The sequence below is a fragment of the Triticum aestivum genome, chromosome 5B (genome assembly GCF_018294505.1).
Source record: "Triticum aestivum cultivar Chinese Spring chromosome 5B, IWGSC CS RefSeq v2.1, whole genome shotgun sequence".
Classification (NCBI taxonomy): Eukaryota; Viridiplantae; Streptophyta; class Magnoliopsida; order Poales; family Poaceae; genus Triticum; species Triticum aestivum.
Window position 1 is genome coordinate 592,313,262 of NC_057807.1, and position 72,089 is coordinate 592,385,350.

At 46.5% G+C, this 72,089-nt stretch overlaps 1 protein-coding gene, 1 non-coding gene and 2 pseudogenes across 2 annotated transcripts; 3 read left to right on the forward strand and 1 right to left on the reverse strand.

Annotated features, from left to right (window-relative positions):
* Positions 1-15,886: 15,886 nt before the first annotated feature.
* Positions 15,887-18,596, forward strand: LOC123117058 (serpin-Z2B-like). The gene is made up of 3 exons (XM_044537907.1): positions 15,887-16,121; positions 16,382-17,380; positions 17,500-18,596. Exons 2-3 carry the CDS (start codon positions 16,829-16,831, stop codon positions 18,307-18,309), a joined length of 1,362 nt encoding a protein of 453 aa, XP_044393842.1. The 5' UTR covers positions 15,887-16,121; positions 16,382-16,828; the 3' UTR covers positions 18,310-18,596.
* A 5,468-nt stretch (positions 18,597-24,064) lies between these two features.
* On the forward strand, positions 24,065-25,610 carry LOC123117059 (serpin-Z2A-like; annotated as a pseudogene).
* Positions 25,611-27,548: 1,938 nt separating this feature from the next.
* Positions 27,549-46,358, reverse strand: LOC123115067 (uncharacterized; annotated as a pseudogene).
* TRNAK-UUU (transfer RNA lysine (anticodon UUU)) lies at positions 30,307-30,378 on the forward strand. The gene has a single exon. It is a non-coding gene; the product is annotated as a tRNA-Lys (tRNA).
* Positions 46,359-72,089: the final 25,731 nt, after the last annotated feature.

The following is a 72,089-nucleotide window of genomic DNA, read 5'->3' on the forward strand; positions in this document are numbered from 1 at the left end:
GGGGGGCTGGACACCTGATAAGCTTCGCCTTCGCCATCCACTCCTGTTCAGAGGACAACTCTGCTAAAGGGTAGATTTGATAAAAATATGGATGGTGTATTCAAATACGAGGCTACTTACTTTAGCGTCCGGGCGATTGCAGCTCAGACCTGCGTCCTCGGACAAATCCGGACACCTCGCTTGTGATCCGAAGAACAATTTGTACGTCTCCTTGGGTGTCATTCCCATGAAATGTTGTAGGACTCATGGTCCCTCCGGATTAAACTCTCACAGGCGGAGAGGTCGATGTTTGCAGGGCAGTGTGCGGCGAATCACCATGACTTGCGCCACTACGGTCAAATTGATATCTCTTTCTAGAAGATCTCGAATACGGCCCTGCAGTAAGGGCACTTCTTTGGGCGGCACCCAGATAAGTCCTTCATTAACCCATGACGCCAGCCGTGGTGCGGGACCCGAGTGAAAAGTAGGGGTGCCACCCATGTGGTGCCCCTAGGGGCTGTGATGTAAAACCAGTCCTGTTGCCATAAGTCGAGCTCCTCTTGAAAAGAGCCTTCGGGCCATGGAGCGTCATCCATCTTCCTTATTATAGCCCCTCCGCACTCAGTGTGCTGCCCCTCGATCATTTTCGGTTCCACTTTGAAAGTTTTTAGCCACAATCCGAAGTGGGGGGTAATATGGAGGAAGGCCTCGCACATGACAATGAATGATGAGATCTGGAGGATGGACTCCGGAGCCAGGTCGTGGAACTCCAGCCCATAGTAAAACATAAGCCCCCTCACAAAGGGATCGATCGGGAAGCCTAGCCCCCGAAGGAAGTGAGATGCGAACACCACGCTTTCACCGGGCTGGGGAGCGGGAACAGCTTGCCCTTGAGTAGGCAGTCTATGCGAGATTTCACCGGTTAGATACGTGGCATCTCTTAGCTTTTGCACATCTTCTTCCGTAATGGAGGAAGGCATCCACTGGCCTTGAGGGTCAGAGCCGGACATCTTCGAAGGTCCGAAGCGCCTAAAACTAGAGCTTTGGGTGTTGGAACTCGAAGCGAGGGGCGGATTTGATTGGTTTGAGAACAAGGGAGCCGGGCCTTGGTTCCTTTATAAAGGAGGTGAATACCAAGAGCCCTCCCCGTAACCGTTTGAGACTCGCTTTCAATTAGGGAGTCATACCTAAGTCACGGTTGGGTTACCCACGCCCGTATTGATGAGAATCCCGGAATAAGGGGACACGATCTCTACTTTGACAAGACGTGCCAAGGAAACTGCCTCGCTAAACGCGCTGAGGTGGAACAATAAAATGAATAAAAGCCTGGCCATGACATGATGTCACGCTGCGGAATACGTCAGCAGATCCGATTAACGCAAATATTATTCTCGCTACGGTGGAATGTGGAACTTATTTTGCAGAGCCAGACACTACCCTAGTGTTCAACATCTTCTATGAAATATTCGGAGGAGGAACCCGCCTTGCAATGCCGAAGACAACTTGCGCGCTGGACTTGTCGTCATTGAAGCCTGGTTCAGGGGCTACTGAGGGAGTCCTGGATTAGGGGGTGTCCGGATGGTCGGACTAAGACCTTTGGCCGGACTCCCGGACTATGAAGATACAAGATTGAAGACTCCGTCCCGTGTCCGGATGGGACTTTCCTTGGCGTGGAAGGCAAGCTTGGCGATACGATATGAAGATCTCCTCCCATTGTAACCGACTCTGTGTAACACTAGCCCTCTCCAGTGTCTATATAAACCAGAGAGTTTTAGTCTGTAGGACAAAGAATAATCATACCATAGGCTAGCTTCTAGGGTTTAGCCACTCTGATCTCGTGGTAGATCTACTCTTGTACTACCCATATCATCAATATTAATCAAGCAGGAGTAGGGTTTTACCTCCATCGAAAGGGCCAGAACCTGGATAAAAACATCATGTCCCTTGTCTCCTGTTACCATCCGCCTAGACACACAGTTCGGGACCCCCTACCCGAGATCCGCCGGTTTTGACACCGACAGTGACCAATGTCTTCAGCAGTGATGGGATCAACTGCTGGAATTTCTTCAGCTTCAGGAGCCTCTGTCGAAGCAGGCTCATGAACAGTCATTCGTAGTTCTTGGGTTGCAGATGCAGGACGAACCACTGAGATGGGTTCAACAACAAGGGGCTCTGTGGGAGCAGCCCGATTTTTCTTGGTCTTGCGCTTCTTCTTGGAGGGAGCAGCATCAGAGGCTTCTGAGGTTTTCCGTTTTCTGGCTCCAGCCTCTGCAGTCCTCGTCTTCTTCAGTTCTGAAGCGGTTGACATGGCCTTTGGCTTCGAGCCAGTCATGCTGCTAGGGAAGACTATGCGAGGTTCATCTTGCCTTGATGGTGCAGATTGGACATTCGATTTCTTCTTCTTTGCAGCCATCCTAGGGTCGATGCCAGGACGACCAAGAGCCTTGCGCTTCTCTGCCTCATTGTAGGCAAGCACACACTTGTCAGCCAGATTTTTCATGCGCTCACGAGAGCCTCTAGCTTCTTCATGCTTCTTGTGAAACGCCTCTTTGAGCTCGTGAAGCATGATCTTGAAGTTCTTGACATCTTGCACGCTGAGCTTGGCCACATGCTTCTTGAACTGAGCCTTTTCAAAGTCAATCTTGTGCTTCAGTTCGACGATGCGCTAAGCAATAGCTAGCTCAAAAGCAATGGCGCCATTGAAGGCGACGCTGAGGCCAATGGGAAGTTGCAAGTCATCAAAGCTGAGATTTGGTGTGTCAAACCACTCATCAATGAAGTTATGGATGATTTCCACGTCAAAGAGAGGCAAGTTGTTGAAGATCTCAGCTTCTTCCTTGCTCTTGATCAGTTGCTCAAGAGCATCATCTGCAAGATCATCATCGCTGGACAGATCAATGTGCTCTTCACGCAGAATGGCAGCAGGAGTCAAAGTCTGATCAGTACTCTTGATGATTTTCTTTTTCTTCTCCGTCTTCTTGGAGATGCGTGAAAGATCTTCAGACTGCAAACTGTCTTCGGGAGGTGCAGTGGCCAGTGGCTTCACACGAGAAGCTTTTGGAGGTGCAGCTGATGTGGAAGCCTTAATTTTCTTTGGCTTCTGCGGCCTTGGAGGAGGAGCTGGGGCTTCATCAGTATCATCATCATTATCAGAATGATCCACTTTGGCACCTTGTACCAAGACGTATGAGATTAGGCCATCAAGGTTTGAAAATGGGCCGATTCTATTTTCTTCCGCTTCACGTGTGCCATCATCACGGGGAGCAGAGGGACCAGGATTGAAGTCTAATCCCCATGACTTCTTGTTTTCCTTTGCCGAAGCCTTTGCATACTGGAAGTTGCGCTTGAAGAGATTATCGTCACGACACCAGAGCAATGATGATGGGTCGGCATCTTCAGGCTATGGTCCACGGACCATACAAGGATAGAATTCTTGTGCAATGGCTTCAGCTTTGTTCTTGGGGGGAAGGCCTCGATAGAGAATATCACCCCAAGGACTCTTGATAGCATTCTTCTCAGCGTACCCCCGGGTCACGAACTTGTACTTGAACCATTGTTCAGCCCAATAGCGTCGAATCCATTGGATTCGTGTCTTGCGCTGATTATAATCCTCTTCAGGATCTGTCTTGTAAAGTTCTGCAAGATCATCAGGCAGATCCTTTGATGTTCCCCCTCGATGCTATCTGCCACCCTTCCTTACAGATTTCTCCGTGGCCATGAACTTCAAACTGAATGGTTTCAATATGTTCAAAGGCTTCAAAGGTTTTCGCTTGCTGGTCAGACAGGAACTGGCTTCGGGAGATTCAATGTGTTGTTGTAAAAATTCTGCAAACGAATGCAGACTATGAGAACCTACGGATTCTCCCACGGACATGTACCTGTGACAGCATTAGAGATGCGAGGGAAGGGGAAGAGGTCATATGCATTCTCTGAAGATTTTGAAGATAAATCAGTTTGAAGACATTGACCTCATGTTGCGAAGACATTCACTTATATGTTGAGAGTTGGTTCCAGATTTGTACGAATCCATGAATAAGTACAAGTGAGGAATCTAACTAGATATGAAGCTTAAGTGAATATACTAGGCAGTATGAGATGCAGACAGAGTAGATCTAACTTTGTATAGACAGAAACCAATTTTGGTAAATTGGATGAATCATTGAGGATCAAAAAGCTGGTAAAAATAGAGTTATATTTACCACACGAAGAACTGCTAGATGGGATGAATAGGAGACCGAGCAGTTAAATCCACCGTGCCCAAACTTGGCGACGGAGGACACCTACGGCGGCGGCGGAGAGGACGATGCCCGCGGCCAGCATGAGGACGGCGTCGGAGAAGTCGCGGCAGCTAAGCGCTACGTCGCCGGCGTCATCGAGAGCTAGCGGTGGCGCTAGGGTTTTGACGAGGTGGAGAGGTGGAAGAAGGTTTTCTTGACCGCAAGGGGCACGTATTTATAAGAAGGTGTGCGGCACAGCGCAATTACGCAGGTGCCCCTAGCTGTTCACATCTGAGGGACACGTGGCAAGCATGCAACATACTCAGAGTTATCCCACTTTCCCACGCCCACCAAGTTTGTCGGATGGTCGTTCCGGCTTCTCCGGATTTCAATCAATAAGGATTAATCATTTAACAGACTCAATGTTTGTCTCTGTGTCTTCTGCTGACAAGGATGCAGAGAAGACATTCGACAGTTTCAATAGAATGCATATGATTTGGACAGATAGAGTTTGAGATAGTAAGCATAGAGAGATTAGGGTCCGATCACATTCACTTAGTTCAAAAGATTCAACAATGAAGACATGGCTATAAGTGAATGTTGTAGAGGACAGAATACTAGTGTGTGTGTGTGTGTGTGTGTATATATATATATGAAAAAGCAATCAAATCAACCTAGTGAAGTAAATCATGAAGATTAGTTGAAATTTTGAACTCAAATCAAATGCGAAGATATTCAACAATAACGCCATGAGTGAAACACTTCAAACCAAGAAATTTTGGTGGTGGCGTTACCCACCGTATAGGAAGTATTAGACCCAGACACGACGCACAATTATCGTGGCGCTCCGAAGTCAAATTCCACCTTAATGTATTCACACTCAGAATGTAAGTCTTCATTAATTGAAGATATACTTTACTTCGTGTGTTGCACATCTAAGTCATCAACATGCATAAGTGTTAGGATGTGTGCTTGATCACAGGACATTTGAAGATTCCAAGATATTTAGCTCACACCGTAACTTGCAAAAAAATTTCTCATCCAGGGGCTTTGTGAAGATATCTGCCAGTTGCTCTTCAGTGTTGACGTGAATGGTGTCAATATCTTTCTTCATGACATGATCTCTGAGAAAGTGATGACGAATTTCAATGTGCTTTGTCTTCCAGTGCTGAACTGGATTGTTGGCAATCTTGATGGCGCTTTCGTTGTCGCAGAAGAGAGGTACTTGTTTCAGGTTGACGCCATAGTCCTTGAGAGCTTGCTTCATCCACAGAAGCTGAGCACAACAAGATCCAGCAGCAATGTATTCAGATTCAGCAGTTGAGAGTGATACACAGTTTTGCTTCTTTGAAGACCAACAGACAAGTGATCGTCCCAGAAAGTGACATGTTCCTGATGTAGACTTGCGATCCACCTTGTCACCAGCATAATCAGCATCCGAGGATCCAACCAGATCAAATTTTGAGCCCTTTGGATACCATAATCCGAGTGTTGGGGTGTAAGACAAATATCTAAGAATTCGCTTCACAGCTAAGTGATGCGATTCCTTTGGTGCCGCTTGGAATCAAGCACACATGCAAACACTAAGCATAATATCTGGCCTAGATGCACATAGGTAAAGTAAAGAACCAATCATGGAGCGGTATACCTTTTGACCGGACTCTTTACCATTGTTGTCGGGACCAAGATGATGTTTGGCTAGCATTGGCGTCGTATAACCTTTGCAATCTTGCATGCCAAACTTCTTCAAACAGTCTTTGAGATATTTTTCTTGAGATATGAAGATGTCATTTCTTTGCTGACGAATTTGAAGACCAAGGAAGAACTTCAGCTCACCCATCATGGACATCTGATATTGCTCTTGCATCATGTATCCAAACTCATCACTATACTTCTGGTTGGTGCAGCCGAAGATTATGTCATCCATATATATTTGGCATACAAACAGTTCACCATCATATGTCTTCGTGAAGAGTGTGGGATCGAGGGATCCTGGTTTGAAGCCTTTGCTCTTCAGGAAGTCTTTGATTGTATCATACCAAGCACGAGGAGCTTGTTTGAGGCCATACAGTGCTTTGTTTAGTTTGTACACCATATCAGGATGTTTTGGATCTTCAAAGCCAGGTGGTTGAGCAACATACACTTCTTCTTCAATCTTGCCATTGAGGAAAGCACTGTTCACATCCATTTGATATAGCAAGATGTTGTGGTGATTAGCATAGGCTAGCAGTATGCGAATAGCTTCAAGCCTAGCCACATGAGCAAATGTTTCATCGAAGTCAATTCCTTCGACTTGAGTATATCCTTGAGCCACAAGACGTGCTTTGTTTCTGACGACCTGACCATGCTCATCTTGCTTGTTCCGGTATATCCATTTAGTGCAATAATGTTATGCTTGCGAGGGTCAGGGCGCTTGACAAGTTCCCAAAAATTATTCAGCTTGAACTATTGAAGTTCTTCTTGCATGGCTTGAATCCATTCAGGTTCCATAAAGGCTTCAGCAACTTTCTTGGGTTCAGATATTGATACAAATGAAAAATGCCCACAGAAATTTGCTAACAGTGTTGCTCTTGAGCGAGTAAGTGGACCAGGTGCATTGATGCTATCAATTATCTTCTCAATTTGTACTTCATTTGCAACACGAGGATGAACTGGACGAAGCCCTTGCTCATGCTGATCATTGTCATCATTAGGAGGATTGTCTGCGGTCTGAGCATTATCTTCAGGTTGGATTGGTGCAGAAATGATAAGTTCCTCTTCAGGCTGTGCTTCAGAGGGCATGATTTCACCAGTTCCCATCAGCTTGATAGATTCGCTGGAAGGAGCTTCATCTAATGTGCTTGGCAGGAGCTCGCGTTGTGAACCATTGGTTTCATCAAATCGCACGTCCACAGTTTCAATGATTTTGTAGTGAAAGAGGTTGAAGACTCTGTAAGAGTGCGAATCCTTTCCATAACTGAGCATGAAGCCTTCGTGAGCTTTGGGTTCAAATTTTGACTTGTGATGGGGATCCTTGATCCAGCACCTACCACCAAAGACTCTGAAGTAGCTGACATTTGGCTTCTTGCCAGTAAGGAGCTCATAGGATGTTTTGCCCAGAAGCTTGTGGATGTAAACATGGTTGATGATGTGACATGTTGTATCAATAGCTTCAGGCCAGAACTTTCTTGGTGTCTTGTACTCGTCGAGCATTGTTCGAGCGATTTCAATAAGGGTTTTGTTCTTGCGCTCAACAATGCCATTTTGCTGAGGTGTGTATGGGGCAGACAACTCATGAGTGATTCCCATTGTATCCAGATAAAGATCAATCCCGGTGTTCTTGAATTCGGTGCCGTTATCACTTCTGATATGCTTGATCTTGACGCCATAATTGTTCATTGCTCGATTGGCGAATTGTCTGAAGACATCTTGTACTTCAGTCTTGTAGAGAATTATGTGCACCCATGTATATCTTGAGTAGTCATCAACAATGACGAAGCCATAGAGACACGTTGTTGTTGTGAGGGTAGAGTAGTGAGTAGGGCCAAATAAGTCCATGTGCAACAGCTCGGAGGGTTGAGATGTCGTCATGATTGTCTTCGAGGGGTGCTTGGACCTCGTCATCTTTCCAGCTTCGCAGGCACCACACAAATGATCTTTCTTGAACTTGACACCTTCTATGCCTATGACATGCTTCTTCTTGACGAGTGTGTGTAAGTTCCTCATGCCAGCATGCCCCAGCCTTCGATGCCAGAGCCAGCATTCTGAAGCTTTTGCAAGAAGACATACGGCAAGCTGTGGACCTGCTGAGAAATCTACCATGTATAGATCACCTTTCCTATACCCTTCAAAGACTAGAGACTTGTCAGATTCCATTAGTACAAGGCAATGATATTTTCCGAATATCACAATCATGTTTAAGTCACAAAGCATTGAGACAGACATTAAGTTGAATCCAAGGGATTCAACAAGCATCACTTTATCCATGTGTTAATCCTTTGAGATTGCAACTCTGCCTAGACCCAATACCTTGCCTTTACCAGTGTCAGCAAATATGATTTGACTCTTGTCGGATGGACGTAAGGTTGAGTCCATGAGAAGACTTCGATCACCAGTCATATGATTAGTGCATCCGCTGTCCATAATCCAATCTGAAGCATGAGGTGTCATACCCTTGGCACCGCGTGCCATGAAGCAATAGGTGGGAGCAAGACCGTCCTTGTCCTCATCAGCGTTGGTGTGGGAGTCATTGTCTTCAGTGTTGAAGATGGACTTGGCAACATAGGCTGTGGCTAGAGCCAGACTTGCAACGCCAGAGTCGGACTCAGCTTCAGATTCCACCTCCGCCTCCTCAGAAGCAGACTCCTCCTCTGAATCCATTTCCTTGCCAACAAAAGCACAATCCTTGCCAGCTGAGTTCTTCTTATGAGATGAAGACTTTGATGAGGACTTGGAAGAAGAATTTGAAGATTTCTTCTTCTTCTTGTCATCAGAGTCATATTCCTTGCTCTTCTTCTTCTTCTTCTCGTTGTCCCACTGAGGACACTCAGAGATGTAGTGCCCAGGCTTCTTACACTTGTGACATGTTCTCTTCTTGTTGTCTTGAGTGGAAGCTTCATCATTTCTTGAAATGGATCATGAAGACTTTATGAAGCCCTTCTTCTTGGTGAATTTCTGGAACTTCTTCACAAGCATAGCAAGTTCCCTTCCAATGTCTTCAGGATCATCAGAACTGCAGTCAGATTCTTCTTCTTCAGATGAGGAAACAACTTTTGCCTTTAAAGCACGATTTCGGCCATAGTTGGGGCCATAGATATCTCTTTTCTCAGAAAGCTGGAACTCATGTGTGTTGAGCCTCTCAAGTATATCAGACGGATCGAGAGTCTTGAAGTCAGGACGTTCTTGTATCATGAGGGCAAGGGTGTCAAAGGAGTTGTCAAGAGATCTCAGCAGTGTCTTGACGATTTCATGCTTGGTGATCTTAGTGGCGCCGATAGCCTGAAGCTCATTTGTGATGTCGGTGAGGCGATCAAACGTGAGCTGGACATTTTCATTGTCGTTTCTCTTGAAGCGGTTGAAGAGGTTGTGAAGAACACTGATCCTTTGATCTCTCTGAGTTGAGACGCCTTCGTTGACCTTGGACAGCCAGTCCCAGACTAGCTTTGACGTTTCCAGAGCACTCACACGACCATATTGTCCTTTGGTCAGATGACCACAGATGATGTTCTTTGCAGTCGAGTCCAGTTGAATGAACTTCTTGACATCAGCAGGGGTGACACCTTTACCAGTTTTTGGAACGCCGTTCTTGACGACATACCAGAGGTCGACATCAATGGCTTCAAGATGCATGCGCATCTTATTCTTCCAGTAGGGATATTCAGTTCCATCTAACACGGGGCAAGCATCGGAGACTTCGATTATCCCTGTAGTCGACATAGCTAAACTCCAGGTGGTTAAACCGAATCACACAGAACAAGGGAGTACCTTACTCTGATACCAATTGAAAGTGCTAGTTATCGACTAGAGGGGGGTGAATAGACGATTTTTCTCAAAGTCTTCAAGACGTGGAAGTTTCGAAGACAGACAATAGAAATAACCTAATTGATATGCAGCGGAAGATAAACTACAACAAGCAAGCCATAGTCAAGTATGCAATAATGTGAACGTACAAAGACTAATAGCAGCTAGGTAGTAAGGATCAGGATGGAAGATAGTATGAAGCCAATCAGCGATAGTAGTCAAGCAATGAAGTCAAACAGATAAGACAAATAAGCAATGACTTCACGGAGACAAACTCAAAGTAAAGGAGGGAAGGGATAGAACCAGTCACTTGTTGAAGACACGGGATTTGTTGGACCAGTTCTAGTTGCTGTGACAACTGTACGTATGGTTAGGGAGGCTAAGATTCAACTCAGAAGACCGCATCTTCACCTTATTCCCCTTGAGATAAGGACACACAGTCCCCGCCCAATCACTCTGGTAAGTCTTCAAGGTAGACTTCCGAACCTTCACAGACTTCGTTCACCGGCAATCCACAATGACTCTTGGATGCTCAGAACGCGATGCCTAACCGGCTGGAGGATACACAGTCCTCAAGTGTAATAAGTCTTCAAGTCACACAGACAGAAAGACTTCAGTGATGCCTAACACTCTTGGGCTCTGGGTGTTTGGGCTTTGTCCTCGCAAGGATTTCTCTCTCAAAGGCTTCGAGGTGGGTTGCTCTCAAAACGACAAAAGCAGTAAACTAACTCTGAGCAGCCACCAATTTATGGTGTAGGGGTGGGCTATTTATAGCCACAAGGCAACCCGACCTGATATGTCCGAAATGACCCTGGGTCACTAAGGAACTGACACGTGTTCCAACGGTCAGATTTCAAACACACACGGCAACTTTACTTGGGCTGCAAGCAAAGCTGACTCATCCAGCTCTGGATAAGATTTGCTCTCATTGTCTTCGCTCGAAGACATAGGATTTGGGTTGAGCATCACTTCAGTCACTCTGACTTTGTTCACTTAGACCCCACTTAATAGTACGGCGGTTCCTATGACTCAACAAAGAAGAAAAGGAAACAACGAAACAACTCAGTCTTCGCGCTCCATAGTCTTCACTCAATGTCTTCTCATGTCATAGTCTTCAGTGTGAATATCTTCACACACCACCATTGTCTTCAATGTCTTCATACATTTTTAGGGGTCATCTCCGGTATGTAAACCGAATCAATGAGGGACACTTCCTGCGTTATCCTGCAATTCTCACAAACGCATTAGTCCCTCAACCAACGTTGTCGTCAATACTCCAAAACCAACTAGGGGTGGCACTAGATGCACTTACAGTGGGCGTTGGAGATTTCGCTCACACGCCCCGCAGCACGTGGTTTGCCAGCTGCGCTGCGTGAGCGAACTAGTTTCTGTCCACACAGCCATTACCTAGTACACGCGTGTGGGCGAATTGCTTTTCGCCCACACGACACTCGTACGTTGTTGGATGACAACTGCAGTTGCACGTACGTGGCAACTAGGTAAACACACATGGCAATTATGATTCGTTGCTAGACGACAACTGCAGTTGCGCGTACGTGACAACCAGGGTAAACACACATGGCAACTGTGATTAACCATACATGGCAACTATGGTTGGACTACACGTGTCAACTAGGTAAACACACACGACAACTATTCTTTAACCATATGTGGCAAGTAGTTAATCACACACGGTAACTATGGTTCGATTACACGCGGCAACTACCATTAGAAATAGCAATTATAGTTAACCAAAACAGAGAGAGTTGTCGTGCTTTTACAACTGCATTTGCCATCCCGGATAACTACATCTGCCATCCTGAATGGCAACTAAATCGTCATCCCGTGGGTACCTAACGTAGTTGCGCCAGGACGTGTGGGCATATTTGCTTCGTGCCACACGCACAGGGTGGGGATGAGTAATACTTGTTGGGTGTGTGGCACGAAGTAGCTACACCCACACGTGTGGGCAATTCTAATGTTCGCCCACACACAGCCCGTGTGACCTTCCTCCTGCTCACGCCACACACGGTGTGTGGGAGGATGTCTAGTATGCCACACGTGTGAGCATTATCAGGACCCTATTTTATATTGTCTTATTGGCGCAAGTGTCAAACAGCTAAGTACCAGTGTGAATTGCCAGAGAGTAACAAAGGTGTCATGTTAGGGCATCTCCACCCGCAAATTTCCTCCCACATTCATCCGTGAACAATGGAACCAATCCGTGAACATGGATACGCGAGGACTACATCCAACAGGACAAGGCTCGCGGAGCAACCGCTCCACCTCCTGTTGCATCATGCGGAATGCCACCGTGGCCACTACCGACGTGGCCTTCGGAGCCCTGGCAGTGGCCTTACCGCGACCGGTGTTGGCCACGGAGCGATTGCCTCCTCGGTCGATCCTGGCGACCGTCTCCGCGGTGGTCACGGAGCGGTCGTGCGCTCACGCAACGGCGACGTCTGGGTCGTTGCGGACCCAATCGGGCGCCAGGTCGTTTTTGGCAAACGCGGAGCCACGACTGGCATTGCCCCAGTCATACATTTGCATGCTTTCCGTGGTTCCCATCAAATGTCCAGAGCTGTAACGTTCGCTGATGAATTTGGTGTTGGGAATGTGATCTTTGAGACTGATAGTTTGGTTCTCCAAAAAGCCGTGTCCTCTATCAATATGATTATGCTTCACTGGGTATACTTTTCAGGGCCATAAAATGGAAACTTTTGACTAGATTCATCAATGCTAGAGTGTGTTATGTCCCTAGGGATTGTAACAAGCCGGCGCATGTGTTGGCCGCGTTGGGTGCAGAGTTAGGTACAGACGACCAATGTGTGTGGTTTGAAGATTACCCTGCTAACGTAATCCGTACTGTAACCGACGATTTAACCGTGTCTTAAATGAAATACGAGTGTTCCGTAAATAAATAAATAAACCGGCGGACCCAGATCCGGAGAAGAGCCTCTCGGTCGTTGTAGAATTTCCTGAAGTACCACTGAACCAGATCGATATACTGTCACTGCTTCTTCGATTGTCGACACCTTTACTGCACGTGGGCAAGTAAAGAGCAAGTGCTTGATGTCCTCAAGTCCTTTGTTAGTTGTTACAGGTCGGACACACTGGGGAGACCTTGATGTGTCTATGAGCAAGAACAGCCATGCCCAGGATCAGACCATGAAGAGCCCTCCATAAGAATATCTTTACCGTGCTGGGTACTTTCAATTTTCAAAGTACTCCCTCCGTTCCATAATATAAGAACATTTTTGACACTAGGGAGTATTTCCCACGCCGGGTTAGCTGCAGGTGGACCCTGAATGCTTGTGGTTCTCAGCCCCAATTGATGCTCCCACTCAACATCATACGCCAGAGAACGAGAAGGATTTGGTTCCATTCTAAGCAACAAAATCCACAAATTGATGCTCTGAGAGTGGGATTTTAAGTGAGTAAATAGCAAAATACTACCACATTACGGACTAGGGTTACAAAGAACTACCATTTTTTTGTTTCTTAAAACGCTACCAATATTTTGGTTGTCTGTCTCAAAAAATACTATTGTTGAACGGTTATATTTTAATCCGGTTTATGACATGGAGGGCCTGCTCATCAGGTCCACGTGGCATAAATGTCAACACCGTTATCTAAACAGTTAGGTTTGACTGTTTGCTGACCGGTGGGACCCACATGTCAGCCACACTAAAATCCATGATGATTTTATTCCAAAGAACCCGAAATTCCATGCTGCCCTTCCCCATCTTCCTCTTCCTCCCGAGAGCGCCACCTCATATCCCGACCTCCACCAGTCGCAGCGGCGCGACATGGCATACCCAGGAGCTCGGTGGCAACGGAAGCATCAACAAGGCGCAGCAGGGGAGGCATGCAGTAGAGTGTCGGTGGCAAGAAGCGGCTAGTAGCGGCGGCGAAAAGCAGAATCGGCAAGCAGTCGCGGCGGCAAGAAGCAGCGGCAGCAAGCAGCGGCGGCGGCATGCAGAAGTAGCGGCAGCACCCAGCCGCAACTCCCATTACGCTCGCCCCAACCGCCCGCTGGACCGCGGCACACCCACCAGGAGTTCGACGGTGGCGCGATCTTCACAAGGGCGTGATAGGGCATAGCTCCGACGGCACCACAACGAGCTCGTCGGCGCCGGGCCAAGTATGATTATGCTCCACAACCAGAGGGCCGTAGGGACCTGTGTAGCAGGCAGCAACACCACAATCGGCCACCACCACACCCGACAATAGGGACCCGGTTGCTTTTTTATAAATGTCACAGGGATCTGATTGCTTTTTGTTTTTTGGAAGGGACCGACATGTGGACCCTGTGTCATAATGGTCAACCTAACTGTCAAAATTAACGATGTTGACTTTTATGCCACGTCAGACTTGATGGATGGGCCATCGTTGTCAAAATCGCGGTCAGAAATTAACGCTCCATCAACTAGTGTTTATTGGAAGAGCCAACCAAAATAGTGGTAGCGTTTTGAGAAATAAAAAAAAGGGTAGTTTTTTGTAACCCTAGCCAGTAATGTGGGTGGTTTTTGCTATTTACTCCATTTTAAGTATATTCTCAGCATCTACCGGAAGAAAGATACTTCTGATGAGCTCCTCATCCCACCTCTTCATGTCACGCAATATCAACTCATCAACTGTTCTCAACAGTGTGCTTCCTCTTCTTGTGAACACCATCCTCGTTGGACTTGAGGGGATCCAATGATCCTCCCATATATTGATTTTCTCACCAGTTCCAACTCTGCATATGTGGCCTCTCCTAGAAGTTTGTAGTCCAGCGAAGATACTTTGCCACGTGTAGGATGAGCCTTTGTTCAGTTCTACTTTGAGTACTATATTACGATCCAGTAAATATTTAGCTTTAAGCACACAGGCACATAAGGTTTCAGGGTGTGAGATCATTCTCCAACTTTGTTTTGCCAACATTGCCAAGTTAAAAGCATGGAGATCCCTGAATCCCATACTACCTCTCGCCTTGGGGAGGCACATTTTCCATCAAGCCACCCAGTGCATTTTCTTCTCTTCCTCTGTATCTCCCCACCAAAACGTTGTCGTAGCATCAATGATCTCTTTACAAATCTTCTTCAGTATCTTGAACACAGCCATAGCAACACACATAAATTGATTGAATAATAGTTTTCAGCAAAATCTCCTTACCCCCGAAGGACAACAACTTTTCATTCCATCCATTGAGGCGATTTACTACCCTCTCTACTAAGTGGGTGAAGCTGTCACTCTTATTTAAACCGATCATTGATGGGAGCCCAAGATAAGTATCAAAGAGAGCCTCTGTTATGATATTTAGTTCTGCACACACTTGGACTTTAACGTACTCTCTTCGTTCCTAAATATTTATCTTTTTAGAGATTTTAACAGTGACTACATAAGGAGCAAAATGAGTGAATCTACACTCTAAAATATGTTTATATACATCCATATGTAGTAGTCCATTTAAAATCTCTAAAAAGACAAATATTTAAGAACGGAGGGAGTACATTAACATTGGGACTCGCCTCGAGCTTGCGCAATAATCATATAGTACCTGTCTTAATGAGGTTACATTATTTATATCCACTTTCATCAGGATTAGAAAATCATCAACAATCCCCGTAAAAAGAATCATCAACAAAAAGTAGATGAGAGACCGATGGTCTGATCCTTCAGATGTGCACAAAAGACTGAATTTTTGACTCGTGTGGTGCTTTAGCCAAATTGTCCATAACTAAAAATCATCTACGTGAGATTTTCCAAAACTGTAAAAAAAAACTCAAACTTCTTCTTTTTATATACTATTTGACTATTATAACAACGTTCCGTTATTTCCTGTCTCTCAAATAAAATTCTGCAATCTTAATACGATAGATAGAAGATACAGTACGTACCTAAAGTAAAATGTTAGTAATGCCGTATATTTGCATTGCACATGCCATGCATACATAAGCACCGCCCTTATTTATGTTTCCTGGCGAATTAAAACTAGCAATAAACGCTATAAAAAGAGGTGAACACCCTGCGCCGCCTCTTTAATTTGACTCGGCAAGCTATCGCTAGGGCTGTAGGGCACCATCAGGCCCGGTCCTGCGGGGGGGCGAGCGGGGCGGCCGCCCCGGGCCCCGCAAAGGGAAGGGGCCCCCACCAGGGTGCTCTACTTCGTACTGGGCTACGCATGCGCAGGAAAAAAAATGAAACAAGGCCTGGCCCGAGTAGTAGCACACAGGCGCACTGCTATAGTCCTTCCTCACGCACATACACGCCGGCGGATCGTGCTGATCGATTCGCTTTGAGGCTCGCAGCCGCCGCCGCCGAAAACAGTCATCCGCCGCCACTTGCCTCCTCTCTAAAATTGATTATTCCTCTACAGCTCTGATCTTTACGAAACCGTCCCAGCCAATCCATCCGTCTAATGGATCTGAAGTTGATATATAGGTACGTCTCATATCAAAATTCTCTTATTTATCTTAGGGTTTATAGATGTTTCAGTTTTTTGGATCCACCCAAGGTTTAGATCGGCGATTGTGTGGACGACAGAATTATGGCTAGGGGATTCATGTCACCCCCATCACAATTCAAACAAATAGTATAATTATATCAGATTAGTTTCTCTTCTAATTTCATTTGTATTACTGTATTACTATTTTCATTGAGTACTACAGTCCTAATCCTAAGAACTCTTGCTGATTTCGCAGGTAATAACAATATAATACAGCACGAAATCTCGGCTCAATTCCGTGCAAGGATTTGAGATGTCACTTCCTGAAGATGAACGAGGTGCCAAGAAAAGTAGAGAGGTATGTACTTTTCTGAACATATTTTTTGTGATACATAGGTAACTGAGATCTTTAATTACTGTGAGTTTATTAAAATGCATTAGGCATAATATTCAGAAAATATGCATCGTATACATGTTAGTTAATACGAGCTAGTACAACCAAAGTAGTAGCGCAGAGTGTTGCTGTTCAAGCGGGAAGCAACATGACGCCACATGAGACTGGACATGCACGCAGGACGATATGTTACTGCCTCATGCGATGCTTCTCCTGAGTCCTGAACGCCCTCAGGACTTACGTGTCACCGGTCACAACTGATATTTGGATGACCACACCCTGTCACCGAGAGGCGAGGGGCTAAGTCGTATGTCGAAAGTCACCAAGAAATTATATTATTATATATATAATTACTTTTATGTTTGTCTTAAGGGCCCCCATATTCTAGTTTCGCCCCGGGCCCCCGAAACCTCAGGACCGGCCCTGGGCACCATGGAGAAGGCGGCGAGGCGCCCAAGCAAGAAGGCTCGCAGGACGCCTGCCGACTCCGACGGCCTGACGGCGCTCGCCCTCCGCCTCTCCAAAAAATTCTCAGGCCGCGAGGAGTACGAGGGCCAGAACATCATGTTCTCGCCGCTGTCCATCTACACCGCCTTGGGCCTCCTGGCGGCCGGCGCCCAGGGCGACACTCTGGACGAGATCCTGGCCGTGCTCGGTGCGACGTCGCGCGACGAGGTCGCGGCGGTCATGCGACTAGTGTCCAAGCACGCCCTCGCCGCCGACGATCCCTCCGGCCCGCTGGTCGTTACGTCCGCGTGCAGCGTGTGGTGCCACAAAGATCTGCCGCTGAAGCCGGCCTACCGGAAGGCCGCCGTCAAGTCCTACAAGGCGGACGCACGCGCCGTCGACTTTGTGAGAAAGGCCAGTACAATACTAAATACTTATTCAGCGATGCCATCGATCTGTAAAAATATATTGAGATCTCAAATCTTTTGATTTCAAGTTTTAACCCTGAACGATCTGTCTCCTGATGCATGCAGCCGGAGGATGCGAGGAAGGAGATCAACCGGTGGGTCGCCAAGGCCACGAAGAAGCTCATCACCTCCGTCCTACCACGGGGCTCAGTGCACGGCCACACCAGGCTCGTGCTTACCAATGCCATCTACATCAAGGGCAAGTGGGAGAACGCCTTCAGCAAGAGCCGCACCAAAGACGACACGTTCCACCGCCTCGACGGCAGCACCGTCCGCGTGCCCTTCATGGACGGAAACGGACGCGACAAGTACCTGGTGTCCACATTTGACGGGTTCAAGGTGCTTAAGCTCCCCTACAAGAAGGCGGCCAACAACGGCGCCACTTATTCGATGTGTGTCTTCCTCCCGACCGCGCGAGACGGGCTGCGTAGCCTTGCCGACGAGATGGCGACCGGCGGGCCAAGCTTCCTGTTCGACCACCTGCCGACTCAGTCTAGGAGCGTGACCAAGCTCCGGCTACCCAAGTTCAAGCTGTCCTTCTTCTGTAGCATGAAGAAAGTTCTCGAGAGCTTGGGGCTCCGGGCGGCGTTCAGCGGGGAGGCCGATCTGTCTGACATGGTGGACAAGGACTCGGCCGGAAACGACGTGCCGCTGCGGGTAGAGGATGTGTTTCACAGGGCGGTTGTGGAAGTGAACGAGGAAGGCACCGAGGCGGCTGCATTCACCGCCGTCATGACCGTATTATATTGTTGGACCCCTCCGTCCGTGCCTGTTGATTTTGTAGCAGACCATCCATTTGCCTTCTACATAGTTGAGGAGGTGTCCCGTGCGGTGGTCTTTGCCGGTCACGTCCTCGACCCTTCTGAAACCGAGTGATAAAAGCTATCATGTGTCGAAGATAGATACAGAAGCTCTTTTTAATTGGCACCATAGATCTACCAGCAATGCTACATCTGCAGTGGTTTTACAGGAGTTTTACGGGCTAGGCTGAGATGGAGTGTGTTGATTGGTTGTTAAGATGAAGCGGGACCCACCCTGAAAATCAGAGTGGAAGCGATTAGTGAGAGTAGAAGGTTAGTCCGTTAATTCTTGTAAAAGTTTCACGTACGTCTAGCATTTTTGATAGATCTACTATGAAAAGTTTTCTTCGTTTACTTTAGACAAGACAACTATTAGTCCAACATATTCGGATATATGGTCACGCTCTTTTCATCATAATATTTGCAACATAAATGTTGTTACAAAAAAACATGGATGTCTTCTGCATTGTTTATGAAATACTAGTATGTGTTTGCTGATGGAAAAATGTTGCGGGTGTTAGTTCTCTGGTTTGATCTTCATTCTCTCCACTCACGGTAGACAGAAATCTCACGTGACTTGGGCCCTGTTTGTTTCAACTTCAACTTCAGTTGGCCTCGGATCCCGTGGATTCATTTCACCGGCAAAAGTGAGCTTTGCCACTGAAGTACACGTGCTTCAGAAATTCCACTGAAAATGGATTCAGCTTCACTGGCAAAGCATATTCCACATACTTTGTTTCAGCTTCTGATTTTTTTCAACGAGGATCTGTTAATTAAATCTGATGAAACAAACAAGGCCTTAGATGGTCTTCAATTGACACAGTATATCTACTGCCTTTCTTTGGCTCACTTTAGATCGGTAGTTAACTTTTCACCACAATATTCATATAAATGATCTTACCGAAACACGGATATTTTGTGCCATTTTTATTGAGATTTTTTTATGCATAAGTCGTTGAACCTTCTCAAAGACTCCCTTTGCACTGAGAACACAATTCAGAGCCCTCCTTCTCACAAGAAGGCAAACCTTGTACGTTGATCGAATCTTCTTTCGCATCCAGAAGAGAGGCTGTGGGCTATCTGAGAGAGTGGTTCAGGTGACTACCGGAGTCATTGATTAAGCAGGTCAGATGGGCTTAGTAGGGATCGAACCTACAATATCACCGTACCAACACGATTGGCTGGTGTTGCTGATACCGGACCCGTTATAACCCCGATTGGAAGGGCAGGCCAGTCTGAGGCTCTGGGGATGCGAGGCCATTGAAAGGTAGTATCCCATATTCTATGATGGAGATAGAGCATTAATTGCAGTTTTCACCCCACCTTAACGACCGAGCGAGGGATGAAATCTTTCGAGAATGAAACAACATTCATGGAATGAGTTGAGGCAAAACCTCCAGCTCTTTTTGAGAGTCAGGGGCTTTAAAAGCGCTTTAAAAAGGGTTGTCTGCATTACTGAATTCACTATATCAAATTGTAGTAAAAACAAGGGGCCACGTAGACTATTCTGAGGTGGTATGCTAAATCCATGATCAACTGATGTAGCTAGTGTGACTCGTTGGTGTTAGCTATCTTATTTCATCTTAATTAATCTTTCCACCCCCACATGAACCTCGAAAAATGGTGGCTCAAAACATTCACTTAGATGTTAGGAAATCTTAGGCTTTATTCTGTGACATTTACGCACACCAACGTACCTGGTGAGTAAAGAGGAGGCAGCTTCTCGTTGATGCGTCATAATCTAGCAGCGAAGTAGAGTAGATTGACGACTAAGTGAAATTATTTGACGCTCTTAGATCACGGTGCAGCATGGCAGTGGAGGCATGTGTGGTATCCTCATTAGCAATGGATGGGTACCACGGTATTCCATAGGATTGCCACTAAAGCGTTCCATAAATGATCATGAACTGGAGAAATATTTGGGGAAGAAGCCTAGTACCACATGCTTCTTTTTTTCTCATCACAATTATCTTTGGTTTTATATCCTTGTTGCAAATAGCCTCGCTCCTATGGCGGACGAAACATGTCGTCAAGGCTGATAAGGGAGAACAGACACTATAAGAAGGTTGAAGACCTGTGGAGAGGGGGTGTTATCCACCCATCATCTCTCGCGTGCTAATCTGGGGCATCCATCTCTACCTTCAATTTTTCTACTTTTGAACCATAAGAGTTGTGTTTCTATTGTGGTCTCCCCCCATGCTATTAGGCTGGATAATTTCTCCAACTCAAGTAAAAGAGTTTGAATTATCAAAATTCTAAGTCATAGTATTTTTAGAGAACGATGACACTTTATTAACCAAGCAACACTACAAAGAGTGTCCTGGATACACACTGGAGTAGAATGAAAAATAGAAAGACCACTAGAGTTCATAAAAGACTTAACTAGAACATACATGAACTAAACCATTAGATTGCCGATCAACATGCTTGAAGATCGCCCGAAGCCGCGTGTTTGATGTATGCCACCACAGATCCAATAGACAGAAGAGTTTAATCATTCCACCAAAGCGAGGCAGTCTAAGGCGAAGATCACCATGAAACATTCGTCCCGTGTTAGGTAGCATAAAGAGCAAATGTCTCGTCATGGCATGATCATGCTCCTGCTCAAAGGAACGGGTTACAAGAGGAGCTTTGTAGCACTCAAAAGAAATATCAGGGTGAGTCTTAACCTTGTAGACCCACTAGGACCGGTCCTGAGATTTTGGGGCCCCAGCGCAAAACAAGAACCAGTGGCCCTTATATATTATCTTAAATTTTCCTTTTCTAACTTTCTAGATGCAAAGTCACTGATGATGATATCAATATCAATCGTATTGAATAATATCTTTTCAATCTGTATTTTACCTAACCAAAAATCTGCCTTGGCACATTTACGGACCTCACATTGTTTTTGTCATTATATATTTATTTATAAGATGCACATGCTTCTTGCAGTACGACAAAAAATAATCACATAAGGAAGCATACCTCGGCCGTTATGAACACATCAGTTGCCTCCTTATACATTTTCTTCATTAGGAATTTGAGAAATAAACAGAAGATTCATTGTATTACTTGATATCATATGCAGATACAAAACATCATTTTGTGATACTGATCTAAAATGAAAATTTTACAAGGAAGGGACCATCTGAATCCCTTGGAGATAATCCAATTGTTTTTAATCCAAGCGATTCATGGGGACTACTATTTCTTCCGCATAGAGCAAGAAAAGGGCAGAAATCTCAAAAACCATACAAACTGACATGATTCAATTAAAAAAAAGCAATGCGATCCTTACCTACCATAGTGTTAAGACGAGCCTACAGATTTCTCCTCCACCACCCGCGGCGAAGGCCTTCCCACGATTGGGGGGAACTGGAGTTTGACATGATCGGTGGACTGGAAAAAAGGAGACATGTGTTGTGACAAAATTTCAAGTCAGGATAAACATAGCTTTGGAAACAAAAACGACAAATTCAACACCGAATAGTACATAACATAAGTTGGGCTTTAGATTTGGCCTATTATCACACTAATGTCAAAATTGTCATTTTTTTATTTCAAGAAATATTTCAATTTTGATACAAATTTTTGTGACAACATACTTTGGTATTGTGCCAAAGTGGTTGATTATTTTCATATTTTTAAGAAGTTCCACGGCATCTGATAAATCGATAGCACCACAAGTGCGGGTGCACTGGATACATTCCTGGGGGCGCCCCCCTAACTTGTAGGGCAAGCTAGAGGGGGGCGAATTGGAGGAGGACTCCTCCCTCCTTGTGGATCCCCCTCCCCTCCCTCCAACCTATACATACTAGAGGTTTTTTTGCCCTTTGAGCACACAAGTTTTTGGAGCCTCCTCTAGTTCTCTAGCTCTAGTTCTAATTTGAAGTTGATCTAATTAGAGCTAGACCTAGATCTCTCTAACCCTCATAATAGAGAAGCCATGTGCGGTTCTCTTCTTCTCCCTCTAATTCCCTGGCGACGATTAACTCTGGACGGCGAAGCACTGCCGGATCGTGAAGCATGTATGCATGCATTCCGTAGAGAGGTCGTGCTTTCAGTCTTCGATTTGAGGTACCGTTCGTGAACGGTTCGTGGGACTTCAAGAACGATCTACACCAACTCTTCTTCCACTGCAGCTCGAAGCTGGTAATGATCCGATATAAACCTATAATGCATCTTCATAGTGTTCCTGGTTCGATCGTAGGACCAATTTTTTAGTTTTCTACTACATTTCCCAACACAACCATGAGTGAAATTCCGATAGGACCACATGGCATTTTCTGAAACCATATTTTTCTAATCTACAACTTGTCACGTTGCCAACATTGGGTGTCAATTTGCGTGTCAAGGGTGGACATGCAACTGGGGCGGATAGGTTGTGTGTGAAGGGTGGACATGTAACTAGGTCGGGTAGCAAAAAGTAGTGTGTCAGGAGTGGACATGCCACTAGGTTGAGAGGTGAGTTGTCTGTTGAGGATGGACATGCATGTGACTGGGTCGGGCGAGTTGAATGTCAAAGGTTAACATGCAATTAGGTCGTCTGAGTTTGGTCAAGGGTGGATATGCAACTGGGTTGGGGCGAGTCGCGTATCGATGGTGGGCATGCAATTGGGTCGGTTGAGTTTCGGGTCAATGGTGAACATGCAGCTGGGTTGGGGCGAGTTGCATATCTAAGGTGGACATGCAAGTGGGTCGTTTGAGTTTTTGAGTCAAGAGTGGACATGCAACTGGGTCGGGAGCGAGTTGCGCTTCGAGGGTGGACATGCAACTGGGTCGGTTGAGTTTCAGGTCATGGGTGGACATCCAACTGGGTCAAGCGAGTTGCACGTCGAGGATGGACATTCAACTACTTCATTTGAGTTATTGAGTCAAGAGTGGACATGTGGTTGGGTCCGGGCGAGTTGTGTTCCGATGGTGGACACGCAAGAGGGTCATTTGGATTTTTGAGTCAAGAGTGAATGTGTAACTGGGTCAGGGCAAGTCATGTTTCGACGGTGGACATGCAACTGGGTCGGGCTAGTGGGTAGGGGATCGGGCAAGTCTCATATTAAGAGTGGACATACAACTAGGTCGGGTCTGGAGTGATTTGTGTGTCGACGATGGACATGCTATTGGGTCGGGTCGGGATAAGTTGTGTTTCGCGGGTTGACATGAAACTAGATCAGGTCAGGGATAAGTTGTTTGTCAAGGATGGTTATGCAACTAGTTCGGGTTAAAAATAAGTTGTGTGTCGGACAAGTTGCGTGTCATCCTCGCAAATGGGTTACAACAATTAAAAATATCCATGTTTGTAGCGAAATTGTACAATGTTAGTAATTGCCTGTCCAGTGATTAATGAGATTGCACGATTAATGAGTTTGCACCAAAAATGCAGCTTTTAATTGTGTGGTGCTTTAGATGTGCACAAAAGACTGAATTCTTGACTCGTGTGGTGCTCTAGCAAAACCATCAATAGCTAAAAATCATCCCTCCATTCCTAAATATTTGTCTTTCTAGATATTTAAAATGTAGTATCACATACGGATGTATATATAGACATATTTTAGAGTGTAGATTCACTCATTTTGTTTCGTATGTAGTCATTTGTTGAAATATCTAGGAAGATAAATATTTAGGAACGGAGGAAATATGTGAGATTTACCAAAATGCTAAAAAAAACTCAAACTACTAATTAAAGGGAAAGATATACTATTTGATTATTATAACAACTCTCCATTATGCTTTCAAAATAAACTCTCCATTATTTCCTGTCTCTTAAATAAACTCTCCATGGTACCCTAAAAAGAAAACTCTCCATGGCCATGCATACATAAGCACCGCCCTTATTTATGTTTCCTGGCGAATTAAAACTAGCAATAAACGCTATAAAAAGAGGTGAACACCCTGCGCCGCCTCTTTAATTTGACTCGGCAAGCTATCGCTAGGGCACCATGGAGAAGGCGGCGAGGCGCCCAAGCAAGAAGGCTCGCAGGATGCCTGCCGACTCCGACGGCCTGGCGGCGCTCGCCCTCCGCCTCTCCAAAAAATTCTCAGGCCGCGAGGAGCACGAGGGCCAGAACATCATGTTCTCGCCGCTGTCCATCTACACCGCCTTGGGCCTCCTGGCGGCCGGCGCCCAGGGCGACACTCTGGACGAGATCCTGGCTGTGCTCGGCGCGACGTCGCGCGACGAGGTCGCGGCGGTCATGCGACTAGTGTCCAAGCACGCCCTCGCCGTCGACGATCCCTCCGGCCCGCTGGTCGTTACGTCCGCGTGCAGCGTGTGGTGCCACAAAGATCTGCCGCTGAAGCCGGCCTACCGGAAGGCCGCCGTCAAGTCCTATAAGGCGGACGCACGCGCCGTCGACTTTGTGAGTAAGGTCCGTACAATATTTCTTGGGCGATGCAATCGATCTGTAACACATGTTTGTGGCTTCCAATTTCAAGTTTCAACCCTGATCGATCTGTCTCCTGATGCATGCAGCCGGAGGATGCGAGGAAGGAGATCAACAGGTGGGTCGCCAAGGCCCCGAAGAAGCTCATCACGTCCGTCCTACCACGGGGCTCAGTGCACCGCGACACCAGGCTCGTGCTTACCAATGCCATCTACTTCAAGGGTATGTGGGAGAACACCTTCAGCAAGAGCCGCACCGAAGACCACACGTTCCACCGCCTCGACGGCAGCACCGTCCAGGTGCCATTCATGGAGGGAAGCAGACGCGACAAGTACCTGGTGTCCACATTTGACGGGTTCAAGGTGCTCAAGCCCCCGTACAAGAAGGTGGCCAAGGGCCGCGCGGTGCGCGGTACTCGATGTGCATCTTCCTCCCGACGGCGCGAGACGGGCTGCGTAGCCTTGCAGACAAGCTGGCGTCTGGCGCGCCAGGGTTCCTGTTCGACAACCTGCCCACTTGGTCAAGTGAGGTGAAGCTCCGGCTACCCAAGTTCAAGCTGTCCTTCTTCTGCAGCATGAAGAAAGTTCTCAAGAGCTTGGGGCTCCGGGCGGCGTTCAGCGAGGGGGCCGATCTGTCTGACATGGTGGAGGACTCAAGTGGAAACACTGTGCGGCTGCGGGTAGAGGATGTGTTCCATAGGGCGGTTGTGGAAGTGAACGAGGAAGGCACTGAGGCGGCTGCATCCACCGCCTTCGTCATGGTATTTTTATGCGCCTCAGATCCTGTTGATTTCGTCGCCGACCATCCATTTGCCTTCTATATAGTGGAGGAGGTTTCCCGTTCGGTGGTCTTTGCCGGCCACGTCCTCGACCCTTCCGAAACCGAGTAAACGATATCATGTGTCGAAGATAGATACATAAGCACTTTTGATGAATTGGCACCATAGATCTACTACGGAGTTATGTTCGTTCACTTTAGACAAGACAACTTTTTCCAATAAGATTTTCAAAATAATTATTCGGGATATCTTATGGCATTCTTTATCAAATACTAGTATGTGTTTCCTGATATGGAATTTCCTGATGGAAAAAGGTCGTCGTTGTTAGTTGTCTGGTTTCATCATTCTCTCCACCTAATAATATGGCTTAGACAGAAATCTAGGCCCTATTTGTTTCAGCACTCTTTACCCGCAAAAAGAAAAGCACTCTCGAATTATTTTTTCCGTTCACTTTAGACAACCCAGCTATTAGTCCCAGCTTATTCTGTTATGATCATACCCTGTTCATATAAAAACAGGGATATCTTCTGGCATTTTTATGAAATGTACTAGTATGTGTTTGCCGATGGATTTTTCTGATGGAAAAAGGTCATCGAGTTTTCTTCACGCACCAACCTACCAGGGAAGTAAAGAGAAGGCGGCTTCTCGTTGATGCACCATGATCAGTAACAAAATAGAGAGGATGGAGAACTAAGAGAAATTGTTTAACCGACATCTGTGATATCCTCGCCAGCAATGGATGGGTGGTTGGGTATCATGGTATTCCATAGGATTGCCCACTAAGGTGTTCCACAAATCATCATGAACTGGAGAAATATTTGGAGAAAAAGTGTAGCACCCCATGCTTTCTGTTTTTCTATCGTTGTGGCGAATAGACTCGCTCCAATGGTGGACGAAACCCGTTGGCAAGGTTGATAAGGGAGAACAAACACTATGAGAATGTTGAAGAATCGTGCACGCGCGGGGGGGGGGGGGGGGGGGGGGGCGGGGGGGCACCATCTCCCATGGGCTAATATGGGGTTTCCATCTCTACCTTCAAGTTTTTTACTCCCTCGTCCCTAAATATATGACGTTTTGGTAGTTTACCATAATAGTTGTGTTTCTATTGTAGTCTCCCCCATTGCCATTAGGCTTGATAATTTTTCCAACTCAAATAACTAAGAGTTGCAATTAGCTAAATTCTAAGTCTTACTTCTTTTAGAGAACGTCAACACTTTATATATGAAGTGGCAACATTACAAAGAGTCCCCGGAAACACTCCGAAGTTGAATGAAAACAGAAAGACCACTATAGTTCATAAATGACTTGGTGAGAACATGAGCCAAAACATTAAATTGCCGATGCACATGCTCAAAGATCGCAGAAGAAAAGCCCGAAGCTACATACTTGATGTGCACCACCACAAGATCCCATTAACGAGCTATCACGAACATAAGAGTTTAGTCGTTGCACCAAAGAAAGGTAGTCTGAGGCGAAGATCACCGTATTGAAACATTCATCACGTGTTAGTCGGTACAAAGAGCAAATGTCTCATCATAGTCACAACCATACTCCTACTAAAAGCAACAGGCAACACGAGATGAGCTTTGTAGCACTAAAAAAACAAACAAGTGACTTAACCTCATAGACTCACTTACAAGTGATGCGACGAATACGGGAAGGAATAGAAACGAGACCCACGTGGCGGTGCGCTCAAGAGCAGCAATCTCCTCTGTCACGCCATGCTGCCATTTGGGATCAACAACAGAGTGACCATAAGAAGTCAGTTTGTCACAAGAAAAACCATAATAGTCAGCGGGCAGAAGCGGGTGATCACGTAAACCATAAATAGGCAGAGCTGGAGGCAGTGCGTTGCCGGCAGATTGAGACATGGTCATTGAGAATTTACCAAACCACACACACGCGCGCGCGTGCACACACATGGGTGCTTTTTTTTTTTTAATGTACATGGGTGCATTTTCGATATATGTTTTGCCAAACTATTTCACATCTTCCACATAAGCTAAAATATGTAATATGTAAGTTTGTATATTGCAAAGCTAATTAATAACACTAATTCCACGCGCCAAGTGTAGGGGGACATATTCTTTGGTGCCTCTGATGCTCTGAGCGTACAAATGTGCGCGTGGGAATTGTACTCCTCCGTGCATTGCAGTTGGCTTAAGAAGCAGCTAGTCAGCTTAATAATGGCTTCATAGCCTGGAGCATGGAGTCCAGATTAATGTGGTGCACGCACACATGCGGGGATGTATGTCTCCCGTGGCGCAGGACGCGGGCCTGTCCAGTCACCACGTTGAGCTGGACGAGCCCAACTGCGCTCACGGACAAGACCAGCGTGCCGCTCCTCTCCCCGAATCCATGGAAGCGAATCGGGCTGTGCCGAACACCCCAGTCGGCCATGTCTACCAGCACCCGCCGGCGCCACGTCCCCTCCGACGACAACGTCCACATCGATATCGCCTGCGCCTCCGACACGACCACGCCCAGCTCCCCGGCCCCCGAGACGACCAGCATAGGTGCCGCCTTTCTGGTCGCAGGTGGCTCCACTCCGTCGATCAAGTCCCACGGCAGCTCGATCATCCTCACCGCCCCCGTGTCCACGTGCAGAGCGATGATTCGCAGGTCGTGGTCGTCGAGCTCCGGGTGGAGGCGTACGTACCAGTGCACGGTGCGCCCGATGACCACGGGGTGGGAGTCGTCGCATGATTTGGATGGTGGGTGGTGCGCGGGGAGGCGGGGTGCGCGGACGGCGCTCCATCGTCCGTCCCGCGACGAGTAGATCTGTGTCCAGAGGGCCTCGTCCGCGACCAGCAGCTGGAAGGAACGGCAGTGGTCAACGACGGCGATCAAGGCGAACTTGTTGCAGCCGTAGACCTCCGTGGGAGGGACGTCGGAGGCGTCGCCGGTGAAGCTACTGCACACCCTGAACTTGGGTAAAGGATGGTGGTCGTGACGGAGGACGACGAGGCCGTCCCGCCAGGCCACGGGCTCGAGCTCGAGGCTGGCATTGAAGCGGGCGGGGAAGGACTGCGGCGGCACGGTCTTCCGGGCCACGTTCTTGCGGGGGCTGCCGTCCCAGCGCTGGCTCCAGTAGGAGACGCCGCGGAGGAGGTCTGGGTTGAAGCCGCCGTTGGCAGCGGCGCGGACGGCCAGCCGGCGGCGGAAGTCCTGGTCGATGATGGCGCCGCGGAGCCGTTTGGAAGCGGCGGCGTAGCGGACGATGGCCGCGGGGTCGGAGCGCGCGGCTACCTCAACAAGGAGATCCAGAGGGAGGCGCGGCGTGGTCGCTTTGACGATCGTCTCATCCCCGCGCGGGCCGGTTGAACCCGGGCTTGCGCGCTTGGTTGACATGGTGATTTTCTGAGGAGCAGGCTCGCTGCGCCGGTCCGGCTACCCTGGGCTCCTTGTCGTCGGGGCGGCGAACGGCGAGGCGACGGGCGTGGACGGAAGCTCGAGTCCACTGTCCACAGCAGGCGGCGGCGTGAGAACGGGTCGGGGCAGGAGATCTGATCGAGTTGTCCTCTCAACTAAAAACTGTTGGGAGATGTATCTGGATCGGATCGGACGGCTGAGCATTCCTAAAATCCACCGCGTGGGTAGGGGTATGTTTTACTTGAAGAAGGGAATGTCCAGCCTCTGAACTGCAGCGCTGCATTGTCCGCTTCCCCCAAACTAGACTCTTTTGGAGGGCTCCTTTCAAAGAAATTCCATAGGATTTTTATAGAGAATTTATTAAATCTTTAAGAAAAATTCCTATATTGGTTGTAAGATTCACAGGATTGGAATCGTTAGGAAATTTTCCTAAGAGTTCATATGCATTGGAGGAAAGTTTTATGTGCACTCAAACTTGTTGCTATGTGATATCAAACGCTATTTGACCCAAATCCATGTAATTTTTATGCTATTCACGTAGGAGATATGCCATTCTAAGCCTGCGGTTTTGCTATCTTTGTCTTTTGAGAATTGTACGGAACAAGGAAGACTTAACCTTTTTGCTCATGTGAAACATGAGAGGTATTACTTTCATAAAGCATGCGAGAGTGTCCTCCGCGTCGTTCATTTCTGGGTCGAGTATTGCGGTGGCTCTCCACGCCGTCTGATCTGGCCGAACGGCGTGGCCCCGGACCACCCGCTTCCGCGGTCCATTACATGTGGACTGCTGGCTCGGTCGGGGCGACCATCATTCGACAGGTTTGGTAGTGCCCGCGCGTGAAGGGAAGGTTGCCTCGCCTGACAGGTTCTTTACATTCGATGAGCTGATTCGGTCGGGGCTACTGTCATGCGGCGGGTTTGGTAGCACCCGCGCGCGAAGGGAAGGCCGGACCCGCCTGTCGGTGTCTTTGCCTCCGATGATCTGGTTCGGTCGCACCAGCCGGCCAGGGCTAAAGCCTGCCTTGGCCGGGAGGCCCTTTGCATCGTTCATTTTGCCATGGCTTCCCGCGGTCACATGTTTTTTTTCTAGGTTGGTTTATCAACCGCCTTTTCTATTCTAGTCGATTTTACTATTAAGATACTTCTTATTTATTTAGAAAAGTAGTATGATTGTGAGCTAATTGTGTAGGCCCGCGGTAGCCCTACGTGCCTACCGTGTGTCACACACACAAAAATCCTGGTCGGTTTTTGAACCAAATATTTTATTTCATTTGTTGTTTCATTAAAACATCTTTTAGTTTTCGTAATAGTATTCAAGAATCATTTTGTGAGTTTTGAATAATGTTTACAAATCTGAAGAAAGGTTCATGAATTTAAATGATGCTCCCAAAACCGGAAGGATCACTCCACATGACAGGTCCAATAATCATATGCACGAAATATGAATTGCTATAAAAACCATTGAGAGGGGAAAAAAATCTACAACTAACGAGTGACGTGGCAAAGCGTGCACTTACCTCTGTATAGTGAAAATTATTAGAATTAGCTTGTCGTTCATCAAGCCGACCTAGCTCAGTGGTAGAGCGCGTGGCTTTTAACCACGTGGCCGTGGGTTCGATCCCCACGGTCGGCGATCAGGTGATGAACCTTTTTTTTTCCACAAAGCGCAAAAGAAACACTAATCAAAATACACCAAAAAAGAAAAACAAAGGAAACCAGCTCGTCTCACAATTGCTCTAGAATACAATTTTCGCATGCATGTGCCACAATTTATTTGTTCCTGTTTTTTTGATCTCTCGTGTGAGGCGGTGCAGTAGTATCAGGCGGAACCCTATGGCCTAGCAAAACTCTTTTTGCCCTAAAGCGAAACACCCTTCATAATGATTGTGTTGCACACATTTGTTCCGTGCGTGGCAACTTATTGTGTTTGTCTTAGGCGAACGTGTTGCTGGTATTCTACTCCCTCCGTTTCAAAATAGATGATTCAATTTTATACTAGCTTTAGTACAAAGTTGGGTCATCTTTGAAACGGAGGGAGTATTTATTAATTTCAGACAACAATACATGAGGGGGGGGACGATGACAGCAGCGTGTCTTTAGCTCGTTTCAGTTATTGCAGTCGTCGCGAGGAGGTCTACCGAGCTGAATGTATTTTTTGTTAATTCTAATGTTCTTTATACTGACTTGACAGTTGACGAAGGCAGGCAGACAGGCACATCGCGTATTGTACTGCACATCGTCTACCCTCCGTTTCATGTTCACATGTGCCAGTCAAAGCTGCAGCAAAGGAGTGAGAGTGACAAGACCCAACTAGTTCCAAATACTGTCAGCCGCCCGCCTTTGCGGACTGCGTGAACTTGGTTGGTTCTGTCACTACCTCATCTATGGCCATTGGGCATGTGGCGTCTTTGAGTGGCGAGGTGGATGAGACAGGTGTGTTGGCACCTAACTCCGAGGCTCTATCGTGTGAGCAACTGGAGACACATGAGTCCATCGTATCAGTGGTGTGTCAGTGGTACCTGTGACTGATGATGTTGAGGCAGTTGGTACGTTGGCGCCTGATCCTTCGGAGCTCAACCAGCCGCTCATCTCTGTGGAGCATGGAGGTTCCGATATTGCAGTCACCCACTCGCACGTGACCGTTGGGCAGGTTTCTGTGCGTGACAAGGTCAATGACATTCTCTTCAATCTAGAGCTTCACAACTTGCTCAAACGTTTGGAGAGGGTGAGCCCTGGATCTGGCAAGACGATTGTGGAGGAGGCTCTCAAGAGCAAAGGAAAGAAGAGTGACGCCACAGAAAAGGCATCCGCAGTTGCTTGATGGATGGTTATCAGTCTCTTGGGTTGTCCTTATGGTCTGCCTTGTCTTCGTGGATTTGGTGGTGCATGTGGTCTTCGGCCGAGTTACCCTCGTTGGGGTGTCTTTGTGATGTAGCAGTGTGGGGTTGTTGGACGTTAGGTGTTGGGTTTGGTTGTCAGGCGATCATGTGCTTAGGGGGTTGCATGCTCTGTGAGTAGTTCACGTGTGGTTGGTCTGTATTGGTTTTCGTCCGGTTTTCCGTTAATTAACTGGGCAATTCTCTTCTGCTTAATTAATCGATGAGGCAAATCTTTTGCCTTCGTTTAAAAAAAAATACTAGCCATGCACTCTCAGATGAGATCACACCAAGTAGCTAGGTGAATTCAGAGAACTCCCTAGCCGTGCACAATTGAGTGGCAAACGCACCAACTTGAGCAGCAGAGAAGCACACCGGCATGCACATCTTCCGCCAGAATCTTTATCTGCGGCGCTACATGTTCTTCTTTTATTAGCAGGCGAATTCAGATGGGTGATCACCAGATAAATATAGCGAATTAAGGACGCGCGCTTGCGCCAGCCATGACATGACAGCTAGGGTTTACCCCAGGTACAGGAAGATGAGATCCAGGGCTCTCAGATAGATCCGGGTTTGGTTTTATACCCATTACAACCAGTGAAATGTATTCCTTAACTTCAACGCTAAAGTAAAGCAGGTGAACAAGGAGACAGTAATAAAGGTAATTCAAATAGCGACGGCTCCAGTCTTCAGAGTCCTTTTCTCGTACAAGCCTAAGTTGCCGTCAAATGAAGATCAGATGGTCGATGATGAGCCCGCCGGTTTGGTGCCAACCGACTGCTGGCGTCGATTTCATTTAGTTAACAGCATGAGAAGCGTCGGCTTCTTCAGTTAACAAGATGAAAAGTGTCGGTTTCTTCAGTTAACAACATGACAAGTGTAGATTTCTTCAGAAGATGCAGTCTGGTTCCTGACATGGAGGGAGATGTGTAAGTACGTAATTGCCATGGTTCTGCCGGCCAGGGTCAGAATATTATGTGCCACAAGGTGACAGGCTTCAGGCTTGAGATATACCTGGCCGCACGCTACGCTTCTGCCAGCAGCATGGATAAGGAAGAACGGTTTAATTACAAAGTCCCAGGATTATTATGACTGTGTGGACAAGGAAGAACAGTTTATCTTCAGCGCAGCGGCTGCGGCACATCTGTCGTGCTCCAGTAAGCAGGCGCCAGGAGTGCGCGCATGGAATGGGAGCTGAACGGCAAGACTTTGAGAGCAACATTCCTTTGTTAATTGGGAAGAACAAGCTGAGCTGACCATTAATCTGGCAGAGCAGCAGTAAGCGAAATGTGTAAGTACTAATCCCAACAGTCTGAGATGCACTAATGATATTGAATAAGCAAAATACTAACCACGGGCGACAACTCAAGTCTGAGCGACATCACAAGGCGTCAGGCTTCGGATATACCACCACCTAGCATAGCCAATGTCTCTGCTTCCATCTTCTTTGGCATGGCTCCAGCCAGCATATAACTGCATAACCACTAACCCCAGGACCTGTTGTGCAAGCCAATTCATGACCCCCTCCCCCTCCTTGGCAGCCAATTCTGGAACGTTTTCAACTCAGTTAACCTGATAACAAGATGGAGCTAGCTAGTGTATTTCTTGCACTTCACTGGGGGCTTAATTATTACTTACTCATACCTCGCATCATTCAACTCTGTGCAGTATTTAGGTACACCCGCTGCCGGAGACGTCAAGTAGGTGTGTATAGCAGTCCTTGCATACCTCCGTGAGCAGCGTCATACATCCGGTTCCTTTCAGTGCCCTCAACATTTCAGCAGCATCTAAGCCTTCTCCAATTACTCACAGCTGTAACTTTTTACCAGCCATTCTGCTAGCCGATTACATTACCCCTCTACTCAGAGCATAATCTCCTTCTTACCTTTGCAGCGCGAGTTGTCAGCAGCATCTTCCGGTATTTGGGGCTCAAGACCTACACAGAGTAGTTGATTCTTAGTTAGTTATAGTGCAAAAAGTATCGTCTATCTGAATATTAACTACTGAGGCCTGACCGTGCTATTTTTCTTGAACAATGCGGCAGCCACAGCACGGGCCACCTTCGAAATATTTCTTGCAACAACTACTTGATCTGTGCCTTGGGGGATGCTATTGGCAATGACAGCAGCAACTTCTGAGCGACCAGTATATGCTTAGGATGGAATTTGATTGGTGCACTGCATCCAATGAAAAATAGAATGAGGGAGGGCTTCAGATTCAGAGACACCGATCCCAGTATATGCATGAGTGTGTACCATGCAGTTTGACACCATTCCCGGTTTCCCCAACTCAATCTGTTGCTCCCAAGGAGATTGACCTGCAAAACGAAGCAACATCATAAACTGAGATTAGACACTAAGAGCGCATGTCTGACTGAAATAGATAAAAGGTCATGAAAAGAAGCTTAAATTTGCAGAGTAAAAAAGAGAGCTGCTTTGGTTAGAGTATGATAAGAGAGAGCTGAGCTCTTTGCCCAAGTAGAGGAGACACTTACACTGCTGTATATGCATGAGACACTTCAGAGGGAGAATCCATTTGCAGACCAATTAGGGACCAATTCGTAGTTGCAGTGGCCCATGCTGTATCACGTCAAATGCACAAATGATTCCCCAGACTGCACTGCAGTTTTCACCAAGATAACAGATTGATAATATCTGCGAAGCATAACATTGGCTTGGATTACTTATGAATAGTAAGCTTCATTACTTTTACTAAAAAACTATATTTCATTACTTATGAACAGAGAGCAATGAAATGCCAGACACAGACCATGCTTAGTTTGCAAAAGTGTTTTTTTCTAGAACAACATAACAGGAATAAGGTCCTGATAAACTGGGCTGGGACTTGCACTGAACGATCGCCCCCGCCGAAGCCCAGGATGGTAGCCTATTTTTGGTGCCATGAAATGAAATGTATTTTAACAGCAGTACTGCATTTTTATACAGTGAGCAGTACTAAACGTTGAAAACACACAATGGTGATGGTGAGCAACTTAGTGAAGGATTTCGAGACATAACTCCTGCCCTCTTATATAGCTAGTTAGAACTGAAAAACAGAGTGTTCATGTAGGAAAAGATAAGCATGTACCATTGCACTGTACATTCTAATAAACACAGTACTACAAATTTTAGTCTCAGACAGTTCAAAACTGCAAACCCAAAGACTAGACAGAGACAACGATTGTATGATGCCATAGTATTACAAATTCTGATCAACTCATAAACTTACTGTGCAGCTCTGCCAGTCTGTGGTGACATGTAGTCCTTGGAAAGAAGAGATCTTCGGAAATCTTAAAAGACACTGTCCTGGGGTATCAGTAGAATGTAGACTGGATATCTGGTATCAGTAGAATGTAGACTGGATACAAAAATACAAACCTTATCGGTGGCAAAACACTGAGAACTGAGTGCTTTCCATAATTATGCCATGATGACCTTTTGAACATCAAACTGAACTTTCCAGATACACCATCAAGTCTTCATGAGCTTTGGAGAACTATAAACACAAGTGGTACTAATAGCAAAGTAGCAGAAAGCCATCAGAAGCACAAGATGACCTGAACAGCAAGCCATCAGAAATTAGAATGCATCAACACCTGGTATTGGCAATAACGTAGAGTGGATGATAATATTTTATAACCTTAATATGAGTTTCTTCAGTTCTTGACTCATATTCTCATTTATTCCACAATTCTGATTGTGAAACCCAAATTATGCAAGTAGACTACAGCGTCTTGATGAATAACAATAACCCAAATTTAAAATGCAAATATGAAGAAGCCTACAAGATCGAACGAACACCTGCACACATAGAACCAAAACAAATAAAGAAAAGAAAAGAAAAGAGACTTGCAGAAAGTATTAGCTGCTAGTGACGTTGGTTTTCTCGCCTTGTGGAAAGATCAGGGGCGTTGACAAATAAATCTGAGATATTTTCACTATCGTTGAACACCTGCACACATAGAACCAAAACAAATAAAGAAAAGAAAAGAAAAGAGACTTGCAGAAAGTATTAGCTGCTAGTGACGTTGGTTTTCTCGCCTTGTGGAAAGATCAGGGGCGTTGACAAATAAATCTGAGATATTTTCACTATCGTTGAGAAGAAAATGGAAATCTGATACGGCGGGAGTATATAAGTGTTCATTTTAACTTTTTGCGGTGAGTATAACTGGAAGTGGATATAAATAATACGGTACAGCAGGAGTGAAGTTCCATACTCAACGGATAATTTGTACAGGAAGGAAGACAGCGTCCACAAGACCCTCGTGCCACGCATGTGGCAAGTGTGTATGTATGGAAAGAGCAGAGCACTACAGGGCTAGAAGAATGTACAAGGGAACTCCAAGGCGTTGTCTTGAACATTGGATGGGAATAAATGCAGTGTTATTAAGCAGGGTCGCAAGAAAAGGGCAACATGGAAGAACACAAGAAAGTATGTTTGTGTTACCTTGGATCATCCTCTTATGATTTTCGGGATGGTTCCCAACATCCACCTGCACTGCCGTTTTAGCACCTCGCTGCAGTCGTAGACATCTAGCTTTTCCAGTGATTTGGGGAGGCCATCGCTGGGCAATGACGAGACGGCAGGACAGTGGTTGATTGATAACATCTTGAGGCTGGTAAGGTTGCACAGCCCTGCAGGGATTTGCTGAAGATGGCGGAAATGCCTAAACTCAAGTTTCTGGAGGGAGGAGAGAAGCTGAAGGGCATCCTCTTGCTCCTTGCTGAAGTGCTCCAACCCTTCATGCCCATACCCATGAAGTTTCAGCTTGGTGAGAGAGGAAGAAAGGAAGCTGCAGATGGGTGCAGCAAGGAGTCCTGCTGCATCATCTGTGCAAAGCTTCCGCAGTGTGGATGAAACAAGCTGTGTTGGCTGCTCTTCTCCTCCTTCAGCATCCTCCAAAGCCCGTCTGGGATTTGGATCCCAATTAGCAAAGAATATATGGCTGCCCCTGACTTCCAATTCGTTGAGCTGGCCCCCGGTGGTAAGGAGAGACTGCAATCCCTGACATTTCAGATCCTTTCCACAAAATTCCAATACTAATCTGGTAAGAGAAGAAAGGTTTGAGAGAGGCTCTAGTGTCACCATCCCTTCTAATTTCGTAAGCTCCAGGAATTGCAGGGAGGAAGGGAAAATGTGACTGGAAAACGAGAAGGCGGATAGAAACTTTGGGCAATACTTTATGCTTAATCTCTGGAGGGATCGCAAGGCTTGGAGCCATCCTCCTCCAGGAACAAGAGTTGGCGAGTCCACCAGGACCAGCTCTGGGCAGAAAAGGAACTTCAATTTCTGTAGTGAGTCACAGAGATGAGATGGGAAGAGCAGCACCCCATCATCCTCTTCCTCTGTTGCTGCTGTTATTTCACCTCCCCCCATATCTGATGCTGTTTGTCGCAAATCTACCCCCACTACCAGCTGTTTTATATTTTTACAATCCCGTATCTCCAATTTGGAGAGCTTTGGGAGGTGTGGGAAGAGCTCTGTCAATTCATTCCAACTATTACCATTTAAGTGGCAGATCTCAATGTGCTCAACAGGGAGCTGCCATTCCACATCACCCAGACCTCCTAGTGGTCCAGCCAGACCAGCCAGACCAGCTGAATGCCTTACAATCAGTGTCTTCAGCGAGGTTAGCATCAGAAGTGTTAGAGTTATAATATAAGTCATGTACCCCTTTATATTTATCTCGTTGTATGAGGGGTTTCCTGCATATGTTCCACACCTGTACATGTATATATATATCGGCCTATGGCCTCATGGGAATACAAGTTGCATATTCCTAACATGGTATTAGAGCTAGGTCAATTTTTTGCACGCTGCAACTCGTGCTTTTGATCCGTCTGTTCGATCGAAGCAATCCGCTCGATCTCCTCTTCGTCTCTCGATCGAAGCAGGGGGCTCGTCCGCAGGAGCCCCCGATCTCCTCTTCAGCCAGCCGCTAGCAGGGCTTCTGCTGCCGGCCCCGTCCCGATCGGGTGTCTTCCAGCCGCTCGGCTGCCGGCCCGTCCCGCTCCCGTCCAGCCGGCGCTCAGGAGCCCCCGATCTCCTACCCAGCCGCCTGTCCCGCTCCCGTCCAGTCGGCGCTCAGGGAGCTCGGCTGCTGGCCTGTCCCGCTCGGGCGCCACCCAGCCGCCCTTCCCGCAGGCGCCCAGGGCGTCAGATCGGCCCAGGGGGCTCGTCCTGCAGGCGCCCTTGATCTCCTCTCCCGCCGGCTCTCGCTGCTCCCGTAGCAGCGCCTGATTCCGATCCGGTCGTTCTCATCGGATCTTTAAAAAAAAAAAAAAAAAAATGTCTGCTGCATCGGGTTATGTTGCTGTTCCTCGCTGTCCGGTGATCTTTGATGGTACTAACTACACCGAGTTCACTGGCTTCATGCGCATTCACATGCGTGGCATCCGTCTTTGGGGTGTTCTTTCTGGCGAGGTCTGTTGTCCGCCACGTCCAGTTCCTCCGGTGGCCCCTACCCCGCCAACTCCATCGGTTCTTCCTACGGATGCTAATCAGGCTGCCAAGGATGCGGCTAAGGTTGCTGATGAGGTTGCTGATCGTGCTTATGATGAGAGGGTTTTGGCTTATGAGGAGGCTCTTCAGTTGTATCATGGTGCTCTGTCTGCTTACACCCAGTGGCTTGATGATGATGCCCGTGCTGCAGCTGTTCTCACTGCTAGTGTTCTGCCTCAGTTTGCTTCTGAATTTCTGGGTCTTTCTACTGTCTTTGAGATGTGGACCCGTCTTCGTGAGCGCTATCAGCCCTCTGGTGATGCCTTATACCTCTCTGTGATCCGCCAGGAGCATGCTCTTCAGCAGGGTGACTCTACTGTTGATGACTTCTATGCACAGAGTTCTGCTATCTGGCGTCAGCTTGATTCTCTCCGTAGTGCTGGGTGTCGTACCTGCCCCTGTTGCCAGGCTGTCCAGGCCAATTTGGAGTTTCATCGCGTCTATGAGTTCTTGTCTCGGCTTCGTAAGGAGTTTGAGCCCCGGCGTGCTCAGTTGTTTGCTCGTGGCCGTATTTCTCTCATGGAGGCGCTTTCTGAGATTCGTGCAGAGGAGACTCGCTTACGTGGTGCTGGTTTGCTGGAGGTTCCCTCTGTGCTTGCTACTCGTGCTCCTCCGCCACCTGCTCCATCGACCACTTCTCGCTCGAGTGCTCCGCCGCTCTTGCCCACTCCTTCTGGAGGCTCCGGTCGCCCCCGTCCACACTGCGCCTATTGCAACAATGATGGTCATCTTGAGTCTCAGTGCTACACGAAGAAGAAACACCTGCGCAAGGCTCGATCATCATCTTCAGGGACTTCGTCGTCTACCTCGACAGCTTCAGCCATTGCTTTGACTGAGCAGGATATTCTGAGACTTAAGCGTCTGCTCGCGGCTTCAGGTTCTTCCTCGACGGGTACTGCCGGTTCTGTGACTGATGCTTCCCGCACTGAGCAATCACCCTCTACACAGTCAGGTACATCCCCATGGGTTCTGGACTCTGGAGCTTCTTTTCATATGTCTTCTCATTCCTCCACTTTGTCCTCTCTTCGATCACTGGATTCTCCTATTCATGTCTTCACTGCTGATGGTACTCCACTTTCTGTTGCTAGTAGAGGCAATCTTACTACTCCTTCTTATTCTGTTCCTGATGTTGCTCATGTTCCTCGACTTACCATGAATTTGTTTTCTGCTGGTCAACTTACGGATTCTGGTTGTCGTGTCATCCTTGACGTTGACTCTTGTTCTGTTCAGGACCGTCACACGCACACTCTGGTTGGGGCTGGCCCTCGCCGCCATGATTCTCAGGGTCTTTGGGAGTTGGACTGGCTTCATGTTCCTTCTGCTGCTACCACCATCGCCAGTTCTTCCGCTTCTGTTGCCTCTGTCACTGGTTCCTTCCAGCAGTGGCATCATCGACTTGGTCATCTGTGTGGATCTCGGTTGTCTTCTTTAGTTCGTCGAGGCCTTCTGGGGTCTGTCTCAGGAGATGTCTCTTTAGAGTGTCAGGGTTGTCGTCTTGGTAAGCAGATTCAGTTACCATATTCACATAGTGAGTCCGTGTCTAAGCGTCCTTTCGATTTAGTCCATTCTGATGTATGGGGTCCGGCCCCTTTCGCTTCGAAAGGTGGTCATAAATACTATATTATTTTCATAGATGATTTCTCTCGTTACACATGGCTTTATTTCATGACTTCTCGTTCTGAGGTGTTGTCTATTTATAAGCGTTTTGCTGCCATGGTTCATACTCAGTTCTCTTCACCCATTCGTGTTTTTCGTGCTGACTCCGCTGGCGAGTATATCTCTAAGATGTTGCGTGGTGTTCTTGCTGAACACGGGACTCTCTCTCAATTCTCTTGTCCTGGTGCTCATGCTCAGAATGGTGTGGCTGAGCGAAAGCATCGACATCTTCTTGAGACGGCTCGTGCATTGATGATTGCTGCCTCTCTCCCGCCTCATTTTTGGGCTGAGGCCGTCTCCACATCCACCTATCTTATCAATATACAGCCTTCCGCTGCTCTACAGGGTGGTGTTCCTTTCGAGCGACTTTTTGATCGTTCTCCCGATTATTCGATGCTTCGCTTGTTTGGTTGTGTTTGCTATGTTCTTCTTGCCCCTCGCGAACGCACCAAACTGACTGCTCAGTCTGTTGAGTGCGTTTTCTTAGGCTACAGTGATGAGCATAAGGGCTATCGTTGTTGGGATCCTATTGGTCGTCGGATGCGTATCTCTCGAGATGTGACTTTTGACGAGTCTCGTCCTTTCTACCCACGCCCATCTTCCTCGACTTTTTCAGTGCAGGATATCTCTTTCCTCACTTTTCCTGACACACCTATCACCCTCGCCGACACTGTACCTCTCCGTTCCACTTCCTCTCCTTCTCCACATCTCGTTGACTTGCAGTCACCTTCCTCCCCGGTCTCCTCGTCTAGCTTGTCACCGGGTTCTCCACCTTCATCTCCGGTGACTTCCTCTCCCAGTTTGTCACCGGATTCTACACCTTCATCTCCGGTGACTTCTTCGTCGTCACCCCCTGATTCTACCTTGCCGATTCCTCCTTCTATTATTCCATCTCTTCCTCAACATTACACTCGTCGTCCACGACCAGTTGATGCCTCCGTGGATGGGTCGTCATCTTTCTCTCAGCCTACTTATGGTTTGCGTTCTCGTCCTCGTCCGCCTGTTGATCGCTTTGGATTTCCCACTGCTGGTGCTGCTGTTCTTGAGCCGACTTCTTACCGTCAGGCTGTTGTTCATCCTGAATGGCAGTTTGCGATGGCAGAGGAGATTGCTGCTCTTGAACGCACTGGTACTTGGGATCTTGTTTCTCTTCCTCCCGGAGTCCGTCCGATCACTTGTAAGTGGGTCTACAAGGTTAAGACTCGCTCCGATGGTTCTCTTGAGCGTCACAAAGCTCGTCTTGTGGCTCGTGGTTTTCAGCAGGAGCATGGTCGTGATTATGACGAGACTTTTGCTCCTGTGGCTCATATGACCACTGTTCGTACCCTTCTTGCCGTTGCCTCTGCACGCCACTGGTCTATATCTCAGCTTGATGTTAAGAATGCCTTTCTTAATGGTGAGCTGCGTGAGGAGGTGTACATGCAGCCACCACCTGGGTATTCTGTTCCTGATGGCATGGTATGTCGTCTTCGTCGCTCTCTCTATGGCCTTAAGCAAGCCCCCCGCGCCTGGTTTGAGCGCTTTGCCTCTGTGATCACTGCTGCTGGTTTTTTAGCAAGTGCTCATGATCCCGCATTGTTTATTCACCTTTCTCCTCGTGGTCGGACTCTTCTTCTTCTTTATGTTGATGACATGATCATCACGGGGGATGATCCCGAGTATATTGCCTTTGTAAAGGCCCGTCTTAGTGAGCAGTTTCTTATGTCTGATCTTGGACCTCTTCGCTACTTTCTTGGGATTGAAGTCTCTTCTACCTCTGATGGCTTTTTTATATCCCAGGAAAAGTATATCCAGGATCTTCTTGCTCGTGCTGCTCTTACTGACGAGCGCATTGTTGAGACTCCTATGGAGCTCAATGTTCACCTCCGTGCTACTGATGGTGATCCTCTCCCTGATCCGACGCGTTATCGTCATCTTGTTGGCAGTCTTGTCTATCTAGCTGTCACTCGTCCGGACATCTCTTATCCGGTTCATATTCTGAGTCAGTTTGTCTCTGCCCCCACCTCGGTTCACTATAGTCATCTCCTTCGTATTCTTCGATATCTTCGAGGCACGATCTCTCACCGTCTATTCTTTCCTCGCTCCAGTTCTTTACAGCTCCAGGCCTATTCTGATGCTACGTGGGCTAGTGATCCTTCCGATCGCCGTTCACTTTCTGCTTACTGTGTTTTTCTTGGTGGTTCTCTCATTGCCTGGAAGACGAAGAAACAGCTTGCAGTTTCCCGTTCGAGTGCCGAGGCTGAGTTGCGAGCAATGGCTCTTTTGACGGCAGAGGTGACTTGGTTACGGTGGTTACTTCAGGATTTTGGTGTTTCTGTCACTACACCGACTCTGCTTCTATCTGACAGTACAGGTGCTATCAGCATTGCACGCGATCCTGTGAAGCATGAGCTCACCAAGCATATTGGTGTTGATGCTTTCTATGTGCGCGCTGCTGTGCAGGATGAGGTTATTGCTCTTCAGTATGTGCCTTCCGAGTTACAGTTGGCGGATTTCCTGACAAAGGCTCAGACTAGAGCACAACATGGCTTTTATCTCTCCAAACTCAGTGTTGTTCATCCACCATGAGTTTGAGGGGGGGTGTTAGAGTTATAATATAAGTCATGTACCCCTTTATATTTATCTCGTTGTATGAGGGGTTTCCTGCATATGTTCCACACCTGTACATGTATATATATATCGGCCTATGGCCTCATGGGAATACAAGTTGCATATTCCTAACAAGAAGGTGCTTCAACTCCAAAGGTGGGCATCTCTCGAGTGTCAGCTTCTGAAGACCTGTTTCTTTATCGAAAACTAACACTTGGTCTAAGCTTTGCAGATCACCCCATCCAATGATTTCCAGTTGTGCTCCATTTGATGATTTTGAGTATGCAAACCTCTTTAGTAGCTTGACACATTCAATCGTGACGCGACGCAAACTCTCAATCCAGGAGGTGGGAATCACGGACGAGAATTCTGGACAGTCTTGTATCTCAAGCTCACAAAGATCCCCCATGTTCCGTAAAGAAGGGAAGACCTTCCAAGAAACACCATCAAGACAAAGAGATTGTAGGGCTTCAACAGCAAGCTCATCACCCAGCCATGTTGGACAAGTGGGGCCTCTGTGCCCTCTAATGCACAACACTTCAAGATTTTCATGTGGTCGAAGGCACTCAAGAACCATTGTTTCCACACCAGGCTCATCACTAGATCGCTTACTATCCCAATCCAATGTTAACCTCCTCAAGTATTTTTTCTCAATCAGTTTTGCTTGAGCTGCTTCTTTTTTTGTATGTATTTTCTCAAGGTTGTAGATGCCAAGCTCCCATAGCTTGGTCAATGGCTCTAGTTGCTTTGGTTCAAATCCTTTATTTTTTTTATTGACCCGAAATACCTTCAACTTTTCCAAGAGCTGAAGTTTTCCCACATTACAGATATCATAATGAAGCTTATCATCTCTTGGGGTATAATAATGGCACAATTTTGCAAGGTTGCTCGTGTCTTCAGGAAAATCACCACTGCCAGACCATGACTTAAGATCTAGAACCCTTAGATGATAAAATTTAGAGATGTTAATTGGTAAACACCCTAGACATAGGAATCGTAGGTGGACAAGTCCTGAAAAATTATGTACCATGGACTCCACAGGATACTTCAGGAGGGGCAAATAAAGAACACGAAGAGCATTTGCTTCCCTGAGAAAATCACCAAATATCTTAGCAAAACCTTCATCCATTGCTCCAAATAACATCAGTGTTTGCAAATGTTCAACCTTCAATCTTGTCTTCAATTTTTCCAATTCCCTCTTTAATTTTTGACCATGATATTCACCCAAGTTTTCTATGCTTATAGACAAGTGTCGGGTGGATGGCTTAATTTCTACCGATCCAACATCAGGGAGACGAAAACGAAGACAATCATGTGATGCAACCTTCAATGCCAACTCATGCAGTAGGTCATGCATAACATACCGGAGACCACCATCAGTTTTATATTCTTTGAAAAATCCATGGATGACTAGATCATTCAATATGCTCAGACCTATGCCTTCAAAGGTTGGGTTTTGATCGGAAGGTGTCAAAATATCTAGTCCGATCCATAGGCTGATGAGCTCATGGCTTCTGAAATGGTAATCTTCAGGAAATAATGCAGAATAGGAAAAACACCGTTGCAAATGGAAAGGGAGAAAGCCATAGCTAAGCTCCAAGGCAAGCATAATTCCATTGGTCTGTTTCGCCCATTGTTTACTGTTTAGGACCCTTCTCCAATGAGCCAAACTAGGGTCTGTCCTCAGTAATCTACCAACAGTCTTTGCTGCAAGAGGGGAGCCCTTTAGTTTTCCCATTATCTTATCTCCAGTGTCAAGCAAAAAACGTTTATCCCCTGGACAATGCTCAACATCAAAGACATATACAAGGAATAACTTCTTAAACTCTCCAGGTTCTAAACCGTTCAGTTCTTTTGGCTCTGCACTTTTCTTAACCTGGTCTGCTATTTCTTTTTGCCGAGTTGTGACTAGAATAATGGAACCCTTTTCTTGTGACTTGCCGAGTATCAATAATAGTTTTTTCCAGTCATCCACATCATTAAACTGCCATATATCATCCAATACAAGTAAGAACCTTTTGTGTTTCAATCTGTGTTCAATCAGCTCTTGTGTTGTACTACACCCATTTTCACCTTCAACCCTAAGAGTACCTTCTTTAATCTGTTCTAGCACCTTACCCAGGTTGAAATTGAACGACACACATATCCAAATCCTGACTGGAAAATGATTCTGCACTTGTTGGTTGTTATATATGTGTTGTATCATAGTTGTCTTCCCCATTCCCCCCGGACCAATAACTGGAAGCACAGTTAGACCCTTGTCACAGTATTGACCCTCGGTGATATCATGTATCATATTATTCATGACATGGTCCCTCCCATACAGTTTTAGCTCTGCACTCTGAGGTGTGGTGGCGGCACGACGCTGAGCAATGTCTAGGACAGTTCTAGGGCCACAAGTCTGCAGAATATCCTTAACATCATTACGCATAAGCTTTAGTTGCTCTATAGTGTCCTTCATCCTTTGGGAGAAATCAGCCCTATTAAACTCAGGCATCGGTGCTTCTTGCGCATTGCCACGATCTCCATCACCATGAACATGTGGATGTGGGGAACATGAGGAAAGGAGCAGTTTACCGAGGCTGGGCATGCATCCGCTGACCTCCTGGTTGGCGTCTGATGCTGAGAACGAATTGCCACGTGACCTCTGCTGGAGCTCGGCATGCTGCCATGGGAAACAGTTGATCAGTTTGCCAAGATCTTTGATGGTGTGGCGAGCATCACAGGCGAGGTCACGGAGGACATCGTCGCCGTGCTGGTCGGCAGCATCGTACGTGCCATGAAGCTCGTCGTGGATGCGGAAGTAGTCCAGCTCGTCCAGCAAGTCCTCGGCATTGTGCGCCGAGTCCCACAGCTTCTGCAGCATCTTCTCCGTGGCCAGCCCGGGGAGCTCCTTGGTGGCAGCTATTTCGAGTGTGGCCTGCACCTTCTCCAGTTCCGTTCTGAGGGCCTGGATGTTGAGACCAAATGTCCTGCTGGCCGCCCAAGCCTCCAGCACGCCATCCGCAACGGGGGCCAGCGCCTTGCGCACCACCCATTGTGCGGCGCCGAGGGCGGTCTCGGCCATCCCCTGGCCGGTGGATGCAGGGATGGACAACGGCGCCTGCGTCAAGGAATCAAAAGGAAATCGATGGTAAACAGGCTGTTGGTAGCTGCAAATTAAAGGAGACGAGTGTGCACTAGTACATACCTTGATGGTCCGCCGGTGATGGATGCCGCTGCCGCCTGCCTGATCCTAGCTAGCTGCAAAAGAAGGGTTGGGTTGGGCTGATTCGGTGAGAGAGCCCTGAAGTTAAGTTGGTTTGAGAAGTCTGGCCGATTTTTTTGTGAAAACCTGATGATGCAGCCAGAGCATACGCAGTTCGGGCGCAAGCAAGCTGACGTACAGGGAGAGAAGCATTGGTGATTGTGATGGTGGCGTGTCGGTACAATGGCATGGAATGGGCAGTCTGGCCCAGACCTTTTCTTGTGCTGGGCCGAGAGCAAAGGTAGAGGTGCCGGCATAGCACATGAGCTCTCTCTGCTCCGTCCCAACTTATTTGTTAGCAAGACTAGTCAAGATGATAAGTTGGATGGCATCCGTCCGTAGCTGCTGCCAATCTAGTCTTGTCCTGGCCAAAGCAGCGGGAGCCACTGCGGCAAGCGAGCGTGGACATGACAGAGCGGGCTATCTCCCTCTCTTGCTCGCAAAGTGCTCGAGCTAGGTAGGTCGCGGCGGAACGAACGGTGTGGGCATAAGCACAAGCACATGGCGGGCATGCGGGTGGGAAGGGATGGAACCTGACCGACCTGACCCGATGGCGCTTGCTTCCAGTTCCAGCGACGGAGGAGAGGCCGGGAGACCATGCCGGACGTGGAGCACAGGCACAGCAGCCCGAAGACGACGCGCCTTCGCCCTTGCCCGCCATCCGGTGTCTCCGCGCCGTCGCCGCCGTCGTCGGGAGCGGAGCAGAGCAGAGAAGAGAGAGCAGAGGAGGAAGGAAACGGTTAGGCGATGGTGGGCCACTCAGGTGCTCCCGGGCGGGGCCGGGTACATGGGCCTATCACTACATGGTGTCATGCATGCAACTACCCATTACACACATTCTTCTAAAAAAAACATTACACACAAAAAAATGTCTTCTTTGTCTTAGAAAAATGTCTTCTGCATAAACAAAAAAAAATCCTAAAAAAAAACATAAACAAAAACTATGCCTTGCATGCTCTGAAGTACAGGCCTATAGCTAGGCTCCAATGCAGAACCAAATGGAAATTTTAAACTAGCGGCAAAATCTCAAAAATACCCCAAAATTTTAAAGTAAGATTTTGTCGGTTGCACTATGTTAAAATGTATTTGTGCCATGGTGTGTGTTCCGATCATTGGCGTTTACACGGTGGTTTCCTTGTGATTTTATTAGGGCATGTACAATGGTCGATAAGATAGTCTTATCTTAAATCTTGCATGTAATTTAGAGATGACAAAAAAACATGTCTACAATGGATCATCTCTTAGCCTTATCTTCAAGAACTAGTTATTCCTAAAAACGTGGTGAGACATATTGTGCTAAGAGATCATCTCTTGTCTTCTTTTAATTAAGAGAAGACAAGTCTTCTCTTATGATTTCTCTCTCCTCCACCTCATCATTTATCCTACGTGGCATTGCTAAGATAGAACCATTGTACATGCCCTTAACTAACTTCTTCCCTTTCTCGTTTCCTGGCTCTTTTGTTATATATACAATGGGAATGGGTCATGCCAGGTTCAAAAAATGTTTTAAAAAAATATTTACTTCGCTGATGCGCAAAATATTCATGTGTTGATGTGAAGTATGGTTTAACTATTGAGAGGTTAATTATTGTTATTTATTATTTCTTTTTTCTTTTTTTAATAGGTTATCCCAAATATTCCAAAACTTTCTCTAAACTTCCCTGTGTTCCTTGGTACCAGAGATTTCGAAATTTATAGATAAACAATGGAGTAATCAATATTGTCAACTACTCCCATGTTTTTCACACCCAGAAAAAGCTACTCCTACCCAAAACAGGTGGTCTTTCTGAAAAGGTACTTATAAGATATAATGTGTATTTTAATTCATCAGATCAAGATGTAGTAATTTATATCTACACCTGTAGTATAAACACAAGTTATTTTTCACTCTCTCCTTTCCAAATATATAAGGTGTGTTAGTTTTTCAAAAGTCAAACATGTGCATGTTTGACCAAGTATCTGGAAAAATGTCTATAACAAATTTATATCATTTGATCCATCATGAAAGAACATATTTTATCTATTAGGTATTGCAAATATTGATATTTTATTCCATTGGTCAAACATGATGACAAAGCTTGGTTTTCATCCTCAATGGATCAACTTGATTATGAACTGTGGGAGCTCTATCAGATTCACTGTTCGATATAATTCCGTGGAGAGTGAAAGATCTATTCCTACTACTAGAGGCGATCCACTGTCCCCTTATTTGATTTTGCTTTGCATTGAAAGTTTATCAAGCTTGTTGTTGCATGAAGAAGAAGTTGGTTGCATTGATGAGATAAAAAATGCACCGTCGGTTTCACACCTTTAAGGGAAAGACTCAATTCATCACAACAAAGATACATGGGGAAGAAACACTGAAAGATCGTGGATGACGCCTAGAGGGGGGTGAATAGTTGCTTTAAAATAATTATGGTTTAGGCTTAAACAAATGTGGAATAAACCTAGTGGTTAATTTGTCAAGCACAAAACCTACAACAACTAGGCTCACCTATGTGCACCAACAACTTATGCTAAGCAAGATAAACTACTAAGTGATAGCAAAATATATGATAAGAAACAATATGGATATCACAAAGTAAAGCGCATAAGTAAAGGGCTCGGGTAAGAGATAACCGAGGTATGCAGAGACGATGATGTATCCCAAAGTTCACACCATTGCGGATGCTAATCTTCGTTTGGAGCGGTGTGGAGGCACAATGCTCCCCAAGAAGCCCCTAGGGCAAACGTAATCTCCTCACGTCCTCACACAATGCAAGATGTCATGATTCCACTAAGGAACCCCAACGCTTGCCTGGAGCATTACACCACAATGATTGAGCTCCGAACACCACCAACCGTCTAGGGCGCCCAAGCACCCAAGAGTAATAAAGCTTCTCAACTTGTAACTTCCACGTATCACCGTGAAGAACTCAAATCGATGCACCAAATGCAATGGTAAGGCCACACGGAGTGCCCAAGTCATTCTCTCCCAAATCTATATCTATACCTACTAATAAAGCAAGCTGCGTTTCGCCAATTTTTTCATCCGTTCACCATCAAAAAGTTTTTTTCTATCCAAGGTGGTACTAAATTCTTGTGTGTTTGTCTGCTAGAAAAAGAATTTTCGTACGTGGGCCGTGCGTTGTAGCCAAGCGAAGTGAGCCCCCTTATTTTTCTGCCCATGCAGCTGGGGAAATTCTTATTTCTGCACCGGGCGATAAAAAATAGTCTAAGTTTCGTACAGGACAATCTATGATGGGCTGGTCCATTTTTCTATATTTCTGTGTTTTATTTCTATTTTTATTCTCCTTTCCCTATCTCTTTTTCCCTTCCAAGTTTATATTTATTTTAGGATTTATTTCGTAAATAAAAATTTCTCAGTAAACTTTTAGAATTAAAGAAAACAAATTTGGAAAATGTTTAGAATTCCAAAATTTTGTTGATATTTTGAAAAATATACAAAACATGCAAAACGTTTCCTATTTTTCCAACTTTTTATTTTTTTCAAAAATTGTTCGAGATTTCTAAAAAGAAAATGGAATTTCAAAGAATGCTTTAGATTCAAAAAGTATTCCTGTCTTAGTGAAAATTTCACAATTAAAAATAATGTTCGTGTATAAAAGATACACATTTTCTAAAAATCTTATGAATTTTAAATACATGTTTCGTAAAACAAATCACAAATCCAAATAATGTTCATGTTTTTATAAAAAAGTTGGTGTTTTCAGAAAATGTTATGAATTTTATAAGATTTTCTCTTTCATAATTTGTTCGTGTTTCTCCAAAAGTGTACATAATTTTCAAAACACTGTTCAGGATTTAAAAAATTGTTCATGTTTTCTAGAATGTTCAGAAACTTCATACCTTAAAATCCCCTCGATTGAAAGGATTGAAAGGAAAAGTACATTAAATAACTGATGGGCCTTCTCTGGCGTATGATGACGTAACAAAACTCATAAATGCCCTCGATCAATGAATGGAAGAATATCGGATTAATTCCTTCACACGCGGCAAAACCGAGAAGCTAAATGTTCTTTTTTTCGTGTGCACATAGGGTTTTGCCTGCGCATATAGTTCTCACTGACTTTAAAGGCATACTATTTTATTTCCCGTTGCAACGCAAGAGCATATGTGCTAGTCCCACCAAAGCAACTAATGTTAGGAAGGAAAATGAGAGGAAGAACAAAGAAGAGAACACAAAGAACTCCAAGATCTAGATCGAAAGGGTTCCTCTCACATGGAGGAGAAAGTGATTGGTGGAAACGTAGATCTAGATCTCCTCTCACTTTTTCCTCAAGAACTAGCAAGAATCATTAGAGGGATTGAGAGATAGCAAGCTCGAAGAAGGTCAAAAATGGAGGAAGAACACAAGCTCAAGGGATAAGGTTCAATGGGGAAGAATACCCCCTTTTATAGGTGGGGAAAATCCAACTGTTATGTGCTCAGCCCGCACACGAGCGGTACTACCACTCCATCGAGCGGTACTACCGTTCGCGCGGTAGTAACAGGGAAACAGAGGAAAGGCTATGAACCTATGGGGCGGTAGTGCCGTCGGAGCGGTACTACCGCTCATCCCAGCGGTACTACCGCGGGAGGAGCAGAGGAGGCAAGGCAGAGCAGAGCACGAGGGCAGTACTGCAGTAGCGGTACTACCGCTCGACCAGGGCGATACTACCGCTTATAGGCGATACTGCCGCACTACTACTGCTGAACTCGACACAAAAAACAGAACCCCAAGAAAGCAGTGGTAGTAGCCGCGAAACTGGACAACAGAAGTACCGCTTACAAGTGGTACTATCGCCCGACAAGGACGGTACTACCGCTTACAAGCGGTACTACAGCTGCCTAGAGCGGTACTACCGCAGGGGTGTATTAAGCAAACCCCAAGCAAAACAGATGCAGCAAGAAAACTAGAACTGCCATAACTTCTGCATATGAGCTCTGAATTGAGAAAACTCAAGCTTGTTGGATAGATGACGATGAGTAGCATCCAAACAGCGACAGAGAAGAGACCTAAGATGTAGCTTATAGTAAGAATAGGCAGGGGAGGTATGCCTAAGATGTAGAGGAGTGAAACCTCCAACAAAAAAGAACCGACATAACCTCCAACATCGAAAACATTGTAGAAGATGCATGTGAACTCTATTTCCGATGAACTCAAGCTTGTCATGAAGATGACCATAAGCTATAAAACTCACAGTGAGAAACACCAAACAAGAATCAAGAAAGATGATGCAAGATGCAATGGTTTGAGCTCTCCACAAACGATACGATCAAGCTACTTACTTGAGAGCCCCCCTTGATAGTATGACAATCGATCCTATAACCCGGTCTCCCAACTACCACCATGAGGCCGGTAAAATAGGAAACCTATCAAGGGTAAACCTTTGCCTTGCACATAGTCCACTTGAGATGGATAATGACGATCTTGACTTCCTCAAGTTGGACCACCTTTCTTGATTGTGTTGGCTCAGTGAAGACTAGTAGATTGCTCCCCCATACTCCACTACGGGTGAGCCACTCTTCGGCACATCTTCACAAGTCCATTGTTACCAGAATGGACGACAAGCTTCAAGCATGATATCTTCGTGATGCTCCACTTGATCTTGCACACACAAACATCAAGTGATGATCACCACTTGATGTCATCCTCTCCATGGATTGTATGATATCTTCATCTTGACGCAAGCCCATGGAAACATACCTAACCCCACATAGAACTCTCACATAGACCATAGGTTAGTACACAGAGCCTAATGGTTAATGATTACCATACCATGGGATGCAGACACATCACAGGTTTAGCATGTAGTATACGAAAGTCATTTTGGTAAACCGGTTCAGTAGTAAGGTGGACAAGATAATAGCATGAAACAAACATATATATATATATATGTACTATGGTTACTGTATTGTCCATATCATTCTGGTTTATGTTGCCAAATCAAGATAGAGACACAGTTCAAATCATATATTTTGAAGACACAACAGCATAGGTAGAATATAAGTGTGAGAAACTACACAGCACTAGCAACACTTGTAATATGCATCACATGAGAACATAACTATTTATACAACTGAAACTAAAATCAGCATAGAGCAACAAGTTAGAACGGCAATAAGTTAAAGAAATAGGTTTAAAACATACCTATTGTGCCATTGGAGTTTCAATTGGATCCTTCAAATTGGAAAGTAGTTGGTATGAGTAAATATAGTGATGCAATAGCAAAGGAGTATGGACCATAGCAATGGAATCTAACATGAGAACAGTTGCTCTTCTGCTTTAAATGTGGAGTTTGGGTTCACTGTGGTGGTCTTTGTGCTTTGGGCACTGCAGTTGCCTTACAAACTGCTCGTGTGGGGGTACTCTGTGGTGGACATGGTGATGTGTCATCTAGAAGTGGGTTACTATCCACTGGGGTTGGGGTTAGATGGGTTGTAGCTGGTTCTCTGTCCAACGGTGTAAGTGTGCAATCTGGAAGAGTCTCGATTATGTGTGGAGGGGCTAGTTCGTGGGCCAGTATAACCATGGTTCTATCTGCATCGATGGGTAGCACCGTATTTTGTGAAGAACGGGTTTTTGCTCCCTTAGATACTGTCATCACCCCCTCCAATTCAAATGGTTGATAAACAAGAAAAGAAATTGAAGGTACATATATTGTATGATAGACAGATGTGGTAATTCACATATATGTTGTCTAACCAAACATGACAACATGACACAACTTCACATATATGATGGCTAACTAAACATGATAGTATGACACAGTTTCAGATATATGATGGATAACTTAACAGGATGTAATGGCATAATTCAACATATGATGAGTATATAAAGAGGATGACATGACAAAACTATAAAAACTATATGATGTCTTTCTAAAATAGGTTGGGATGAAATAATTCACATACATGTTGTCTAAGTATACATGATGGCATGATATAATTGACATAATTGATTCATATACTAAGAAGCTGGCACTCACATGTATGATCTCTAAACTAAGCATATGGAATTGAATATTGTGCATATGATGTCTAAACTAAGCAATTGAAGACACCATATGCATGATATGAGAAATATAAACATTGCAAATTAGAGCATACACCTCAGGTGGGATATAGGAATGGTCATCTGTCTTTGAATCCTCCTTTGAGGAGCTACATGTAACCATCGAGATATATGCTTCAACAGGTACCATTGCCTGCTCTGAAGACCTTGTTTTCACTCCTGGTTTTTACATAACCGGCTCAAATGGCTGATACACATGAAGAGTAGTTCAATATACACAGATTGTCGACAAATGGAATACGTAATGAAAAAAAAGGATGGCATGAGATAATTCACATATATGATAACTGACTGAAAAACATGGCATTGCATAATTCGCATATCTGATATAGAAAGCAAACAGGAGGCATTCACACAAAGCATGTCCAATCTAAGCAGATGGCATGGCAATGCAAGACACCATATGCATGATATGGGCAATATAACCCTGCCATGTTAGAGCATGCACCCCGGGGGGGGGGATACGAATGGTCATCTGTCTCTGAATCCTCCTCTGAGGAGCTATCTGTAACTAGCAAGAAATCTGCATCGACGGGTAGCACTGACTGCTCAGAAGACCTTGTTTTCACTCCAGATTTTCCCATGACCGACTCAAATGGCTAATGCACAGGAAAAGTAGATGAATGTATAAGCATTGTTAACAAATGGAATACATTATGAAAAAAATATGGCACAATACAATTCACATATACGATGACTGGCTAAACAGGATGACATTGCATGATTCACGTATATGATGCCTGGATAAAGAAGATGGCATTGCACAATTCCCATATACTCCTTTCGTTCCTAAATATGTATCATTTTAGAGATTTCAAATGGACTACCACATACGGATGTATATAGATATATTTTAGAGTGTAGATTCACTCATTTTGCTCCGTATGTAGTCACTTGTTGAAATCTCTAAAAAGATAAATATTTAGGAAGGGTCGGAGTATGATATAGAAACCTAATAGGTGGCATTCACACAAAGCAAATCTAAACTAAGCTGATGACATATAAGATGTATAATGTAAGCAATGTGAGGCGCCATATGCATGATATGACCAATATCAGCATGCCAGGTTAGAGCAAACACCTTAGGGGGTAAATAGGAGTGGTCGGCTCCCTCTGAGTCCCCCTCTGAATAGTTATCTTCCTATGGAATACAATCTAGAATGGCGGGAGGGGGGGGGCACTTCACCCACCATGGAGCGGCGTCTTCATGACATTATATTCCCACGCAACGGTCTTCTCTTTTTCTCTACATGTTCAGTACGATTGTGTACAATAACTGACATGCATAATAAAAAACATAGTTAGATTATGTAAGGCCTAAGGGGTGCATGCATAAATCAAGACTGCTGGTAGCAAATGAGTGGATAGATCCAAAACTAATGATAGCAGATAGATTATAGCTTCAGTTTAAAAAAGATAGACGATGGATCATCTATTGTTTGTTGCCCATCCAACATGAACCACATAGAAGACCCCAGATGAACCAGATAGTAGACAAATACTATTTGTTGTTGCCTCGATATGTGTCCCACAGGCACTTTAAAACTCAAGTTTGAACATTAGTTTGGACCTGACTTGGAGTCTAAGAGGTGAACAGGACAATAAAGTAGCAAGTAATAATAACCGATGTATAACGTAAGCAGACACGAATGAGTGTGACCTCTCTTCCGGAATTGTGTAGTCCTCAAGTTCATCTGCTCAGTCGATGATGGTAATGCAGTTGGCGTGGCTGCTGGCAACAGGGAAGATGATCTGAGGCGGCGAAAGAAAGTCTGCAGGGGGAATCTCTGCTACAGTGAATGCTTCCGTCGATGGTGCACCTCAGGTGGGGTGGATGACGGCACGGCAGGAGCAGGACATTACACACAGAGTTTTCTTTGACACCTATCTGAAAATGAAGTAAATATGTTGCATCAATTGGAAGAACACAGGAGTGGAGAAACATGGTCAAATTAAAGTCAAACCACGTGAAAATGAAAAAAAAATAAGAATCTTATTATGCCAGTAATGCAATTAGTCCTATTCTCCGTGCATATTAATATGAAAAAGATGTCCAAGTGGATATCAAAATTCCTACGTTTTCTCTTTGAAAAAGACACCAAAGGAAAAAAATCCTCCAGTTTTCTTTGCTCCATTCCTTCTAACCAAATGCACGAATAGTAGTACCATAGTAAAGTTTCCAATTCCTATGTTTTCCTTCACTTTTCCTTTGAACCAATGGTGATTCTAGTAGGCAGTCTTCAACAGGTTGAAGCCTGGCCTCGAAATATTTTGTGAGCTTACATTTGGTCTACATTAGTATCATATAATGGCTATCTTGCTAAACCGATTAAAATTGTGGTTCAAAAGAGCATTTAGTTTTCTCCCTGTTAATTTTGTGACCACAATTCTTTTGTTTCTAGATTTGCAACTGCTTTCAACCAAAGGATCCATGAGGGGTCGACATGAATGCAGAGTAATAAAGTGATGCGACGAGTGTACAACCTCTTTGGCATAGCCTTGTGTCAGGGAAAACCAACACCTATGGGGTCACAAGGATCCCTTCTACGTTCGGTGGGGGATTAGTTGCACGAAGAGCAGGTCGAGCCATTAGCACACAGAGGAATTACCCAGGTTCAGGCCGCAAAGATGCATAATACCTTAGTCCTGCTTGTCTGGATATATGTGTTCTTGAGCTTTTGAACTAGCTATGGTGCGTGCCTTGTCCAAAAGTCCAAATCCTCTCTCTGTATGCCTTGGGCCTCCTTTTATATGCAAAGGGATTGGCACAGTGAAACACAGGAGGTGGCAAGCTACAGTTGTACGAGCTTATCGCTCGGTCAACGTAGGACGAACACATTCAATGCGTTGCCTATGTGTCCTCCGACTTTATCGGGGGCGACAACAGAAGCCATCCCGTCCTTCGCCGCTCCTCCTTGCTTCAACACGCGTCCAGGCTGACAAGGCATGCAGTGCCACGCTGGCTAACTAGCTGCTGCATTGGCACAATGGTAAAGCTTCGACAAAGATCTGCATGCCACCATGCATGCACCTTCTTAGTTGGCATGCCTATCATCGTACTGGAGTGGTGGTGAGGTGGCGAAACCTTGCCGGGCGCGGGTCTAGACACGGCCCAGCGATCGTCCCCGGCAAGGCTTGTCGGGGCCCTTGGAGTTGTCCCCGACAAGGGTCTTGCCGGGGGTCTTTGTCTTCTGGTCCCACATGGATCTGTGGGCTGTCAATCTTTATGAGGAGCTGCATGCTATCAGGCATGTGCTCTCCAGATCTTGGTCTTAACGTTGTTGATGGTGCCAGAGCTCTCAGCCCCAAGGGTGATGGACTTGCTGGTGTTGTGCGGGTTGTCCCAGCAAGGCCCTTGCCGGGGGTGGTCCAGCTTGACCTTTGCTCCTTCTGTTTCGAGTATATGTCTTGGTAGTCTTCGGTTTTTGCCTTCCTCTGCCTCGCCAGGCCCTGCCGCAGGTGTGGTTGTGACTGCCCGTGCACTAGTAAGGGGTACAGAAGTACCCATACTTTTGTACACCGACAGGAGCCCCCGAGCCTGGGCCACACATAAGCGCAAGGCGTAGTTGGGCCGGGGCCAAGGCAGTGCATGGGCGGGCGTGGCAGAGATGGATCACCATGATCTTTCTGTCAGTTGTGCTTCCCCACGACCCGCGTCAAGCGTGTGACGTAGGGGTCGTGTGTGGGATGGCCTCAGCATGCTTGTGTCATCTTGCAGTCGATAGTAAAGAGGCGTCACGTGCTTCCCTTATTAAAAAAGAAGGAATCTACAGGGGCGCTACTCATTTACTAAGTGGACTCGAGTCGCAGCTTGCGTGGCGCCGCACGCCACGATCACGCGGTAGAAAACGGTCATCCCACCTGTCCTCATGCCCCCTTCCGCTTCGCCACGTATCCTCCATGCCTAGGGAAGGGCAAGCGGTGGATGCGTAGGACGTGGGCATTAACGCCGAGGTGGAAAACCAGGCGTTTGTTGATTGGGGGAGCGGGTCAGTTCTGATTCCCCATGCTTCCGGAGTCCACATTGGTTGTGCGGGGCGGTCGCCCCTTGGGCTGGGTGGCTAGGCCCCGACCTTGATTCTTCTATAAAAAGGGGGAGGGACAGTGCTTCTCCACACTTGCCCCCTTCCCCTCCTTTTGCTTATCATCTTCCTCTCATTCGCCATGGTTAAAGGGTGTGTTGGTGCTTCGACGGCGGTGACGAGGGCTTCTGCTCAATAGCGCATTCCTCCTCCTCCGGAGCCTCCGGCGGCAGAGCCCACCGCAAGGGGAAGAGGAAGGGACGAGCCGAGGTCGTCGCGGTGCTCGGGGAGGAGTTGGACGGGGCGGTGCTCCAGCTAAGCTTCCGCCGGCGGCCCCTCCTCCGATGGGCGGCCATGTCGGAGACCAGCCCTATGAATTCTTCATCAGGCTGTATAAGCCTATGTGCAGTCGTCTCTGGCTTTCGACCCTGTTCGCCCGGGTGATGGAGCAGGATCCACCGCAGGACTTGAGGCTTCACATGAGGAGCTGCGGGAACAGCAGTATGTGGGCTGACGTTGACTTTCCCCGTCCTCACGTCATGTACCTTCGCCAGGGGTGGAAGTCTTTTGCACATGCCCATAGCTTGTCGGAGGGGCACATTCTCCCTTTCAAGTTAATGGAGAGCGGCCTGCTCTCCATCAAGGTCTTCGGGAGCTCAAGAATCCGCTTAGGGCGCTGCGTGGAGAGTTCCACTGACGATGAAAGCTCCTCCTCGAGCGACATCGGCGAGGAGGACATCGCCAGCGATGACGACGACAATGGGCGGGAGGACGACGAATCCGACTCTGGCTGACCATCAGTGGTAGCACCATCGTCTGTTCCACCTCCCCCTTCCTCCGGCAACACGCCTTGTCGGGGGTTGCGTCCTGCTGGCTCTAGCGTCGGTGGTGGATGGGCTTCCTCGTCAAGCTCTCCATCGTTGCGTTCCCCATGCCCGTCACCTTTCTTCGCCTACCATGCGTGGAGAGGAAAGGGGCAAGAACGGGGATCACGGGGCACTTATCTTTTTCTCAATTTGTAGGCCTTTGCCAAATCTTAACTTTCTAGGAAATGTAATCTTCCGAGCCCATGTTTATGCTCTGTAACATTTGTACTTGCATCAGCATATCAATGAAAAAGATGAGATTTTACCGAGAACTCATGCACATTTACGTCCGTGCAGAGGTGAAACACCCCTTTAATGAAAATAAATGAGTCTCCCCGGCAAGCTACCTTGCCGGCGCCCTCTGTGCCTGCCGGAGAATCACATCTGTCGGGTTACAGACGCAGGGTCTAGCCCCCTACCAAACTCTTTTTATCCAAGGTTACTACAACTTCCCCGACTGAAGCAGCGTTCGAGTCGGGGATGGGAGCACCCAAGTCTAAACAGAGTGGCGAGTTTTTCTAATGCGCAAGTCACAAGTTACGAACATGAATGGGCAGGGGAGGAACTTTATCTGGTTGGGTTGTCGGTGGAGACGCCGCACTGAGCAGTCTTCTCAATTTATTGTCAGGGTGTTGTTACTACGGCTGAAAGGAGGATAGGTCGGGGGCACGGTGCCTTGGCGATTTCCTAGCACCTGTTAGAATCTATGGTAGCACAGTATCCTAGGCAAGCATGCATGCATATATATATATATATATATATATATATATATATATATATAAACAAGGAAACTAGCAGGAAATTGTACATGCTAAAAGCTATCTGGCTGCACACAGATCTACGCCTGGCTCTATACATAGGGTTACATGCCTTGCCGGCAAGGCTAGTACAAAAAAGGGGGTTGCCGGAGCTTCCGGCAACCGCGCCCTATGGGTAAAACTTGTGAAGATGTTCGATATTCCAGGAGTTGCTCACCGGATTGCCATCTTCGGTCTCCAGGCGGACTACGCCGGGCCTGGTGACTCGTATTACCCAATAGGGGCCTTCCCACTTTGGCGTCAACTTCTTTGAATTCTTGGCGGACTAAACACGCCGAAGAACAAGGTTGCCTTCCTCAAGGCTTCGGGCGTGAACCTTGCAGCTATGATAGCGGTGCAAGGCTTGCTAGTAGCGAGCGGCTCGCACAGCAGCTCGAAGATGATCTTCCTCAAGGAGCGTCGCATCATCTTGGAGCAACTGCTCTTGCTCAAGCTCATCATAAGCAAGCACTCGAGGTGACCCGTATATGAGTTCCGTGGGGAGAACAGCTTCTTCCCCGTATACCAGGGCAAAGGGTGTCTGGCCAGGAGCTCGATTTGGTGTCGTTCTGATTGACCAAAGAACCTTAGGCAATTCATCAACCCATCGTCTTCCACACTTGCGCAGCTTGTCGAAAGTTCTTGTTTTGAGGCCTCGCAACACTTCAACATTTGCCCTTTCTGCTTGGCCGTTGCTTCTTGGATGAGCAACAGAAGCAAATCAAACTTTGCTGCCAAGGTCTTGGATATACTGCATGAAGGTGCGGCTCGTGAACTGTGTGTCGTTGTCGGTGATGACTCTGTTTGGCACACCAAAAAGGCAAACGAGTCCCTTGAAGAACTTGATGACCAACTGCGTGGTCACCTTTCTCACTGGCTCCACTTTCGGCCACTTTGTGAACTTGTCAATCGCGACGTACAAATACTCAAATCCCCAGATAGCACGGGGAAAGGGGCCCAGTATGTCGAGTCCCCAGACCGAAAATGGCCAGGAGAGAGGGATTGTTTGAAGGGCTTGAGCTAGTTGATGAAGCTTCTTTGAATGAAACTGGCACGCTTCACACTTGGTTACTAGTGTCGTTGCATCCTGGAGGGCAGTGGGCCAGAAGAAACCTTGCCAGAATGCTTTTCCGGCCAGGGCTCTTGACCCTATGTGGGCGCCACATATGCCTCCGTGTATCTCTGCCAATAGCCCTAGCCCGTCCTCCCGAGGAATACACTTCAATTTCATGCCGTTCAGCCTCCTTCTGTAAAGGACATCATCCAGAAACCAGTACATGCTAGACCGACGGGCTACTTTCTCTGGTTCTTCCTGCTCCTCAGGGAGCTCCCCTGTTTGGAGGAAACAAACTGTATGTTGTGCCCATGCTGGAGCCTAAGGCTCGACGGCGAGGACCAAAGGCATATCTTCTGCCGCGGGGGTGGCTGCCTCTACGGCAAGGACTTGGGGCTCTGCCGGAGGCTGCTGCTCCCCGGCAAGCTTAGGGTGAAGGAAATATGCCCTAGAGGCAATAATAAAGTTATTATTTATTTCCTCATATCATGATAAATGTTTATTATTCATGCTAGAATTGTATTAACCGGAAACATGATACATGTGTGAATACATAGACAAACATAGTGTCACTAGTATGCCTCTACTTGAACTAGCTCATTGATCAAAGATGGTTATGTTTCCTAACCATAGACATGTGTTGTCATTTGATTAATGGGATCACATCATTAGGAGAATGATGTGATTGACTTGACCCATTCCGTTAGCTTAGCACTTGATCGTTTAGTATGTTGCTATTGCTTTCTTCATGACTTATACATGTTCCTATGACTATGAGATTATGCAACTCCCATCTACCGGAGGAACACTTTGTGTGCTACCAAACGTCACAACGTAACTAGGTGATTATAAAGGTGCTCTACAGGTGTCTCCGAAGGTACATGTTGGGTTGGCGTAATTCGAGATTAGGTTTTGTCACTCCGATTGTCGGAGAGGTATCTCTGGGCCCTCTCGGTAATAATCATCACCTAAGCCTTGCAAGCATTGTAACTAATGAGTTAGTTATGAGATGATGTATTACGGCACGAGTAAAGAGACTTGCCGGTAACGAGATTGAACTAGGTATTGGATACCGACGATCGAATCTCGGGCAAGTAACATACCGATGACAAAGGCAACAACATATATTGTTATGCGGTTTGACCGATAAAGATCTTCGTAGAATATGTGGGAACCAATATGAACATCCAGGTTCCGCTATTGGTTATTGACCGAGAATAGTTCTAGGTCATGTCTACATAGTTCTCGAACCCGTAGGGTCCGCACGCTTAACGTTACGATGATAGTTTTATTATGAGTTTATAAGTTTTGATGTACCGAAGGTTGTTCGGAGTCCCGGATGTGATCACGGACATGACGAGGAGTCTCGAAATGGTCGAGACATAAAGATTGATATATTGGATGACTATATTCGGACACCGGAAGTGTTCTGGGTGTTTTCGGAGAAAACCGGAGTACCGGAGGGTTACCGGAACCCCCCCGGGAAGTAATGGGCCTTGATGGGCCCTAGTGGAGAGAGAGAGGGGCCGGCCAGGGCAAGAGGCGCGCCCCCTCCCCTTGAGTCCGAATAGGACAAGGAAGGGGGGGGGGGCCTTGCCTTCCCCCTCTCCCACTCCTTCCTTCCCCCTCCTTCTTGGAATAGGAAAGGGAGGGGGCAAACCTACTTGGAGTAGGTTTCCCCCTCCAGGGCGCGCCTCCCCTTAGGCCGGCCTCCTCCTCCTCTCCCCCTTTATATACGGGGGAGGGGGGCACCCCATAGGGACACAAGTTGATCTACGGATTGTTCCTTAGCCGTGTGCGGTGCCCCCCTCCACCATATTCCACCTCGGTCATATCGTCGCGGAGTTTAGGCGAAGCCCTGCGCCGGTAGAACATCATCATCGTCACCACGCCGTCGTGCTGACGGAACTCATCCCCGACGCTTAACTGGATTGGAGCCCGGGGAACGTCATCGAGCTGAACGTGTGCTGAACACAGAGGTGCCATACGTTCGGTGCTTGGATCGGTCGATTCATGAAGACGTACGACTACATCAACCGCATTGTCATAACACTTCCGCCTAACGGTCTACGAGGGTACGTAGACAACACTCTCCCCTCTCGTTGCTATGCCATCACCATGATCTTGCGTGTGCGTAGGAATTTTTTTGAAATTACTACGTTCCCCAACAGTGGCATCCGAGCCTAGGTTTTATGCGTTGATGTTATATGCACGAGTAGAACACAAGTGAGTTGTGGGCGATACAAGTCATACTGCTTACCAGCATGTCATACTTTGGTTCGGCGGTATTATGAGATGAAGCGGCCCGGACCGACATTACGCATACGTTTACGCGAGACTGGTTTCACCGTTACGAGCACTTGTGCTTAAAGGTGGCTGGCGGGTGTCTGTCTCTCTCACTTTAGCTGAATCGAGTGTGGCTACGCCCGGTCCTTGCGAAGGTTAAAACAACACTAACTTGACGAACTATCATTGTGGTTTTGATGCGTAGGTAAGAACGGTTCTTGCTAAGCCCGTAGCAGCCACGTAAAATTTGCAACAACAAAGTAGAGGACGTCTAACTTGTTTTTGCAGGGCATGTTGTGATGTGATATGGCCAAGACGTGATGCTATATTTTATTGTATGAGATGATCATGTTTTGTAACCGAAGTTATCGGCAACTGGCAGGAGCCATATGGTTGTCGCTTTATTGTATGAAATGCAAACGCCCTGTAATTGCTTTACTTTATCACGAAGCGGTAGCGATAGTCGTAGAAGCAATAGATGGCGTAAACGACAACGATACTACGATGGAGATCAAGGTGTCGCACCGGTGACGATGGTGATCACGATGGTGCTTCAGAGATGGAGATCACAAGCACAAGATGATGATGGCCATATCATATCACTTATATTGATTGCATGTGATGTTTATCCTTTATGCATCTTATCTTGCTTTGATTGACAGTAGCATTTTAAGATGATCTCTCACTTAATAATCAAGAAGTGTTCTCCCTGAGTATGCACCGTTGCGAAAGTTCTTCGTGCTGAGACACCACGTGATGATTGGGTGTGATAGGCTCTACGTTCAAATACAACGGGTGCAAAACAGTTGCACACGCGGAATACTCAGGTCATACTTGACGAGCCTAGCATATACAGATATGGCCTGGGAACACGGAAACCGAAAGGTCGAACGTGAATCATATAGTAGATATGATCAACATAGTGATGTTCACCATTGAAACTACTCCATCTCACGTGATGATCGGACATGGTTTAGTTGATTTGGATCACGTGATCACTTAGATGACTAGAGAGATGTCTGTCTAAGTGGGAGTTCTTAAGTAATATGATTAATTGAACTTAAATTTATCATGAACTTAGTACCTGATAGTATTTTGCTTGTCTATGTTTGTTTGTAGATAGATGGCTCGTGCTGTTGTTCCGTTGAATTTTAATGCGTTCCTTGAGAAAGCAAAGTTGAAAGATGATGGTAGCAATTACACGGACTGGGTCCGTAACTTGAGGATTATCCTCATTGCTGCACAGAAGAATTACGTCCTGGAAGCACCGCTGGGTGCCAGGCCTGCTGCAGGAGCAACACCAGATGTTGTGAACGTCTGGCAGAGCAAAACTGATGACTACTCTATAGTTCAGTGTGCCATGCTTTACGGCTTAGAACCGGGCCTTCAACGACGTTTTGAACGTCATGGAGCATATGAGATGTTCCAGGAGTTGAAGTTAATATTTCAAGCAAATGCCCGGATTGAGAGATATAAAGTCTCCAATAAGTTCTACAGCTGCAAGATGGAGGAGAATAGTTCTGTCAGTGAGCATATACTCAAAATGTCTAGGTATAATAATCACTTGATTCAACTGGGAGTTAATCTTCCGGATGATAGCGTCATTGACAGAATTCTCCAATCGCTGCCACCAAGCTACAAGAGCTTTGTGATGAACTATAATATGCAAGGGATGAACAAGACAATTCCCGAGCTCTTCGTAATGCTAAAGGCTGCGGAGGTAGAAATCAAAAAGGAGCATCAAGTGTTGATGGTCAACAAGACCACTAGTTTCAAGAAAAAGGGCAAAGGGAAGAAGAAGGGGAACTTCAAGAAGAACAGCAAGCAAGTTGCTACTCAAGAGAAGAAACCCAAGTCTGGACCTAAGCCTGAAACTGAGTGCTTCTACTGCAAGCAGACTGGTCACTGGAAGCGGAACTGCCCTAAGTATTTGGAGGATAAGAAGGATGGCAAAGTGAACAAAGGTATATGTGATATACATGTTATTGATGTGTACCTTACCAATGCTCGCAGTAGCACCTGGGTATTTGATACTGGTTCTGTTGCTAATATTTGCAACTCGAAACAGGGACTACGGATTAAGCGAAGATTGGCTAAGGACGAGGTGATGATGCGCGTGGGAAATGGTTCCAAAGTCGATGTGATCGCAGTCGGCACGCTACCTCTACATCTACCATCGGGATTAGTTTTAGACCTAAATAATTGTTATTTGGTGCCAGCGTTGAGCATGAACATTATATCTGGATCTTGTTTGATGCGAGCCGGTTATTCATTTAAATCAGAGAATAATGGTTGTTCTATTTATATGAGTAATATCTTTTATGGTCATGCACCCTTGAAGAGTGGTCTATTTTTATTGAATCTCGATAGTAGTGATACACATATTCATAGTGTTGAAACCAAAAGATGCAGAGTTGATAACGATGGTGCAACTTATTTGTGGCACTGCCGTTTAGGTCATATCGGTGTAAAGCGCATGAAGAAACTCCATACTGATGGGCTTTTGGAATCACTTGATTATGAATCACTTGGTACTTGCGAACCGTGCCTCATGGGCAAGATGACTAAAACGCTATTATCCGGAACTATGGAGCGAGCAACTGATTTGTTGGAGATCATACATACTGATGTTTGTGGTCCAATGAATGTTGAGGCTCATGGCGGGTATCGTTATTTTCTCACCTTCACAGATGATTTGAGCAGATATGGGTATATCTACTTAATGAAACACAAGTCTGAAACATTTGAAAAGTTCAAAGAATTTCAAAGTGAAGTGGAAAATCATCGTAACAAGAAAATAAAGTTTCTACGATCTGATCGTGGAGGAGAATATTTGAGTTACGAGTTTGGTCTACACTTGAAACAATGCGGAATAGTTTTGCAACTCACGCTGCCCGGAACACCACAACGAAATGGTGTGTCCGAACGTCGTAATCGTACTTTACTAGATATGGTGCGATCTATGATGTCTCTTACTGATTTACTGCTATCGTTTTGGGGTTATGCTTTAGAGACGGCCGCATTCACGTTAAATAGGGCACCATCAAAATCCGTTGAGACGATGCCTTATGAACTATGGTTTGGCAAGAAACCAAAGTTGTCGTTTCTTAAAGTTTGGGGCTGCGATGCTTATGTGAAGAAACTTCAACCAGATAAGCTCAAACCCAAATCGGAGAAATGTGTCTTCATAGGATACCCAAAAGAGACTATTGGGTACACCTTCTATCACAGATCCGAGGGCAAAATTTTCGTTGCTAAAATTGGATCCTTTCTAGAGAAGGAGTTTCTCTCAAAAGAAGTGAGTGGGAGGAAAGTAGAACTTGATGAGGTAACAGTACCTTCTCCCTTAATGGAAAGTAGTTCATCACAGAAATCAGTTCCTGTGACAAATACACCAATTAGTGAGGAAGCTAATGATATTGATCATGAAACTTCAGATCAAGTGTCTACTGAACCTCGTAGGTCTACCAGAGTAAGATCCGCACCAGAGTGGTACGGTAATCCTGTTCTGGAAGTCATGTTACTTGACCATGATGAACCTACGAACTATGAGGAAGCGATGATGAGCCCAGATTTCGCAAAATGGCTAGAGGCCATGAAATTTGAGATGGGATCCATGTATGAGAACAAAGTATGGACTTTGGTTGACTTGCCCGATGATCGGCAAGCCATTGAGCATAAATGGATTTTTAAGAAGAAGACTGACGCTGACGGTAATGTAACTGTCTATAAAGCTCGACTTGTTACAAAAGGTTTTCGACAAGTTCAAGGGGTTGACTACGATGAGACTTTCTCACCCGTAGCGATGCTTAAGTCTGTCCGAATCATGTTAGCGATTGCCGCATTTTATGATTATGAAATTTGGCAGATGGATGTAAAAACTGCATTCCTGAATGGATTTCTGGAAGAAGAGTTGTATATGATGCAACCGGAGGGTTTTGTAGATCCTAAGGGAGCTAACAAAGTGTGCAAGCTCCAGCGATCAATCTATGGTCTGGTGCAAGCCTCTCGGAGTTGGAATAAACGCTTTGATAGTGTGATCAAAGCATATGGTTTTATACAAACTTTTGGAGAAGCCTGTATTTACAAGAAAGTGAGTGGGAGCTCTGTAGCATTTCTAATATTATATGTGGATGACATATTGTTGATTGGAAATGATATAGAATTTCTGGATAGCATAAAAGGATACTTGAATAAAAGTTTTTCAATGAAAGACCTCGGTGAAGCTGCTTACATATTGGGCATTAAGATCTATAGAGATAGATCAGGACGCTTGATTGGACTTTCACAAAGCACGTACCTTGATAAAGTATTGAAAAGGTTCAATATGGAACAGGCAAAGAAAGGGTTCTTGCCTGTATTACAAGGTATAAAGTTGAGTCAGACTCAATGCCCGACCACTGCAGAAGATAGAGAGAAAATGAAAGGAGTTCCCTATGCTTCAGCCATAGGCTCTATCATGTATGCAATGCTGTGTACCAGACCTGATGTGTGCCTTGCTATTAGTTTGGCAGGGAGGTACCAAAGTAATCCAGGAGTGGGTCACTGGACAGCGGTCAAGAACATCCTGAAATACCTGAAAAGGACTAAGAATATGTTTCTCATATATGGAGGTGACAAAGAGCTAGTCGTAAATGGTTACGTCGATGCAAGTTTTGACATTGATCCGGATGATTCTAAATCACAAACCAGATACGTATTTTTATTAAACGCTGGAGCTGTAAGTTGGTGCAGTTCTAAACAAAGCGTCGTGGTGGGATCTACATGTGAAGCGGAGTACATAGCTGCTTCGGAAGCAGCAAATGAAGGAGTTTGGATGAAGGAGTTCATTTCCGATCTAGGTGTTGTACCTAGTGCATCGGGACCAATGAAGATCTTCTGTGACAATACTGGTGCAATTGCCTTGGCAAAGGAATCCAGATTTCACAAGAGGACCAAGAACATCAAGAGACGCTTCAATTCCATTCGGGACCAAGTCCAAGTGGGAGACATAGAGATTTGCAAGATACATACGGATCTGAATGTTGCAGACCCGTTGACTAAGCCTCTCTCACGAGCAAAACATGATCAGCACCAAGACTCCATGGGTGTTAGAATCATTACTATGTAATCTAGATTATTGACTCTAGTGCAAGTGGGAGACTGAAGGAAATATGCCCTAGAGGCAATAATAAAGTTATTATTTATTTCCTCATATCATGATAAATGTTTATTATTCATGCTAGAATTGTATTAACCGGAAACATGATACATGTGTGAATACATAGACAAACATAGTGTCACTAGTATGCCTCTACTTGAACTAGCTCATTGATCAAAGATGGTTATGTTTCCTAACCATAGACATGTGTTGTCATTTGATTAATGGGATCACATCATTAGGAGAATGATGTGATTGACTTGACCCATTCCGTTAGCTTAGCACTTGATCGTTTAGTATGTTGCTATTGCTTTCTTCATGACTTATACATGTTCCCATGACTATGAGATTATGCAACTCCCGTTTACCGGAGGAACACTTTGTGTGCTACCAAACGTCACAACGTAACTGGGTGATTATAAAGGTGCTCTACAGGTGTCTCCGAAGGTACATGTTGGGTTGGCATAATTCGAGATTAGGTTTTGTCACTCCGATTGTCGGAGAGATATCTCTGGGCCCTCTCGGTAATAATCATCACCTAAGCCTTGCAAGCATTGTAACTAATGAGTTAGTTATGAGATGGTGTATTACGGAACGAGTAAAGAGACTTGCCGGTAACGAGATTGAACTAGGTATTGGATACCTACGATCGAATCTCGGGCAAGTAACATACCGATGACAAAGGGAACAACGTATGTTGTTATGTGGTTTGACCGATAAAGATCTTCGTAGAATATGTGGGAACCAATATGAACATCCAGGTTCCGCTATTGGTTATTGACCGAGAATAGTTCTAGGTCATGTCTACATAGTTCTCGAACCCGTAGGGTCCGCACGCTTAACGTTACGATGACAGTTTTATTATGAGTTTATAAGTTTTGATGTACCGAAGGTTGTTCGGAGTCCCGGATGTGATCACGGACATGACGAGGAGTCTCAAAATGGTCGAGACATAAAGATTGATATATTGGATGACTATATTCGGACACCGGAAGTGTTCCGGGTGTTTTCGGAGAAAACCGGAGTACCGCAGGGTTACCGGAACCCCCCCGGGAAGTAATGGGCCTTGATGGGCCCTAGTGGAGAGAGAGAGGGGCCAGCCAGGGCAAGAGGCGCGCCCCCTCCCCTTGAGTCCGAATAGGACAAGGAAGGGGGGGGGGGGCGGCGCCCCCCTTGCCTTCCCCCTCTCCCACTCCTTCCTTCCCCCTCCTTCTTGGAATAGGAAAGGGAGGGGGCAAACCTACTTGGAGTAGGTTTCCCCCTCCTAGGGCGCGCCTCCCCTTAGGCCGGCCTCCTCCTCCTCTCCCCCTTTATATACGGGGGAGGGGGGCACCCCATAGGGACACAAGTTGATCTACGGATCGTTCCTTAGCCGTGTGCGGTGCCCCCCTCCACCATATTCCACCTCGGTCATATCGTCGCGGAGTTTAGGCGAAGCCCTACGCCGGTAGAACATCATCATCGTCACCATGCCGTCGTGCTGACGGAACTCATCCCCGAAGCTTAGCTGGATTGGAGCCCGGGGAACGTCATCGAGCTGAACGTGTGCTGAACACGGAGGTGCCGTACGTTCGGTGCTTGGATCGGTCGATTCGTGAAGACGTACGACTACATCAACCGCGTTGTCATAACGCTTCCGCTTAATGGTCTACGAGGGTACGTAGACAATACTCTCCCCTCTCGTTGCTATGCCATCACCATGATATTGCGTGTGTGTAGGAAATTTTTTGAAATTACTACGTTCCCCAACATGGGGTACCCGGAAACTTCCTTGCCGGCGGCTCCTGGGAGCTCCACGGCAAAGTATTTGTCGGGGCCCACCTTCCTTTGCTTGTTATTCTCTGCTGATGGTTTGACGGATGGCTGAGATAATCTAAGCACAAAGTTACTTGGTTCCACGGGTAGCTTAAGGGCAACACGCTTTGACAAGTCATCGGCAATGTTGTTCTCTGCTCGAGGAACATGCTCTGCTTGCAGACCATCAAAGAGCTCTTCCAACTTCCTCACTTCACCCATGTAAGCCTCCATCAACGGGCTCTGATAATCCTTGTTGACTTGCTTGACGACAAGTTGTGAATCTCCTCTGACAATAAGCTTCCTAATTCCGAGGTCTGCCGCGATCCTGAGACCGGCAAGCATCCCCTCATATTCTACGGTGTCGCTTGTCGACCTCTCCCAGGGAAAGTGCATCTGGACCATGTACTTGAGGCATTCTCCGATGGGCACGACGAGCAGCACGCCGGCACCAGCACCTTGTAACGAGAAAGCCCCATCGAAGTACATAATACAATTACTACTTGCCTCTTTGCCGGGAAGGGTGGTCTCCTGAACTTCTTCATCAGGCGTGGATGTCCATTCTACTATGAAATCTTCCAAAGCCCTGCTCTTGATTGTCGAAGTACTTTCAAATCTGAGCCCAAAGCTCGACAGCTCCAACACCCGCTCCACAATCCTCCTAGTTGTGTCTGGGTTGTGCAAAATCTGTTGCAACGGGAGGCGAGTGATGACGGTGATCTCATGTGCTTGAAAGTAGTGGCGCAACTTTCTCGAGGCCATAAGAAGGCTGAAAAGCAATTTCTGCATGCCAGAATCCTTGACCTAGCCCCCTGCAAGAGGGATCTGGCAAAATAGACTGGGTGCTACAACACCTTCTTCTTCTGTGTTGCCTCGTTCACTTGCGCAGGCTCTGTCCTGTCGGAACCGGGCCCTGCTAGGGGTTCAGCATTGCCGGCATCGGACCTTGCCGGCTCTGGTTCCTCATCCGATGGCCTTGCCACCGCCGTTGCCTCTCCCTCAACCTCCCTCTCCGCCACTAGTGCAGCACTGACCACTTGATTCGTCGCCTCCAAGTACAGCAGCAACGGCTCTTGTGGTTTGGGTGCAACCAGTATTGGCATAGAGGAGAGGTTCCTCTAATCTTGCAGCGCTGCCTCTGCCTCCGGAATCCATTTCATTGGATCTGCCTTTTTCAAGATTTTGAAAAAGGGGAGGGTGCGCTTAGCAGACTTAGAGATAAACCTACTCATGGCGGCAATGCAGCCAACAAGCCTACAGACGTCCTTGACTCACCTGGGTGCCTCAATCTGCTCAATGGCTTTGATCTTGTCAGGATTGGCTTCGATTCCGCGTTGAGACACAAAGAACCCAAGAAGTTTGCCGGATGGGACACCGAACACACACTTCTCTGGGTTGAGCTTAACGTTGATCTTGCACAAATTCACAAAGGTTTCTTCAGGTCTTACACGAGTGTAGCTTTGTCCTTGGTTTTGACCACTATATCATCCATGTATGTCTCCATATTTCTATGGAGTTGGGGCTCAAAACCAATCTGGATTGCTCAGGCAAACATCAAACTAGCGCTCTTCAACCCGAAAGGCATCCGTACAAAACAGTATGCACCACATGGGTGATGAACACGGTCTTTTCTTCATCTTCATTCGTCATGAAGATTTGATGATATCCTGAGTAAGCGTCGAGGAACGACAGCAGGTCGCACCCAGCAGTGGAGTCCACTACCTGGTCGATACGTGGCAATGGGAAGGGGTCCTTTGGACAGGCTTTATTGATATTAGTATAGTCGATACATAGCCTCCACTTCCCATTCGCCTTACGTACTACCACCGGATTGGCCAACCACGTCGGGTGGAGTACTCCCTTGACCAAGCCTGCTGCCTCCAACTTCCTGATCTCTTTGATGATGAAGTCTTGTTGTTCCAAAGCTTGTTTTATGACCTTCTGCTTGACGGGCCATGCATGGGGACAGACAACAAGATGGTACTCAACCACCTCCCTGGGAACGTCGGGAATGTCGGATGCTTGACATGCAAACACATCGACATTCGCCCATAGGAAGGCGACGAGCTCGCTTTCCTATTTGCTGTCGAGGGTGGAGCTTATGGTAAAAGCTCCGCCCGTGCCATCCTCCTTGATGGAAACCTTCTTGGTTTCCGACGGGGCCGCCTTAGACTTCTTGCTCTTGCCGGTATAGCTCTCTGGTATGTCCTCAGCGGGAACACAACACTCTGAAGAGGTGCGTTTGCCAAAGTGAGTACAAGAACCCTTGCCGGAGCCAGGAGTCTTGACGGCGGCCGAGGCCTTGCTGGTCTTCTTCTCGGCAGCGGGAGCAGGTGCCTTGGTGGCAGACGCTGCGACCGCCTCTTGATAGAGTTGATCGGCGCAGATGAGCAGGTCCTTCTTATCACAGCTAACGGTGATGATGCTCATCGGGCCAGGCATCTTCAGCCTGTTATATGCATAGTGTGACGCCGCCATGAACTTGGCCAGCGCTGGGCGGCCAAGGATCCCATTATATGGCAACGGGATCTCGGCAACATCGAAAATGATTCTCTCTGTCCTGTAGTTGAGGTCGCTGTCGGTGTCAAAACCGGCGGATCTCGGGTAGGGGGTCCCGATCTGTGCGTCTTAGGCTGATGGTAATAGGAAGCAAGGGATACAATGTTTACCTAGGTTCGGGCCCTCTTGATGGAGGTAAAACCCTACTTCCTTCTTGATTAATATTGAAGATATGTGTAGTACAAGAGTAGATCTACCACGAGATCGTAGAGGCTAAACCCTAAGAGCTAGCCTATGATGGTATGATTGTAATTGTGATGGGCCTTCTAAGGACCATCCTCTCCGGTTTATATAGACACCGGAGAGCTAGGGTTTACATGGAGTCGGTTACAAGGAAGGAAACATAATATCCGGATCACCCAGCTTGTCTTCCACGCAAAGGAGAGTCCCATCCGGACACGAGCCGAAGTCTTGAGTCTTGTGTCTTGACACTTCTATAGTCCGGACGATGTATACAGTCCGGCTGTCCGGATACCCCCTTATCCAGGACTCCCTCAGTAGCCCCTGAACAAGGCTTCAATGATGATGAGTCCGGCGCGCAGTCTTGTCTTCGGCATTGCAAGGCGGGTTCCTCCTCCGAATACTCCAAGGTTATTATCGAACACGTAGGTCGTGTCCGGATATGCAAAATGATCTTCACATACCACCATAGAGAGAATGATACTTCAGCTGACAACTTTTAGACGACGTGACATGCCATTAGAGCCAGGTCATTATTCGAACCGTTTTTTTCACAACCAGCCACAGCGCGCATTGCGAGGCAGTTTCCTTGACATGTCTTGTCAAAGCGGAGATCATGTCCCCTTATCACGGGATTCTCATCAATACGGGTATGGGTAATCCCCCCGTGCCATCAATCGTGGCACTTGGGAAGTAAGTGATTCTCAACAGGCTAGTGGG

What these genes read in the sequence shown, in the direction of transcription:
- LOC123117058 (XM_044537907.1), top strand. Translation starts at nt 16,829, where the DNA reads ATGTCGAAAGTCACCAAGAAATTATATTATTATATATATAATTACTTT. An exon ending in CCGTCGACTTTGTGAGAAAG is followed by an intron (nt 17,381 to 17,499) that starts GCCAGTACAATA and finishes TGATGCATGCAG; the next exon opens with CCGGAGGATGCGAGGAAGGA.